A 72,089-nucleotide genomic window follows, 5' to 3' on the forward strand; every position below is an offset into this window, starting at 1 on the left:
ATGGGCGACCTCTTTAGGATATATCTTCTGCGAAGGTATTGTGGCTATGGAGTTACTGTGTGGTGATAGGGACGTACTGTATTGCTAGATCCATCTATTGATCCATATTACCTCACGTATTTAGTGAACATTTCTTATAAACTTGCAATTCAAGTGTCTCTATTTTACAATCTGTCACATGGTATTATCTAAACAGTATTGTTTTGTCTGTACCTTTATAGAGTGCAATAAGAGCCCATACCGTCCATTTTTGACTGGAGATCTTTATATTTGCACAAAGTGTTCTTTTTGACAACCTACGATATGTTGTTAACCATACATTATTGTGGATTCAGCATATGTGTGTAATCTCTGGTACCCCATATAACAACGTTTTATTTGTTACCATATATACCCACCAGTGTATTGTATTTTATTGCGTCTACCCTCTTATGCCAGATACGGGCCTTGTGCAATAGTGATTGGAGTGTCCTTGTTATAATTATATCTATACATTATCATATAACTGGTTCCTGGCGGACATGTTTGTTATGCCTATGGCTTTTTAAATGTTTTTATCCTGTGTCATTGTGTGTCTTCCAGCAATTTCCAGTGTGGAGACTTGTGTCTCGTGTTTTGGTTTTCTAATATTATAATAAAATTTAATAATGATTGTTTAATACTGTGGTGATCCCGCGTTTGGTATACCCCTTTTGTGCGCAGTGTCATCAAGAAGTTTAAAGCCCATGGCACTGTGTCTAACCTCCCTAGATGTGGAAGGAAAAGAAAATTTGACGAGAGATTTCAATGCAAGATTGTGCAGATGGTGGATAAAGAACCTCGACTAACATCCAAACAAGTTCAAGCTGCCCTGCACTCCGAGGGTACAGCAGTGTCAACCCGTACCATCCGTCGGCGTCTGAATGAAAAGGGTCTGTATGGTAGGATACCCAGGAAGACCCCACTTCTTACCATTACACATAAAAAAGCCAGGCTGGAGTTTGCCAAAACTTACCTGAGAAAGCCTAAAACGTTCTGGAAGAATGTTCTCTGGTCAGATGAGACAAAAGTAGAGCTTTTTGGGAAAAGCCATCAACATAGAGTTTACAGGGAAAAAAAGAGGCATTCAAAGAAAAGAACACGCTCCCTACAGTCAAACATGGCAGAAGTTCCCTGATGTTTTGGGGTTGCTTTGCTGCCTCTGGCACTGGACTGCTTGACCGTTTGCATGGCATTATGAAGTCTGAAGACTACCAACAAATTTTGCAGCATAATGTAGGGCCTAGTGTGAGAAGGCTGGGTCTCCCTCAGAAGTCATGGACAATGACCCAAAACACACTTCAAAAAGCACTAGAAAATTGTTTGAGAGAAAGCACTAAAGTGGCCAGCAATGAGTCCAGACCTTAATCCCATAGAACACCTGTGGAGAGATCTCAAAATGGCAGTTTGGAGAAGGCACCCATCAAATCTCAGGGACCTGGAGCAGTTTGCCAAAGAAGAATGGTCTAAAATTCCAGCAGAACATTGTAAGAAACTCATTGATGGTTACCGGAAGCGGTTGTTCGCAGTTATTTTGGCTAAAGGTTGTGCAATCAAATATTAGGCTAAGGGTGCCAATACTTTTGTCTGGCCCATTTTTGGAGTTTTGTGTGAAATGATCAATGATTTGATTTTTGTTTCATTCTCTTTTGTGTTTTTTCATTGCAAGCAAAATAAATGAAGATAGTAATACCAAAGAAATTGTGATTGCAATCATTTTCAAAAAGAAACTGAGTATTATCTGACAGAATTGCAGGGGTGCCAATACTTTTGGCCAGCACTGTACAGTATGAGCCCAACTTAGCCTCCTATATACATTTCTGGACTCCACATAGCCACCTATATGCATTATGAGTCCCACATACTGTTATCTCCTCCATACATTATGAGCTCCACATAGCATTCTATTTAAATCAGTAGCCCTCACATAGCCTACTAAATACAGCATAAGCCCTCACATAGCTTCCTAAATACAATATGAGACCCACATAGCCTCCAATTTACAATATGAGTCACACATAGCCTCCTATATACATTATGTGCCCCATGTAGCCTCATATATACAATATGAGACCTACATAGCCTCCTATAAACATTTATGAGCCTTACTTAGCTTTCTAATATTATGAATTATGAGCCCCACATAGCCTCCCACGTACATTATGATCTCCACATAGCCTTCTATTTTAAGCATGAGCCCTCACATAGCCCCCTAAATACAGCATTAGCCCTCACATAGCTTCCTAAATACAATATGAGACCCACATAGCCTCCGATATACAATATGAGCCACACATAACCTCCTATTTACATTCTGGGCCCCACATAGCCTCATATATACAGTATGAGACCTACATAGCCTCTTATATATACAGTGCCTACAAGTAGTATTCAACCCCCTGCAGATTTAGCTGGTTTACACATTCGGAATTAACTTGGCATTGTGACATTTGGACTGTAGATCAGCCTGGAAGTGTGAGATGCACTGCAGCAAAAAAGAATGTTATTTCTTTTTTTATTTTTTTTTTAAATTGTGAAAAGTTTATTCAGAGGGTCATTTATTATTCAACCCCTCAAACCACAAGAATTCTGTTTGGTTCCCCTAAAGTATTAAGAAGTATTTCAGGCACAAAGAACAATGAGCTTCACATGTTTGGATTAATTATCTCTTTTTCCAGCTTTTTCTGACTAATTAAGACCCTCCCCAAACTTGTGAACAGCACTCATACTTGGTCAACATGGGAAAGACAAAGGAGCATTCCAAGGCCATCAGAGACAAGATCGTGGAGGGTCACAAGGCTGGCAAGGAGTACAAAACCCTTTCCAAGGAGTTGGGCCTACCTGTCTCCACTGTTGGGAGCATCATCCGCAAGTGGAAGGCTTATGGAACTACTGTTAGCCTTCCACGGCCTGGACAGCCTTTGAAAGTTTCCACCCGTGTCGAGGCCAGGCTTGTCCGAAGAGTCAAGGCTAACCCAAGGACAACAAGGAAAGAGCTCCGGGAAGATCTTATGGCAGTGGGGACATTGGTTTCAGTCAATACCATAAGTAACGTACTCCATCGCAATGGTCTCCGTTCCAGACGAGCCCGTAAGGTACCTTTACTTTCAAAGCGTCATGTCAAGGCTCGTCTACAGTTTGCTCTTGATCACTTGGAGGACTCTGAGACAGACTGGTTCAAGGTTCTCTGGTCTGATGAGACCAAGATCGAGATCTTTGGTGCCAACCACACACGTGATGTTTGGAGACTGGATGGCACTGCATACGACCCCAAGAATACCATCCCTGTAGTCAAGCATGGTGGTGGCAACATCATGCTGTGGGGCTGTTTCTCAGCCAAGGGGCCTGGCCATCTGGTCCGCATCCATGGGAAGATGGATAGCACGGCCTACCTGGAGATTTTGGCCAAGAACCTGCGCTCCTCCATCAAGGATCTTAAGATAGGTCATCATTTCATCTTCCAACAAGACAACGACCCAAAGCACACAGCCAAGAAAACCAAGGCCTGGTTCAAGAGGGAAAAAATCAAGGTGTTGCAGTGGCCTAGTCAGTCTCCTAACCTTAACCCAATTGAAAACTTGTGGAAGGAGCTCAAGATTAAAGTCCACATGAGACACCCAAAGAACCTAGATAACTTGGAGAAGATCTGCATGGAGGAGTGGGCTAAGATAACTCCAGAGACTTGTGCCGTCCTGATCAGGTCTTATAAAAGACAATTATTAGCTGTAATTGCAAACAAGGGTTATTCCACAAAATATAAAACCTAGGGGTTGAATAATAAATGACCCACACTTTTATGTTGAAAATTTATTAAAATTTAACTGAGCAACATAACTTGTTGGGTTGTAAGATTTATGCATCTGTTAATAAATCCTGCTCTTGTTTGAAGTTTGCAGGCTCTAACTTATTTGCATCTTATCAAACCTGCTAAATCTGCAGGGGGTTGAAGACTACTTGTATGCACTGTATTTCTGATCCCCACTTAGCCTTTTAATATTATGAGCCCCACATAGCCTCCTAAGTAAAGTATAAGCTCTCACATAGCTTCCTATATATAGTATGAGCCCCACATAGTCTCCTATATACATTTATCAAATCCCACATAAGCATCCTATATACATTATGACTCCCAAATAGCTTCCTATATACTGTACATCCTTAGGATACAGATAGTAGTACTATCAGGTGGCAGCAGACATGCAGGAGAGTAGTGTGAGGCCCACAATCCACGGTTTTCAGCCCTTTAGCAGTCTCAGTCTTAACTGGAAAAGAAAGAAGGCTGGATGTGAACTGCGGTCTACACTTTGTCCAGCCCTGGCTTGGAAAATTATATTATTGCCAAGTTTTCTATATTTTATCTGTAGTTTTTTTTATGGTTGGGAGTGAACACATATGTCTTTATAGGATCTAGAATGCTATTAGGTCGTGTACATCTGACCAACATGCAGATGGGGACCAAGGTCTAAATTTTATATTGGGACCCATAGTACTCTAGCTACGCCACTGATTGTACTAATATACATCATAGTTATGTGTGTAGTAATCTCAGAAAAAAATGAAAAAATTAGCGAAGCACAGGTTTAGTGCAGATGGTAATTTATCTGATATTTCCAAATGTGCTGTGCATAACATTGCAAACCACATATACCTAATATGCAGATATCGAGATATCAGTAACCTTTAAATGTAAAAAAGAGTCATAACAGCACAGTTATCTGAGTTGAAATCCTAAAAATAAATGCCTCAAATTTGATTTGTTAGATTACATTTTCAAATTAGATAGCATATGAAAATGTCTGCACAACTGGATTGCGCTGTGGTTTTAAAAAAAATCTGTGTAAATGTAAAATCCACAATCTAAAATCTTACCTCATTTTATGCTGGGGCATTTCCTAAGACTTTTCTTAAAATCTCATAATGTAATTTAACTGATGATGTTTACTTCTTTTAATGGTAAGAAATCTCTGATAAAATTTATGATGTCAACCATGCCCCCATTTCTGCACCATTTTACCATAGCTTATATCTTTGATTTCCAATAGTGTTACCATCTTCCTGTCAACCTAAAATTCAAAATAATATATATATATATATATATATATATAAATATATATTTTCCCTTAAGCACCTTTCCTTTTGTATACAGTTGAGCAGAGCTTTACTCCTCTATTTAACTTAAAATTCAAGACATATGTATGAAATACATAATATTGTGCAAAATCCGGAATTCACTTCATATTACTGGCAAGTTGAGGCCAGAAGAAGACATTTAAAATCAATTCACAACATAAATAGGAAAGTAAGCAGACCAATGAATAAATTACTTCCGGTTCAGTCACCATGGCAAATTTAAACCATTCCACTAAAATTTGCTAAACTTGTTACATTGATTTACTTACTTTTGCGTGGTAATTGCTCATATAGTGTTTCACTCATAGGTCAGCATCTTTACTTGCTTTATATAAAATTGTTACTTAATCATTACCTTAAAAAAGGATGTTTTTCAAAAGCTTACAATGCAATTCCTAAATAAACACATTTTAAAGTAACCTTGTAGATGCAGCCCATTTTAAAGTAGCACTCCCATCAACGTTTTTATATTCTTAACATATTCCAGTCATCATATTATATAGCACTGTGTACTTATAATTCTTCACCTTTCTACCCAGTTAATTCTTCTCTTTTCTTTGCTCTGTGTAGAAGCAAGAAGTCACTTTTCCATGAATGAGTCAAAGTGCTCTTCAGCTCCTGAGGAATCTGCTATTCACTTCTTCACTGATATTAAATTTTGCATTGGTTACTCATGCAGGGAAAAAAGACTTCCTGTTTATACATAGAGATTAGACAGAACCACATGTTAAAAAAAGGTTAATTTTAAAAGTGACCTTTGTCTCAGGATGTGAAAACGATGACCGTTTAATTATTAATTAACAATTTTACATGACAAACATAAAAAGCAACCCTTTCTAGCCGTACCCGTTAAATTAGTTTGGGAGGTCTTTTTGAAACTCCCTATATTAGGATGGACTACATAATCTCTAATATTTTTATTTTTTCTATATGAAAAAAGTGGCGGATTCGTAAATTCTTTTACTAGAGGCAAACAATTATGTTACATAATTATGTTTCAGAATTGGCTATTGAATATGTATAGTACAATATTGAGTTTTATTTTGGTATTTAATTATTTATATCTTTTATAGGTTGTCGTTTATGTAACTAGGAAGATACTGACTCATCCACCAAAATCATGCTTGTTTTATTTTCTATATATTTTTTTGTAAAAAAAAATATTTTTGAATGTATACAGCTCTTGTGCCAATAATAGGTTTTCTATATCAAATAAAAAAAAAATTGCATGGTCAAAAAATGGTCACTGATAGCTGTCTTAACTGTGACAAAATGGATACATTATGGATTACATGATGGCCCAATTTTGACCCAGGTTGAAATTACGTATAGGACTGGATCTTACAGGATTCAGACTAAATCCCCATACACATTTGGCGATCGGCATTGTCCTGTGCAAAGTGATGCTGATTTGTCAAAGGGGCATAGGCTTCAATATATATATGATAATCTGTATCTGGTTAAGGTTAGTATTATATATATAAATGACTTATGCATCTGACCAAATGTGCCCTCAGTTCTGTTATGTTATGGCAAGTTGTTTCCATACTAACAGCAGGGGGCAATGTGACCTTAATCAAGATAGTGACCTCTGATAGGTTAAACAAAGTGCACATACTCTGTATGGGGCAGAAGCATCTATTATAGTGCAAAGGATTTTGGATTACACACTGAGCATGCACGGGCAATTGCTCTATTTTCCTACAATAAGATGGTGAGCATGAACTCAAATCGCGTAATACGCATGTGTGTGAGAACATTAACTTTTTTCGTTTGGCGTCCTATGATGTGCAGACATGAATAATTGCATCCATAGAGTGCTGTTTTCAACCTGCATACTATGGTTGTTCATGACGTGTTATGGCGAGTCAAGTGATCATTAGTTTGTTCATGTGTATATATTTACATTAGACACTGCAGCACTTTTAATTGCACTGCATACTTTGTTTCCAAATGAGGTATATGCACTGATGATATTTAAGATGTATAGCTTTGACTATGTATATGATAATTTTTGCTCTTTTTTTCTAAAAATATTTGTATTAATTATGTGCAAGTCATGTAATGAGATTACTTCACTATATACAGTATATTTCCTGTTCACATACAGTATGTACACTGCTTAAAAAAGGTTCTAGGCAACCGAAACGTTGCCACATGAACCAATAAAGATATTTTTTTCTGCAATAATTGGAGGCCTGCCTCCCTCGTTATTTTTGTCATGTATTAGCAATCGAAAGGTTGCTTAGTAGGCTTTGCATCTGTAATTTTATTTTTGTGTGCTTCTCTTGTTTTTCTCATGTGTATATATATATATATATATATATATATATATATATATATATATATATATACATACAGTACAGACCAAAGGTTGGGACACACCTTCTCATTCAAAGAGTTTTCTTTATTTTCATGACTCTGAAAATTGTAGATTCACATTGAAGGCATCAAAACTATGAATTAACACATGTGGAAAGAAATACTTAACAAAAAAGTGTGAAACAACTGAAATATGTCTTATATTCTAGGTCCTTCAAAGTAGCCACCTTTTGCTTTGATTACTGCTTTGCACACTTTTGGCATTCTCTTGATTAGCTTCAAGAGGTAGTCACCGGAAATAGTTTTCACTTCACAGGTGTGCCCTGTCAGGTTTATTAAGTGGGATTTCTTTCCTTGTAAATGGGGTTGGGACCATCAGTTGTGTTTTGCAGAAGTCTGGTGGATGCACAGCTGATAATCCTACTGAATAGACTGTTAGAATTTGAATTATGGCAAGAAAAAAGCAACTAAGTAAAGAAAAACGAGAGGCTATCATTACTTTAAGAAATGAAGGTCAGTCAGACCGAAAAATTGGGAAAACTTTGAAAGTGTCGCCAAATGCAGTGGCAAAAACCATCAAACGCTACAAAGAAACTGGCTCACATGAGACCCGCCCCAGTAAAGGAAGACCAAGGGTCACCTCTGCTGCAGAGGATAAGTTTATCCGAGTCACCAGCCTCAGAAATTGCAGGTTAACAGCAGCTCAGATTAGAGACCAGGTGAATGCCACACAGAGTTCTAGCAGCAGACACATCTCTAGAACAACTATTAAGAAGAGACTTTGTGCAGCAGGTCGTCATGGTAAAATAGCTGCTAGGAAACCACTGCTAAGGACAGGCAACAAGCAGAAGAGACTTGTTTGGGCTAAAGAACACAAGGGATGGACATTAGACCATTGGAAATCTGTGCTTTGGTCTGATGAGTCCAAAGTTGAGATCTTTGGATCCAACCACCGTGTCTTTGTGCGACGCAGAAAAAGTGAACGGATGGACTCTACATGCCTGGTTCCCACCGTGAAGCATGGCGGAGGAGGAGGTGTGATTTTGTGTGGGTGCTTTGCTGGTGACACTGCTGGAGATTTATTCGACATTGAAGGCATACTGAATCAGGATGGCTACTACAGCATCTTGCAGCAGCAGGCTATTCCATCCGGTTTGCGTTTAGTTGAACCATCATTTATTTTTCAACAGGACAATGACCCCAAACATACCTCCAGGCTGTGTAAAGGCTATTTGACTAACAATGAGAGTAATAGAGTGCTATGCCAGATGACCTGGCCTCCACAGTCACCAGACCTGAACCCAATCGAGATGGTTTGGGGTGAACTGGACCGCAGAGTGAAGGCAAAAGGGCCAACAAGTGCTAAGCATCTCTGGGAACTCCTTCAAGACTGTTGGAAGACCATTTCCAGTGACTACCTCTTGAAGCTCATCAAGAGAATGCCAATAGTGTGCAAAGCAGTAATAAAAGCAAAAGGTGGCTACTTTGAAGAACCTAGAATATAAGACATATTTTCAGTTTCACACTTTTTTGTTAAGTATTTCATTCCACATGTGTTAATTCATAGTTTTGATGCCTTCAATGTGAATGTACACTTTTCAAACTCTTTGAATAAGAAGGTGTGTCCAAACTTTTGGTCTGTACTATATATATGGTATCCATCCACAGACAGCTGTTTAGGGGTATTTGCCCCTCATCAGTGTGGAGTAGGAAACTGGCTAGAGGGACCAAGGCCTAGTAGAAGACGACATAGGTAAGGATGGTTGACCTCGGGGAGATCAACATCCAACACCGCGGAGACACCATCACATATTTCTCAACGTAGTGACACTAGAACAAGGCCCCCTGGGAAAATATGCAAAACAAGATATAAAACAGATGACACACTTATCCAAAAGGTATGACAAAGTGAAAGAAATAAAATTAAGGGTGCCAGGGAGCATACTGGAATAAATTAGGATCATGAGCACATAGTAGCTGCACGCAAATGTAAACCTTCCTCTTATAGGCAAAGTTATAATCAATAAAGTGCTGTGTGCAAAATGGTAGCATCAGTAGGTAGATGAAAAAAGCTCAAATGTAAAAATTCAAGAAGAATGGCAATAATCCCCTTCCATAAAGTGCCAGAGTTAACATAGCAGCTATAAAGGAAATGGTATAGTAGATCCAAACATGAATTGCATACCAGAGTCGATTCGGTATAAAGTCGCTCCAGTCGTTGGTGACCCCCATTGAAAGAGATTCCCCCTGTGCCCGCTGACGGAAGTTTCACCTGCAGGGATTAAGTGTCCCAGTACATGGTATCTTCAGGGAGGGAAAAGTAGTGTGTCCCTTCCCGAGAGCTGAGTTTAAATGCTCGCTTCAGAAGGCACTTCCGCATACGTCACCTCGAGAGATGATGCATGCGCAGAACAAACAATCACATAACCACGGGCGAACCCACCGTCAGATACCACAGCGCACGCGCGAGAACAGGGATGCATTATACTGCTCCCGCGCATGCACCGCGACCATAACGACAGCAGCCAGCCAGCGGCGACACTACGTGGTCCACACATGCATACTACGAGGCGCGTCATGGGTAAGTATAGAATGTCAAATCATATTAGAAAGGAAATATACCTCTGCACCGCTGTCTATTAAAATCCATGAATCACCAAAACCCATATAAAGCGTAAAATGGCAGATATGACTATGGGGAATTTCAAATCTAATACTAATTTGTTCTGTGTCCCCAGTCATCAGTGCCAAAAGTAATACATAAACATATATGTCAATATAGCAGCAAAAATTATTTTTAAAAGTGATTCAGCAACAATGAACTGCAAATACTGCATAGAAGAGATGATAATGATGATAGGTGCTTGGTATTTAGAGATGTCTTGCATCCAGAGATGTAGTTCTTAAAAGGTGTAATATTATAGTCCATCATGCAGAAGTCAATTCATATGGTCAATAAAGAGACAAGCTGGCATACCTAAAGTGGCGAGGTATAGTTTTAAAGAGGGTTGTGTCCTCAACCGTCTTTGCTGCCTCTATTTGACACACATGCTCTCTTACCCTAACGCAGAGCTCACGTGATGTGAGCCCCACGTAGATGAGGGAGCATGGTCATGTGGCATAATATACCACGTGCGATGTATTGCACATGATATACTTTCTAACCTCCTTAAAACCATACCTCGCCACTTTAGGTCCTTTCACACCTGTTAGTTACTGGAGACTGCACTTACTAAAGTCTCTAATAATGTGCTAACAGCTAAATTTAATGGTCAGTACTCCTTGCTGATTCTCCTGGATCTCTCTGCTGCAGGCGATACTGTGGATCACTAGCTCCTCCTCACTATGGGCCTCTTTATCATGTTTAAGGACACCACCCTCTTATGGTTCTCCTCCTACCTCTGACGGCTCCTTCACTGTAGTTCTTCTGTTTCTCTTCCTCTCCTCCTCCCCTTACTGTCATTGTTTGGTTTCCAATACCATCTCTATGCTGATGTCACCTAATTGTACACATTGTCTTCTGACATCACCCCTTCATTAATACAAAATACCAGTGATAGTCTGTCTGCTATATCCAATCATTATGTCCTCCTTCTATCTAAAACTGAATCGGTCATAAACTGAATTTCTAATGTTGCTTCCCTCTGCCAGCCTTCCTAAACTTAATATTAGCATTTCTGTGTGGGGTTCGACCATTACTTAACAGCAGCACGCCCGCTGTTTTGGGGTCATATTTGACTCAGATCTTTCCTTCACTCCCTAAATCCAATCACTTGCTTGCTCATGTCATCTCCACCTCCAAAACATCTATATCACCAAAAAAGAGAGAGCCGAACAAGAGGTCATGAAAAATTAATAATCTTTATTCATATACATAAAAAGAGCATAATAAATATCTCATGCAAATATTAAAAAACACAACTGTTGACTAGAGAAAAAGGGGGGTCACAAATTAATCTGCATATAAATATCAATATAAATATCAATATAAATTAATAAAAGGATGAGGGTGAAGTATAAGGGTGAATCACAAAGTACACATCAGTAATTCTCAAAATAAACTCATATATTATGAAAAGCGTGGTCAGAGGTCATACCACGGAGTATGTTTAACTGCTGTCAGCAGAGAAAAACCAGAGTGACTCACCCAAAGCAAATCACCCAAACATCCTAATGCAGGTATAGGCAGAGGAAAGACTGCTCAGAGTAAGGACAACCAGTGGGCAAATCGTCCAGGGAGATATATGAAGCAACAGAATCGGCACCAAAAAATATATATAACAATAGGGTATTTACCTAACAGGTTGTGGAGCACTATTTCCAGAGAGGTAGAGTGACACCCACCCCGACGCGCGCACGTTTCGTTGCCGTCTTCTTCAGGGGGTGATTGGTGTTCACCTCCAAAACATCTGTAGAATCAGATCTTTTCTTACCGTTGTCCCTGTAAAAACTCTTACTGTCACTCATTCATTCTCATCTGGACTACTGCAACTCGTTACTAATCCGCCTCCCTCTTACTAAACTCTCCCCTTTCCAATCCATCCTGAATGCAGCTGCCAGGATCATATTCCTCTCCAACCACTACACCGATGCCTCCACCTTGTGCCAGGCATTGCACTGGTTGCCTGTCTGCTACATAGTATAAAATAATTGCATCATACTCACCCACAAAGCTCTCCCCAGTTCTGCACTGCCTTACATTTCCTCCCTCATGTCAGTCTATCACCCTATACATGCAACCCATTCCGCTAATGAAAAAAGACTGACATCCTCTAAAATCTTCCCCTCCCTTTCCCATCTCTAAGATGTCTTGTGAGCTGTGCCAATTTTCTAAAATGCACTACCCAGGACAATTTGCTTAATTGGCAATTTTCTAAAATGCACTACCCAGGACAATTTGCTTAATTCACAATACCCATAGTTTTAAGTGTGGCCTAAAAATGAACTTCTTTAGACTAGCCTATCACCACACCTCACTATCTAACTATTCTCTCTTTGCCTTAAGCTGGTGTCACACACAGCGACAACGACAACGACGTCACTGCTACGTCACCATTTTATGTGACGTTGCAGCGACGTCCCGTCGCTGTCGCTGTGTGTGACATCCAGCAATGACCTGGCCCCTGCTGTGAGGTCGCCGGTCGTTGCTGAATGTCCAGCTTCATTTTTTGGTCGTCACTCTCCCGCTGTGACACACACATCGCTGTGTGTGACAGCGAGAGAGCGACGAAATGAAGCGAGCAGGAGCCGGCACTGGCAGCTGCGGTAAGCTGTAACCAGCGTAAACATCGGGTAACCAAGGGAAGACCTTTCCCTGGTTACCCGATGTTTACGCTGGTTACCAGCCTCCGCTCTTGCTGCCAGTGCCGGCTCCTGCACTGTGACATGTGGCTGCAGTACGCATCGGGTAATTAACCCGATGTATACTGTAGCAAGGAGAGCAAGGAGCCAGCGCTAAGCAGTGCGCGCGGCTCCCTGCTCTCTGAACTGTGACATGTAGCTGCAGCACACATCGGGTTAATTAACCCGATGTGTACTATAGGAGAGCAAGGAGCCAGCGCTAAGCGCGGCTCCCTGCTCTCTGCACATGTAGAACAGCGACGTTATGATCGCTGCTTCTGCTGTGTTTGACAGCTAAGCAGCGATCATAACAGCGACTTACAAGGTCGCTGTTACGTCACCGAAAATGGTGACGTAACAGCGACGTCGTTGTCGCTGTCGTTTAGTGTGAACCGAGCTTTACAGTACTGTATATCTTCAAAATCTTGTCATTTTTATCATCTCTTTACACTCTCCATGTACTTCATAACACTCTATAGCTGTACTCATACAAATACTTTCTAGTAAACAGTTCATGCAGCATTATTTGAATGCCATGTTTTTTAAATTGATGGTTGGATTAGACAATGCAAGCGCTTTTTCCCATTCACGTTTGTTCTTAAGCTGGCTCTCCTCAATACAGAAATGCAAAACATGTGAATGCTAAAAGTGGTTTAGACACTTTGGGGCTCAGAAGAGAGAGGGCATTTGAATTTGGCATTCAGATTTTGCTGGATTTCCTTCATGGGGATACCATGACATTTTCCCAGAGTCTTTGCATTACCAGTAACGTGGAGGCCACTTATTTTTCATTGACAGATGACAGACCTGAGTGAAGACTCGTTTTTTATGTGGAACGAGTTGAAGCTTTTCTTGAAAATATTTTACATGACACTTTGGATCATATTATCACTTGCTTACCTGAGCACTTACATTAGGGTTTACATCTAAATCTCCCAATAACGTGATTCAAATGAAACCTCCATTGGATCCACTTACTATAATGAAGCAGGCAAAGATACTTTGGACTCTAACCTCAGTCCTTCTTTTTAGATGTACACAAAACTAGTTGACTGCGCTTTTATGAACACTTAAAAAGACGGACACCTTCAGCTCATAGGCCAGACACAGTGCAAAGTGACTGCATCTGCATCATTATAGGGAATCTTTCGTTGGAGGTGTAACCTGTATCACCTATTTCAGAGATTTACACGTAAACCCCAATGTAAATGCTCAGCGCAGAGCACAGGATAGATGTAAGCTAAATAATACTGCAATCTTTGGAGACAGAATAAACAAATCAACAGCAGATCAAAATCGTATTTTTTTATGCTGTTCACTGTGTGGAATATTTGATTATATGGTTTTAATCTTTCAGTTGGTGCAATTACAGTGATAATAGGATTTTATTTTTGGCTGCTATCATATACTAAAACAACACTTTAAAAAGTTTTGGCATCACCACAATTTGAGAGCTATGATTTTTCATTTTTCTGCCGACAGTCTTGTGAGGGCTTGCTTTTTGCGGGATCAGATGATGAGATTTTTTTGGGCACCTTACATTTTTTTACCTTTTCATTCTTATTTTTTGGTGGCAGAATGAACATAAAAGAGAATTCATGAATATTTTTTTTTATGGCATTCATCATGTGGTAAAATTTATAAGATGGCTTTATTTGTTGGGTCAGGATGATTACAACGACACTTCAGTTATTTTTTTTTATGTTTTTTCTCCTTCAAACAATTTTAGAGAAAAAAAAATATTTTGTATAGCTATATTTTAACAGTTTTAGCTTTTTTATTTTTTATGATAACAGAGCTCAGTGGGGAGTAGAGATGAGCGAACCGGTCGCGGTTCGGCTCGAGGTTGGTTCGCCGAACGGACCTCCCGTTCGAGTTCGGTTCGTCGAACGTTCGACGAACCGAACTCGAACTGCATAGGAAACAATGGCAGGCAATCACAAACACAGAAAAACACCTAGAAAACACCCTCAAAGGTGTCCTAAAGGTGACAAACAACTCAAACACATTGGAAAGTGACAAGGACATATACTCATGCGAAAACAAAACAGCTGGACAAGGAAAAAGAGGAGGACACACAGATATAGGCATGGCACGCCCTTCTAAAATCATGTAAAACACCGCAAGGTGACTCCAAGCGGAGTCTCCATTTTTTCCAAAAATTGGGCCACACACACACCCACCCCTTCAGTGGCAGCAGTTGTGCCCCAGTTGTACACTTCACAGCTACATTTGCATCAAGCACATTCAAAAATACGCCATTCTTATCCGTCCCCAGGATGACACCGGGGTAGGTAGCAAAGTATTTCCTGATCCCAGCTCTGTTCATCTTGGCTTCTTTTAAAAACACATCAAGCAAGGGTTACTCCAAGCGGAGTCTCCCTTTTTTCCAAAAATTGGGCCACACAGACACCCACCCCATCAGTGGCAGCACTTGGGCCCTAGTTGCAAACAGGATGTTTTGATTTGCATCAAGCACATTCAAAAATACGCCATTCTTATCCGTCCCCAGGATGACACCGGGGTAGGTAGCAAAGTCTTTGCTGATCCCAGCTCTGTTCATCTTGGCTTCTTTTAAAAACACATCAAGCAAGGGTTACTCCAAGCGGAGTCTCCCTTTTTTTCCAAAAATTGGGCCACACAGACACCCACCCCATCAGTGGCAGCACTTGGGCCCTAGTTGCAAACAGGATGTTTTGATTTGCATCAAGCACATTCAAAAATACGCCATACTTATCCGTCCCCAGGATGACACCGGGGTAGGTAGCAAAGTCTTTCCTGATCCCAGCTCTGTTCATCTTGGCTTCTTTTAAAAACACATCAAGAAAGGGTTACTCCAAGCGGAGTCTCCCTTTTTTTCCAAAAATTGGGCCACACAGACACCCACCCCATCAGTGGCAGCACTTGGGCCCTAGTTGCAAACAGGATGTTTTGATTTGCATCAAGCACATTCAAAAATACGCCATTCTTATCCGTCCCCAGGATGACACCGGGGTAGGTAGCAAAGTCTTTGCTGATCCCAGCTCTGTTCATCTTGGCTTCTTTTAAAAACACATCAAGCAAGGGTTACTCCAAGCGGAGTCTCCCTTTTTTTCCAAAAATTGGGCCACACAGACACCCACCCCATCAGTGGCAGCACTTGGGCCCTAGTTGCAAACAGGATGTTTTGATTTGCATCAAGCACATTCAAAAAATACGCCATTCTTATCCGTCCTCAGGATGACACCGGGGTAGGTAGCAAAGTCTTTCCTGATCCCAGCTCTGTTCATCTTGGCTTCTTTTAAAAACACATCAAGCAAGGGTTACTCCAAGCGGAGTCTCCCTTTTTTTCCAAAAATTGGGCCACACAGACACCCACCCCATCAGTGGCAGCACTTGGGCCCTAGTTGCAAACAGGATGTTTTGATTTGCATCAAGCACATTCAAAAATACGCCATTCTTATCCGTCCCCAGGATGACACCGGGGTAGGTAGAAAAGTATTTCCTGATCCCAGCTCTGTTCATCTTGGCTTCTTTTAAAAACACATCAAGCAAGGGTTACTCCAAGCGGAGTCTCCCTTTTTTCCAAAAATTGGGCCACACAGACACCCACCCCATCAGTGGCAGCACTTGGGCCCTAGTTGCAAACAGGATGTTTTGATTTGCATCAAGCACATTCAAAAATACGCCATTCTTATCCGTCCCCAGGATGACACCGGGGTAGGTAGCAAAGTCTTTGCTGATCCCAGCTCTGTTCATCTTGGCTTCTTTTAAAAACACATCAAGCAAGGGTTACTCCAAGCGGAGTCTCCCTTTTTTTCCAAAAATTGGGCCACACAGACACCCACCCCATCAGTGGCAGCACTTGGGCCCTAGTTGCAAACAGGATGTTTTGATTTGCATCAAGCACATTCAAAAATACGCCATTCTTATCCGTCCCCAGGATGACACCGGGGTAGGTAGCAAAGTATTTCCTGATCCCAGCTCTGTTCATCTTGGCTTCTTTTAAAAACACATCAAGCAAGGGTTACTCCAAGCGGAGTCTCCCTTTTTTCCAAAAATTGGGCCACACAGACACCCACCCCATCAGTGGCAGCACTTGGGCCCTAGTTGCAAACAGGATGTTTTGATTTGCATCAAGCACATTCAAAAATACGCCATTCTTATCCGTCCCCAGGATGACACCGGGGTAGGTAGCAAAGTCTTTGCTGATCCCAGCTCTGTTCATCTTGGCTTCTTTTAAAAACACATCAAGCAAGGGTTACTCCAAGCGGAGTCTCCCTTTTTTCCAAAAATTGGGCCACACAGACACCCACCCCATCAGTGGCAGCACTTGGGCCCTAGTTGCAAACAGGATGTTTTGATTTGCATCAAGCACATTCAAAAATACGCCATTCTTATCCGTCCCCAGGATGACACCGGGGTAGGTAGCAAAGTATTTCCTGATCCCAGCTCTGTTCATCTTGGCTTCTTTTAAAAACACATCAAGCAAGGGTTACTCCAAGCGGAGTCTCCCTTTTTTTCCAAAAATTGGGCCACACAGACACCCACCCCATCAGTGGCAGCACTTGGGCCCTAGTTGCAAACAGGATGTTTTGATTTGCATCAAGCACATTCAAAAATACGCCATTCTTATCCGTCCCCAGGATGACACCGGGGTAGGTAGCAAAGTCTTTCCTGATCCCAGCTCTGTTCATCTTGGCTTCTTTTAAAAACACATCAAGCAAGGGTTACTCCAAGCGGAGTCTCCCTTTTTTTCCAAAAATTGGGCCACACAGACACCCACCCCATCAGTGGCAGCACTTGGGCCCTAGTTGTACACTTCACAGCTACATTTGCATCAATCACATTCAAAAATACCCCATAATTAACCGTCCCCAGGATGACACCGGGGTAGGTAGCAAAGTCTTTGCTGACCCATGACTTGTTCATCTTGGCTTCTTTTAAAAACAATGTAAGCAAGGGTTACTCCAAGCGGAGTCTCCCTTTTTTCCAAAAATTGGGCCACACAGACACCCACCCCATCAGTGGCAGCACTTGGGCCCTAGTTGCAAACAGGATGTTTTGATTTGCATCAAGCACATTCCAAATCCACAAGCATTTACTCTCCCCAGGATGACACAGGGGTAGTAAATTCCTTCTGGATCCATGACTTGTTCATTTTGATGAACGTCAGTCTGTCCACATTGTCACTGGACAGACGCGTGCGCTTATCTGTCAGCACACACCCAGCAGCACTGAATACACGTTCAGAGACAACGCTGGCAGCTGGACACGACAAAATCTCCAAGGCGTAACTGGAGAGCTCTGGCCATTTTTCTATGTTTGAAGCCCAAAAGGAGCAAGGCTCCAGTTGCACAGTCATGGCATCGATGTTCATTTGGAGATACTCCTGTATCATCCTCTCCAGCCGTTGAGTATGTGTCAGACTTGTTGTCTCTGGTGGCCTTGCAAAAGAGGGTCTAAAAAAATTATGAAAAGATTCCATAAAATTGCTGTTACCGGCACCAGATACGGTCCTACTGGTACGGGTAGACTGGTGAAGATGACGAGACCGTCCCATGTTTGTCAAGTTACAACTGGGAGATTCCCTCCCTGCACCTGCACGGTTGTTTGGTGGAAAAGCCGAGCTAAGATCGAGTAACAGCTTCTGCTGATACTCCTGCATACGTGCGTCCCTTTCTATGGCTGGAATTATGTCACAAAATTTGGACTTGTACCGGGGATCTAATAGTGTGGCAATCCAGTAGTCATCATCACTTCTAATTTTGACAATACGACTGTCATGTTGGAGGTAGTGCAACAAAAAGGCACTCATGTGTCTTGCGCAGCCATGCGGACCAAGTCCACGCTGTGTTTGTGGCATAGAGGTGCTACCCGTTCTTTCTTCCTCTGACATCTCCCCCCAACCTCTTTCAACTGAAATTTGACCAAGGTCTCCCTCATCCGCTGAGTCTTCCATGTCCATGGACAGTTCGTCCTCCATTTCTTCATGTTCTCCTGCACCTTGCTCAACATTTCGCCTGCTACTATGCGCCCTTGTCGATCCCTGTTCCCCATGGTCCCATGCCTGCTGCGTTGGTGATGATGAACGTCTGGACCTTGGTGATGTTGTTGTCCCTTGCACATATGAATCCTCCTGTAGTTCCTCCCCTTCATGTTGTCCCACCCCCTGACTCCGAATAGTGTTTAGCGTGTGCTCCAGCATGTAAATGACTGGAATCGTCATGCTGATAATGGCATTGTCAGAGCTAAACATATTCGTCGCCATGTCGAAACTGTGCAGAAGGGTGCATAGGTCCTTGATCTGAGACCACTCCATCAGGGTGATCTGCCCCACCTCTGCATCTCGTTGGCCCAGGCTATACGTCATGACGTATTGCACCAGGGCTCTGCGGTGCTGCCACAGTCGCTGTAACATGTGGAGAGTTGAATTCCAGCGTGTCGCCACATCGCATTTCAGGCGATGAACCGGCAGGCCGAAAGACTTCTGTAGCGATGCAAGTCGCTCAGCTGCGGCGCTTGAACGCCGGAAGTGAGCAGACAGTTTTCGTGCCCTGTTCAGAAGGCCATCTAGGCCGGGATAGTGTGTTAAAAATTGCTGCACGACAAGGTTCAACACGTGAGCCATACAAGGTACGTGTGTCACCTTGCCCAGGCGAAGGGCCGCACCCAGGTTTGCAGCATTGTCGCACACGGCCTTACCAGGCTGCAGGTTGAGTGGAGACAACCATTTATTAAACTCGGACCGCAGAGCTGACCACAACTCCTCAGCTGTGTGACTCTTATTACCAAGACATGTCAAGCTAAAGACCGCCTGATGCCGTTGCGCTCGGCTGCCAGCATAGTAATGAGGCGTGCGTGATTCCTTCTGCGCAGTGAGAACGCTGGTGGCCTGACCAGGCAGGCTTGGGGCGGAGGTGGAGGACCCAGATGAGGTGGAGGATGCAGAAGCTGTGGCGGAACTTGGACAGACAGAGGATTGACACACAAGTCGTGGGGACGGCAAGACTTGTGCAGCAGACCCTTCACCATCTATCACCATAGTTACCCAGTGCCCAGTCAGCGACATGTAACGTCCCTGTCCATGCTTACTGGTCCAAGTATCGGTGGTGAAATGCACCCGTTCACACACAGAGTTTCTCAAGGAAGCGGTGATGTTGTGTGCGACATGCTGGTGTAGCGCGGGCACACCTTTCTTAGAGAAGTAGTGGCGACTAGGCATCTGGTACTGGGGCACAGCGACAGACATAAGGTCTCTAAAATCCTGTGTGTCCACTAGGCGGAAAGGCAGCATTTCGGTAGCCAACAGCTTACAGAGGGATAGAGTCAACCTCTTAGCTTTGTCATGGGTCGGAGGAAGTGGCCTTTTATTTGACCACATCTGAGGGACAGAGATCTGGCTGCTGTGTGTAGACGGTGTTGAGTAGGGTGTCCCTGGAAAAATGCAGGTTTGTGAGGAAAGTGCAGGCGGAGACATGATGTTGCCTTCATCCAACGTTGGTGCTATCGATGTCTGAGAGAGCTGTACACACTCACTTGTTTCCCCTTCCAAACCAACTGACGACCTTACAAGCAAACTGCCTGTTGCGGTTACAGTGGTGGAAGTTTTGCGTGGAAAAACAGGTGTGACAGCTGTCCCCACAGTCCTAGAAGATGAAGAGCGCGCGGATGCACTGGAAGGGGCGGGCGGTGGATGGTTCGCTCCGCTAGCCGGCATTGCAGCACGGTGAGCTTCCCACCGGGACTTATGATATTTATTCATGTGACGATTCATGGAAGAAGTTGTCAAACTGCTGAGGTTTTGACCTCTACTAACAGAATCATGACAAATGTTACATATCACATGAGTTGGGCGATCTTTTTCGATGTGAAAAAAGGCCCAGGCTAGGCAAGGCTTAGAGGCCATGCGACCTGTTGATCCACCCCGAATAATGCTCATAGGCAGAGTGGTGGCTGAGGATGCAGTTGTAGACGTGCTACCAGTGCTCCGACTCTGTCCAGGAAGGCGCAAGGTAACTTCGTCGTCGGTTGCATCCTCCTCCACCGCCTCTGTTGACCTCCTCGAGTGCCTGACTGGGGGTTGACAGTAGGTGGGATCTAGAACGTCATCATCAATTGTTGTGTTCGCACTCCCCTCCCCCTCAGACCGAGCCTCTTCTTGCCCTGACCGAATATTTAAGTTGTCATCCCAATCGGGTATCTGCGTCTCATCTTCATCAGTATGTTCCTCATTGTCTATAACCACAGGTGTTACAGTTTGTGACAAAGGGTCAACATTATGCTCAGAAACTTGGTCCTCACGGCCTGAATCTGAGTCACAAAGGTTCTGGGCATCACTGCAGACCATTTCCTGTTCTGTACTCACTGTAGCTTGGGAGCAGACCTCTGATTCCCAGGCTATAGTGTGACTGAACAGCTCTGCAGACTCAGCCATCTCAGTTCCACCATACTGTGCAGGGCTGATGGAGACTTCAGAGCTGGGAGAAATCAAGTGTGATTGGGATGACAACTCAGAGGAATGGTGTTTTTTGGATGCGGTACTTGAAGTGGCTGAGAGGGCACTTGTTGGACCACTTGAGATCCATTCAAGCATTTTCCTTTTTTGCCCATCATCTACCTTTGTTCCTCTTGTTCGTGTCCGTAAAAAAGGGAGCACATCGGATTGTCCACAATAAGTAGTAGACATCTTACTTTTGCTAGTAGATGGTCTATCTTCAGCAGATGATAATGGAGCTTTGGCACCTTCCCCACTGACAAAACCTTTTTTGCCTTTTCCACCACGCCTCTTCCCCTTTCCACCAGCATCTGTCATTTTGCCACTCATGTTGATTGCGACAAGATTGTGGACTGAAAATGTGGTAGTAAAAATTGAGAGGTGGTGAAGATTGCAGTGGTGGTCTAGCTTTATTAACAGCAGAATAATAAAGAATAAATATCCCTGACAATGTAACTTAGTTATAATTCGTTGGAGTGTGCAACGCAGGCAGACGTGCTGCAAATGTCTTGGCACTAGTGGGACTATAGCAAAGTCCAATAGCCACGTATAGGATGCCACTAGGTTCACTGAGTGTGTGCTAGTATAATGGCTTAGTTATAATTAGTTGGAGTGTGCAACGCAGGCAGATGCGCTCTGCAAATGTCTTGGCACTAGTAGGACTATAGCAAAGTCCAATAGCCACGTATAGGATGCCACTAGGTACACTGAGTGTGTGCTAGTATAATGGCTTAGTTATAATTAGTTGGAGTGTGCAACGCAGGCAGACGTGCTGCAAATGTCTTGGCACTAGTGGGACTATAGCAAAGTCCAATAGCCACGTATAGGATGCCACTAGGTACACTGAGTGTGTGCTAGTATAATGGCTTAGTTATAATTAGTTGGAGTGTGCAACGCAGGCAGACGTGCTGCAAATGTCTTGGCACTAGTGGGACTATAGCAAAGTCCAATAGCCACGTATAGGATGCCACTAGGTACACTGAGTGTGTGCTAGTATAATGGCTTAGTTATAATTAGTTGGAGTGTGCAACGCAGGCAGACGTGCTGCAAATGTCTTGGCACTAGTGGGACTATAGCAAAGTCCAATAGCCACGTATAGGATGCCACTAGGTACACTGAGTGTGTGCTAGTATAATGGCTTAGTTATAATTAGTTGGAGTGTGCAACGCAGGCAGACGTGCTGCAAATGTCTTGGCACTAGTGGGACTATAGCAAAGTCCAATAGCCACGTATAGGATGCCACTAGGTACACTGAGTGTGTGCTAGTATAATGGCTTAGTTATAATTAGTTGGAGTGTGCAACGCAGGCAGACGTGCTGCAAATGTCTTGGCACTAGTGGGACTATAGCAAAGTCCAATAGCCACGTATAGGATGCCACTAGGTACACTGAGTGTGTGCTAGTATAATGGCTTAGTTATAATTAGTTGGAGTGTGCAACGCAGGCAGACGTGCTGCAAATGTCTTGGCACTAGTGGGACTATAGCAAAGTCCAATAGCCACATATAGGATGCCACTAGGTACACTGAGTGTGTGCTAGTATAATGGCTTAGTTATAATTAGTTGGAGTGTGCAACGCAGGCAGACGTGCTGCAAATGTCTTGGCACTAGTGGGACTATAGCAAAGTCCAATAGCCACGTATAGGATGCCACTAGGTACACTGAGTGTGTGCTAGTATAATGGCTTAGTTATAATTAGTTGGAGTGTGCAACGCAGGCAGACGTGTTGCAAATGTCTTGGCACTAGTGGGACTATAGCAAAGTCCAATATCCACGTTTAGGATGCCACTAGGTTCACTGAGTGTGTGCTAGTATAATGGCTTAGTTATAATTAGTTGGAGTGTGCAACGCAGGCAGATGCGCTCTGCAAATGTCTTGGCACTAGTAGGACTATAGCAAAGTCCAATAGCCACGTATAGGATGCCACTAAAAAACACTTAGTGTGTGCAAGTATAATGGCTTAGTTATAATTAGTTGGAGTGTGCAACGCAGGCAGATGCGCTCTGCAAATGTCTTGGCACTAGTGGGACTATAGCAAAGTCCAATAGCCACGTATAGGATGCCACTAGGTACACTGAGTGTTTGCTAGTAAAATTGCTTAGTTTAAAAAAGTTGTAGTGTGCAATGCAGGCAGACGTGCTCTGCAAATGTCTTTGCACTAGTGGGACTATAGCAAAGTCCAATAGCCACGTATAGGATGCCACTAGGTACACTGAGTGTTTGCTAGTAAAATTGCTTAGTTTAAAAAACTTGGAGTGTGCAATGCAGGCAGATGTGCTCTGCTAATGTCTTTGCACTAGTGGGACTATAGCAAAGTCCAATAGCCACGTATAGGATGCCACTAGGTACACTGAGTGTGTGCTAGTATAATGGCTTAGTTATAATTCGTTGGAGTGTGCAACGCAGGCAGTTGCGCTCTGCAAATGTCTTGGCACTAGTGGGACTATAGCAAAGTCCAATAGCCACGTATAGGATGCCACTAGGTACACTGAGTGTTTGCTAGTAAAATTGCTTAGTTTAAAAAAGTTGTAGTGTGCAATGCAGGCAGACGTGCTCTGCAAATGTCTTTGCACTAGTGGGACTATAGCAAAGTCCAATAGCCACGTATAGGATGCCACTAGGTACACTGAGTGTGTGCTAGTATAATGGCTTAGTTATAATTAGTTGGAGTGTGCAACGCAGGCAGACGTGCTGCAAATGTCTTGGCACTAGTGGGACTATAGCAAAGTCCAATAGCCACGTATAGGATGCCACTAGGTACACTGAGTGTGTGCTAGTATAATGGCTTAGTTATAATTAGTTGGAGTGTGCAACGCAGGCAGACGTGCTGCAAATGTCTTGGCACTAGTGGGACTATAGCAAAGTCCAATAGCCACGTATAGGATGCCACTAGGTACACTGAGTGTGTGCTAGTATAATGGCTTAGTTTAAAAAAGTTGTAGTGTGCAATGCAGGCAGACGTGCTCTGCAAATGTCTTTGCACTAGTGGGACTATAGCAAAGTCCAATAGCCACGTATAGGATGCCACTAGGTACACTGAATGTTTGCTAGTATAATGGCTTACTTAGAATGAGTTGGAGTGTGCAGAGGACAAGAGGGTACAGTGGCAGGATTGTGGTGCTCTGGGTAGAGGAATGGAAGCCTGCCTTTCTATTCCCTCCTAATGGTGAAATGCAGGGAGGAAATCCCTGACCTGGGCTACACAGACGCTGTTGCTGTTTGCAGGACCTGTCACTTATGGCTCTCTGACCCTGCCGCTTTGAGCCCTTAAAAGGACTGCTAGAATGTGCTCTCCCTAAGCTGTCTAACGCTGTGTATGCAGCGCATACAGCTGTATCGGCTATAGGACTCAGGAGGATGGAGCTGCGACACTGATGTCTGACACCAAAGACGCAGAAGGCAGATAATGGCGTTCGTGAAGAAAATGTCCGGTTTTATAATGCAGGGACATGTGACATGCAGATCCTATCACACATGCCGTTGCTTCTCTGGCTCAAAGTCCACTTAGGTGTGTGTGTGTCTGTGATTGGCTGACATGCTGGCCCGCCCCACAAGACGCGCGCGCTTAGGGAAGGAAGACAAGAAAAAAAAAAAAAAAAATGGCGATCGCCATTATAGAAACAGCAGTGATCTGAAGGCGCTGTTCACGCACACTATACACTGAAATGTGATAATAGTTTGATTCACAGAGTGACTTACACTATTACAGCAGAAACCAAGCTAGGATTTAGCTGTTTTTTGGCTGCTAGAACCGTTCTCGAACGTTTCTAGAACTATCGAGCTTTTGCAAAAAAAAAAAAAGCTCGAGTTCTAGTTCGATCTAGAACATGCCCCAAAATCACTCGAGCCGCGAACTGGAGAACCACGAACCAGGAACCGCGCTCAACTCTAGTGGGGAGCTTGTATTTTCAAGGATCCCATATTTTTTTCATTTGGCTTTTATATTGCATTTTGATCTACTTTTTTTCAGCAGATTGAAAAAATAACTTAATTTTTACATTGTTTATTTATATGTCTTATGGTGTTCATTTAAGGGGTTAACTAGTGTGAAAGTTTTATAGATCTGGTCATTCCAGATGCGGATGTGCACTTTTTTAAGTTTTGTTATTGCATAAATATTTGTATTTATTGGGGGAATATTTTTTTTTATTTTAACCCGGTTAGACCCGCCAATCCCGGGTATATGCGAGTCCTCCCATCACTACTCTTAAGTCCTTTGACAATCCTTTAATATAACATTCTTTATCCTAAAATGTCTGTTACATTCTTTACCTCTATTTTTTATACAGGCTGGTATACCTTCTCCTGATTGGAAAGCATTATGGGAAACCTTCACAGTTGCTCCTGAGATTACTTGAGCCTTCTATGATTAGTGCAATCTTAAGTAATGTTTAAGATGGAAGCAGGCATTTTTGGGGGGCAATTTTTCAAGAATTGAATTGTAAATTGCTCAAATTTGTTCAGACCTGACAATTTTATAAAATTCAACAAAAAATTGATGCAAATTAAATCGATTAACCCACCTCTAATGCTTACCTAACAAATGTTTTAGATATATCACTACAAATACATTTTAGATACCAAAGTAAAATAGGAGTAAATGGTGTTACATAAATTTGCAGTGTGCTATTTTCTTTTTTCCAGCAAATATGTAATATGAGCACATACTGCTAGGATTTCTATAAGCTACAAAAGAAAAACTGCAATTTAGTAGGAGGTTCAATTGAACCTTTTTCTGTCCTCAACCAAAGGCATTAAATTAAGGTAATTATTAAGAAGAAAGTTCTTCTTTGAAGGTAACATACAGCTTTCAACTGTCCTAGTACAAGCAACTGAACTAAGTACATATCGGATTTCAGAGGCCTTCACAGTTGTAATTCTATTACTTTATTTTATTAAAGGTTTACTCAAGAAAAAGATCCAAATATCATTCATTTAAATAGTGTAGATGAGTAATAAAATTTTAAAATCAATGTAAGTACTTTTATGCCAAAAAGACAAAAGTATTTTAGGAGTGATACCTTACTGACTAACCAGAAGAAATATATTTGTAAACTTTCAGAGCACAAAGGCTTCTTCGTCATGTAGGTTTATAAATGAACCACAGAGACCAAGGTACAACATTTAAGAGATGTTACAACAGTACATTTGTGCATGGGAAAGATGGGATGATGCCTCTAAATATAAGCCAATTAAATCAAATTAAGGATCTCTAAAAGGCATAAAGTTAAAGTTGACACATTTCCTTTGTATTTTAAATTTTAAAATTAACAAAAAAGGAGAAAATTTGTGCACCCTGCATGGTAATGACCTAGTAACACCCCTTTTGGCACGTATAACAGCTTGTAAACACTCTTTATAGCCAGAAAATTTCATGACATAATTAAAAAAAAAAAAAAAAAGATATAGGCTTTACCCAATTTTTGTGTCCAGCCAGGTACCACTAGGCAGCTGGGGACTTTAATCTGCAGTACAGGGTGGCCTAAGCTTTCTGGCCCCCCCTCTGAAAATTGAAGTCCGCAGCCACCACAGAATATGGCGTGTTCATAGAACTGCCACCTTCTGGCGCTGTACCCAACTCTTCCGGCAGCCCTGGTGCCGGGTGGCTCGCTGGGTAATAATGGGGTTGGGGCTAGCTGTGTATTATCAGCTGGCCCTAAGCCCGAAATTAATGCTGTCATGCCAATATTAGACATGGTCACCATGAATTTCTAGTAAAGATAAAAAAAACACAACACAGAAAAAAATATTTTTGTTAGAAATAAAACACAACACAATTAGTGACTCCATCTTTATTGAACTAAAGAACCCCCCTCCGTCGTAGTCCTGGGTCGAGGGTTCCACAATGTCCAATCCGGATCTAATATCATCTGATCGGTTTGCCAGAAGGAAAGCAAACCGATCAGATGATGTGTGAGGTTCAAGGACTTGAATCACATGACACATCAACTGATTGTTTAAAAGCCGTTTATACAATCAGCTGATGCATCAGTAGAAAAAAAAACTATACTCACCAGTCTGCAGACTCCCATCCGATCACTCCAGGAGCCGCCGGTAATCAGCTGATGCAGTCACCTGACAGCATCAGCTGATGTTTAAACCGGCTGGGTGGTAAAAAGCCAGCCTCACCACTGGACTTAAACAATCAGCTAATGCTGTCAGAAGACCGCATCAGTTGATTACCGGCAGGTCCTGTAGCGATCGGACATGTCACGGGAGTCTGCAGACAGGTGAATAGGTGAATATGCTGTTTTTTTTTTCTTTTACTGATCACTTTGCAGCGAATGTACAGGCAGAGAGAAGCTGCCACTTATATGCTACAAAGCGAAAGTGCCTGTCACACAGGAGGAGGAACACAGGATTCTTCCTCCCCCTAATGCAGAGACAACATTGCTCACAGCAGTGATATGGGAGGCAGAAATGCTTACAGGGTTCTTCTCCATGCTGCTCCCATGTCATTTGTGCACTATTGTCATAGGATTTGTGACATTTTTAGCTTTCTCCAAGACGGCAGGGGGTGCTGCCGAAAAAAAGCTCGAGTTTCCCATAGGCTAACATTGGGCTAGGTGCTCAGGTCGAGCACCCGAGCATTTCAATATGCTCAACCTGTGCATCGAGCACCCGAGCATTTAACTGCTCGCTCATCTCTAGTGAGGACCATTTTAAAACCTCCAGCTTGCGCCTTTTGAGGTAGTCTACTATGGATTCTAACATGTGTTTCATTATCCATTTGTAGAAGCCATCCTCTTTTCAACTTAAGCTTTTGTACAGATGGTGTTATGTTCGCATTAAGAATGTATTGAACGTTTATATAATCTATTCTTCCCTCTACTCGTGAAATGTTCCCCATGCCATTGGCTGCAACACAATCATGAAGCATGATTGATCTATCCCAATGCTTAATGGTTGGCGAGATGTTCTTTTCCTGAAAATTTGTGCCCTTTTATCTCCAAACATACCTTTGATCAGTGGGGATAAAGAGTTCTATTTTTATCTTATCAGTTCACAGCACTTGTTTCCCAAATGCATCAGACTTTTTTAGATGTTCTTTTGCATGCTTCTGATTCTGACATCTATGGTGAGAAAGCAAGAGAGGTTTTCTTTTGATGGTTCTTCCATGATGACCATATTTTTGCAGGTTTCTCTGAACAGTAGAACAATGTACTACAACTCCAAAGTCTAATAAATCTTCCTGAAGATCTTCTGCAGTCAAGCAAGGATTATGATTAGCCTCTATAGCAATCCTACAAGCAGCTCTCACAGAAATGTTGCTTGGTCTTTCAGACCTTTCCTTGCGCTCCACTGTTCTTGTTAACTGACATTATTTAATTACATTTCGAACTGAGGAAAGAGCAACTTGAAAATGCTTTGATATCTTCTTATAGCCTTTTACTGCTTTGTAAGCCTCCATCATTTTTATTTTCAGAGTGCAAGGCAACTGCTTAGAAAACCCATGGCTGGTGTTTTTTGGCACAAGGTTAGAGGAGATTGGGTTTTTCTGAAACTATGAAATTTGCATTCACTGGCCTTTCTTAATGATGGTAGTGAACAAGCCATAACCCCAACACCCTAATTAAGGTCTGAAAGCTTGGCTAAAGTTATCTGAGCACACAAATCTCCAATGGTGCTCAATGTTTTGCAATGCCCTGTCAGCTGTTATGGAAGTGAACCTGTCACGTGTTTTTGACTGATCTCAGACACAGAGCACACCACATCTTTCTCAATCTACCATAACATCTCCATCTACACCTCCCCCACAGTCCACCAGTTTGTCATGTACACCCTACTCCACCCTCTTTAAGCACAGTAGCCAGTCCTTGGTTATGCAGTTGTAGTCACGTAAAAGATTATTTCCTCCTACACATGCCAAAGCTAAGATATTGAACGTCACCATATCTAAAGGCAACAGAAATGCTGCCTTTCCACCTGGTGCATAGAGATGGTTTACAAAACTTGATGGCCTTGCCAGTCCCCGAGTACCAGTTGCTCAGTTGCCATTACTTCCTTAAAAAAGCTGTGCCTGCTGTGCTACACCTGCGTGTTGAAGACAGCATCACCCATTTCTTGAAAAACTATATATATGTCTGACAGGGTGCATTTCACCACTGACACCTGGCCAAGCAAGCATGGCCAGGGGCATTACATCTCACTGATTGGGAACTTGGTGACTCTAGTGGCTGCTTGGGCAGGAAGGTAAGGGGCTAGTCTACAAGTCTTGGCATACCCAAGGCTTATGGGATCAACCTCTGTATCTACCACTTCCTCCACTGCTTCTGCCTTCTCCACTATTGATCCCCTCTCTGGGGGTCATGGATGGTGGGAGGAGATGTGGGAAGCAAGCTGAGTGTTACCCCGCCACCAACACACCATGGACTTGAACCTCATAGAAACATCCAACACATGAGCAACTTCTTGCTGCCCATCTGGATCATGATTCCCAAATTGTAAGGATTAGAAATAGTGCTGATTACTGGGTTGCCACTCTGTTAGATCCATGGTACAAGAGTAAATTTTGCCAGATGCTTCCGCCCCCTGGAAAGGGACGCGTGCATACTAGAGTATGGAAACCAACTTGTGCACAATCTTAAGAGTGTGGGATCAAATATACTATGCAGAGGTGGTTTCTGCACCAAACCGTGCAATACCTTTTCACCGGATACATAGGTCAGCTTCAGTCCTCCTTGTGGAAACAATGGTCATGGGTGCACGTAGACAAGGAAAGAAAAAATCCAAACCAATGTCCAGGAAGTAGAAATCTACGGCAAACACCATCCAATATTCCAAAGTGCTTTATTCCAACATTATGTGCAGTTAAAAGCAGCGAGGAGAGAGCCGAGTGCAGGCCCCCTATGGACGACGGCCGTTTCGCACTTCCTTGTGCTTCAACGGGTCAAACCTTAAGAGTGGTTTTCTCCAAGATAGCAATGAGGTACACAGTGTGCATCACCATTCTACACTTCCAAGCTCAGGAACATCGAGTCATCATCGCAAAACTATTAGCAGCAGTTAAAGTGGCAGAAGCAATTTCTGTGAGTTGTGGAACACATTTTTTAGACCATTTCATGCTCCAGCAGAACAGAGTACAAGTCTGACACATAGTGAACAACTGGAGAGGATTGTGCTTTAGTATCTGGAGCTCAATATTGATGACATCATAGAAGGTTTTGCACATTGGTCTTCAAAAATTGAAGAGTGGCCGAAGCTCACCAGTCACGCCTTGGAGGTTTTGTCATGTCTGACAGCCAGCATTCTCTCAAAAAGTGTCTTCAGTGCTGCTGGTGGAGTGCTGATGCATAAGCGCGTTTGTCTGTCCACTGAAAGTCTATACCACCTACCTTTCATCAAGATGAACAAGTCATGGATCTCCAATGACTTTCCTACACCAGTGGCAGACTGTGGAGACCAGTCAATGGTGTAATTTTCAGTGGGCTGCCTTGATTTTGTGTTATTGCAGTCTGACACCTTTGTCATGACTTCTATGGCTGCTGTTGCTGCTGCTGCTGATGTTACTAACTAGTGGCACAACAATCAGTGTGTCCACCACTGTTACTTTTACAATTTGGCTTTTTTTATCAATATATGAAGCACCTAATATTCCTTATATTCTTCCTGTTTCTGCTTCCTCCTGAGTCACGATTGCCAGCTCTGTCTAAAGCATGGCCCATGCCTGTCTGCTGTGCAAAGACACTATGGGTACTGTGAGGCAATTGATGCTGTCTGCCTATAATATTTGTAATTTTTGGAAATGTGGAGACTCCAAGATGACTTTCCAAGTTTTGTCTGTAGTAGCAGGATTCTCAGAGCAACAGGCCTACACCTGTCACTCATCCATCTACCCACTTCTTGATTTTAAAGCTGTAAAAGCTGGGCCAGAACATGTGTTGGTAATGGCCCATTTTTGACTGCAGTGATAAGACATTTATGGGTACTGTGGGGAAATTATTGTCACTGTCCTGCTGTCTGCCTCTAATTTTTGGAAATGTGGAGACTCCGAGATGGGTCTCCAAGTTGTATCTTGTCTGTAGTGGCAGGATTCTCAGAGCAACAGGCCAACACTTATCAGTCATCCATCCGCTCACCTCTTTATTTGAAAGCTATAATTGGAGGGCCAGACCATATGTGGTTTATGGCCAATGCTTGATTCCAGTGCTAAGACACTACGGTTTCTTTGGGGCAATTGATGACACTGTCCTGCTATCTGTCTCTAATTTTTGGAAATGTGGAGACTCCAAGATGACTTTCCAAGTTGTATCTTGCCTGAAGTAGCAGGATTCTCAGAGCAACAGGCCTACACCTGTCACTCATCCATCCACCTACCTCTTGATTTGAAAGCTTTAAATGCTGGGCCAGATTCTGAGTCGTGTATGGCTCATGCTTGACTTCAGTGCTAAGACTCTATAGGTACATTGGGGCAATTGATGCCACTGTCCTGCTGTCTGCCTCTAATTTTTGCAAATGGGGAGAATCTAAGATAGGTCTCCAAGTTGTATCTTTTCTGTAGTGGCAAGGTTCTCAGAGCAAAGCAGGCACACGCACACTACTGTGGGTGCTTTCCTGCAATGACCTGGACCTCATAAGGTTAGCCTAGGTCACCACAGGGTGCCCTCAGCAGTGTGTGTGTAGACACAACAGTGACGTCACGGGTTAATGGGAGTTCACAATGAACTCAGATGACCTTCTGATGACACTCCAGCGACGCCCACAATACTGCTAGTGTCGCGGCAGTAACATCACGAGTTCATTGGAGTTCTCAATGAACTTTGATGAACCCATGAAGTCACTGTCGCTACACCCACGGTAGCACAGGTGTCATGGGGGTGTCGTTAGGAAGTCATCTGAGTTCCTTGGATAGTTTGATGACCTCCTGACATCACTGCACACACACACACACTGCTGGATACTCATCTGTTCTCGGCGATGCTGTCCCCGATGTTTAGGTGTCCAGTGATGCTGCTGCTTCCAGGTCCTTGGTACAGTGAGGGGGGGTTGGAAGCAAGTGACAGCAGAGCCGAACACTGCAGTGCTGGAGACAGGTGAGAATAGAAAATCATTTTATTTCAAAGACACGTGTTTTCTCTGGTATGTGTCACACTGATGTAACATGGATATCATTGGTGTGCGATCCATGTGACACCCGTGCTGCCAGAGAAAAAACGGACATTTCTCCATGTGCGCGTGTGGGGCCACAGGTTCTGTGTGGAAACACGGCTGTGTGAGTAACACCACAGAATAACATGGGTACGTGTGGCATCCGTGTTAAAAATGCATGTCACACATACCTGAAACATAGACGTCTGAAAGGGGCCTTAATCAAATTTATTCTCCCCACTACCGAGAGCTGCAATTTAAAAAAGGATGTTATTGTAGCCTTAATTTTTTCAATGACAGGGGACAGGTTATACTTTTCATACTCTAGTAGGGACTTAGTTACCATTCTTCCAAGGTATTTGAATTGCTGCACAATATCTAACTGAGTTGTACCACACCCGACCTGTCCAGCAGGTTTATCCAGGGAGTATAATGCTGATTTAAACCAATTAACTGTCAGGTCAGACATATTTCCAAATTGTTGAATTTTACCTTTTGCGCTATCATGGGATTTACCACTGTCCTCCAAACATAGTAAATAGTTGTCTGCATACAAAGCTATTTTTTCTTCCATCTGACCATATTTGAAACCCACTCCTTCCCTGGCTGCCCTAATAACTGCCGCCGAAGTTCCACAGGTATAGCGAATAGAAAAGGCGAAAGCGGGCAACCCTACCTTGTCCCCTCAATTCGCTTTATTTTTGCTACTGACATGCCCGCCCCAGGGCCGGGGGCACTCGGAACCCGGCCAGACTAGTCCGGGGATGTCAGCGGTGGCGGGGGTCCAGCTCCATGACATTGGCGGTGTCTTTTAATAATAAAGGGGAGATGATGATGGGAGTTGTAGTTAATGTTTAGTAAAATTCGTGACGCCACCTGTGGATGGCAGCTTTGGAGCCACGACTGCTGGACGGGACCTCCGGGGCTGGTGTTATGGCAGGTGAGGTGTTTCTTGCTCCCCACAGGTGGAGGGGGTACCCCGGGGCATCTGTTAGTAAAGTCTATGGTGGATGTTGATGAGGTGCAGGGCTGACAGGGCAGTGGAAAGGAACGGATACAGACAATGATTTCTTTTACCTTCTCCTTTACTTGTCCTCAACCGGTGACCTCCAGGGAGCCTGTTACAGTTGGTAGCGGTGGTCCGATAGCCTGGAAGCAGTCAGGGAACCCACACTGGCCAGGTGGGTAATGAGGCCTGATCCCTTTGCTTTGTCTGTGTAAGCAGGGCCCAGCTGCTTCAGCAATGCTGAGACCCGTTCTGTCATTCTCTGAGGTAATCTATTACCTCCCCCGTATGGCAGGCTGCGTGGACTGTCACAGGTGCCACTCTTCCAGTCCTGGCTCCAAGTCCTAGCTCTACAGCTGTGCCTCCAGGTGTGGGGTGGACAGAGACCTGAAGTCCTCTTGTCTTCCGGATATGACCACTGGTACTCGAGTACTCAATTGGCTCCGAGCTCCGTTATTCGGTTTTTCAGCGATGACGTCAGGGTGAGCTGGCTGCGCTCCACTCCCCAGTGTCCTTCTCCTCTTTGCCTCGCTGTGGACTGTGTTTTCCTGGGCTGAGCGATCCAGCTCAGCTCCCAGCTCACACACCACACTACTCGAGTTCTTTCCTCACTGAACTCTCCTCACAGACTAACTAACTCCTCCCCCAGGTCAGATCTTAAGGAATCTCCCTGGAGCTCCAGGTTTAGAGCTCCCTCTGCTGGCCCCGGGGGAGAAACTGTGTTGGATGATGGTACTTACTGGCCAATGGACTTCCCCAACTACTTCCAGGCTCAGCATTAACTCTTTTGGGGAGGGCAACACTGCTGTGGCATCCAGACCGCATGGGTGCCACACTACTAGCGATGGATATAATAGCTGCATCCAAGAACTAAACTGAGTACCAAAGCCCATCCTAGTCATTACAGTCTACAGATAGTTACACTCCACACTATCAACAGCTTTATTCAAGTCGACAGAAGCCACCACTCTATTACCCTGGTTGTCTGCGGATATTTGCATATTTAGAAAATTAGGCCTAATGTTTATTGCCATTGACTTATTGGGTATGAATCCTGCCAGATCAGTCTGTATCAGGGTCAATACCACCCTTGCTAATCTATTCGTCAGCACGTTTGCTAGGATTTTGACATCCACCGTCATCAGGCAGTATAGCAATTAGCGCCTCTCTCTTAGGTTATGTGCGCACGTTGCTTTTTACCTGCTTTTTACCTGCTTTTTTGCTGCTTTTTCTTCTGCGCTGTTTAATGCCAAAATGGATGTGTTCTTCTATTCAAGCAAAGTCTATGGGAATTTGGGTTTCTTGTTCACACTATGTTGTTCAAAATGCTGCCTTTTTGAGGCAGAACTTTGGTCAAAAACTCAGCTTTTCAAAGAAGCAACATGTCAACTGTTTTTGCCATTTGGGTTTTGCACTGCAAAGCTGAGTTTTTGACCAAAGTTGTGCCTCAAAAAGGCAGCATTTTGAACAACATAGTGTGAACAAGAAACCCAAATTCCCATAGACTTTGCTTGAATAGAAGAACACATCCATTTTGGCATTAAACAGCGCAGAAGAAAAAGCAGCAAAAAAGCAGGTAAAAAGCAGGTAAAAAGCAACGTGCGCACATACCCTTAGATGTCAGCAAGTTTTTTCCTGTGCAGCAGAATTATAAAGCTTCAACAGTTCAGGGAGCAAAACAACTTTGAAGTTTTTATATATTTCAAATGGAATACCATCTACACCCTGGGCTTTAGTGTTTGTCATGTCCGAGAGTACTGCCACAAGCTCCTCCAAGGTCATAGGTCCATCCAGCAGGTCTCTATACGTGTCTGTGAGGCATGGCAATGTTGCTTTATCTAGAAATTCTGAAATCTCACCCTCTGTTGGTTGCCTGCGAGAAATATAGATTCTTATAAATCTATATATAAAGCCATGATAACTGCTCTCGGTCCACCGTTTATTCATAAAATGCCGCTTATTCGCAGCCAAATGCATCTCCTGCAGGAGAATAATGGATGTTTTGTAATTTTGGACGTATTTAAAAACTGCTGTCCTTTTAACTATACCTGACAGCCCCCTTATATTCCAACTCATGACAGTTGCAGTATCAGCCGTATCAGTTCCTCAACAATGTCCTGATGTACCCTTGTATGGAGAGCCATTTCATTCCCTCCTTTCCTTTGTAGCCAGTTTCTGCCTCCACACCTGCCCTAAAATATTCTAATTGATTTCGTAAACCTCCCCTCACCCCCTTCCCCTTTGTCTTAATCCATATTAACCCTATCCAAGGAACCACTCAGAAAGAAAAGGAAAAAGAAAAAAATGGGAGAGACCACCCCCACCTCAGTCAGAAGAAGGGAGAGGAGGATATGTCCACTTCTCAAATTCCTGTCTCACTGAGAGAGTGGGCGATTTACCTCCTACACTACACATAGAAAATCAAACTTAAACTTACAGCTATCTGGGGAGCTCTTAAGTATAACTTTTCTCAGGCGCTGTTTGACCTCCATGAACTTGACTCTTTGCCTCTGGACTTCTGATGAATAATCCGGAAATATGGACACTTTGCTCCCACTAACGGATAATATCGACATGTTTCTCGCTGCCACCAAGAATCCATCTCAATCTTTGTAGTGCAGCAGTTTGATGAGCATTGGGTGAGGAGGGAGTCCAGGAGGGAACGTGGTGTGCCCTTTCCATCGCAAAGAATGGGAACAGAATATCTGCATCAAATACATTTCAGATCCATTTTTAACCCTAGAACGCATACCTGGGGCCTCGCAGGCCTGCTAGGTCATTTGTTTTCTATTATAGATTGAATTGCTTGCGCATTCTAGGGTTAAGCAAAGTCCGTAAGAGTCTGTGAGAGCAGAACTTCCGACTTCTCAGGAACTCCTTTAATGCTTAGGCTGCTGCATCTCAAACGGTTTTCAATGTTGTCAAACTTTACCACCAGTTCAGTAGTGCGTTGGACTGACCTTGCTTGCACCTTTTGTTATCGCCATAATATCATTCCTTGGTATTACCAACTCTCTCCTCCACAGCTCCTGTGCGTGCTGATACATTTTTCAACTCGGATTGTACATTAACTACATTCTCCTTAAGGGAATGCATTTTCTGTGCCAGCAGGGTGATTAGTGCACACTTGCAAAAAGAGACCACTGAGAAGACATCTTTAAGTGTATGATTTTCTGGGTCTACAGAATCCTCAGCTTCTTTTTGTTGCTGCACGGGTCCCTCATCAGAGTGTGCAATGGTAGGGTAGGTGGGGCTGCCATTACACACTCTACAGTTTTACTTCTTCTCCAGGGCACCACGCTTCTTCACCCTCTATATTGCTCAGCATGTCTTCTATTTTAGCTTCCCCTGCAAGCTCATTTTGCAGCCACGCAAACTGCTCAACTGCTCCTGTTTTACTGCTATCACCATCCTCCTTGCCATACCCTCATTATCTTAAGCCGCCTCGACTCTAACTCTGGCACCATCTTGTATGCAGGGGTTCGCTCCAAAGTCAATTTGTTTGCGGCATCTCATGGTCACAGATGAAATTACAGGTGGGCCCCCACTACTGCCATTCGGCACCCTGTTATGGCCTCGTATGCCCCCAGCAGATGTCCTCACCTCCTCTTTCAGTACCCCAGACACTGCCTCCAACACTCACCTTCTGTGCCATAGTACAGCTTCACAGGTCCTGCCAGCAGTGCTCCCCTGCAACCCTGTGTGTCACAGTCACCACTTGCAGGATCAGAAAAGCATGGTGCTCAATGCAGCAGCTAGGACCAAGATGACTACCATGAGCACGGAAGTCCAAGGCCTCCACTACTCCTCTGACTCTAACCCTTTGCTCCCACCACCACCACCAGCTCCACTGCTCCCCTTCACTGCGGGGCTCTTTCTGGATCTACTAAATAGTTGCTGGGCATCACTCAGTGGTCCTCAGCAGCAGGATTACTATCAGAATGGCTGGTACTACTCCATGATTCGACTGCTCAGCTCCAGTTCATTGCAGTGCCACGTGTATGCCTCAGGGTTGACTACATCGCTAAGACCCTATGGGTACCGTGAAGCAAAGGAGGCCGCTGCCCTGCTGTCTGCCTCTAATTTTTTTAAATGTAGAGACTCCAAGATGCATCTCCAAGTAGTATTTTGTCTGTAGTGGCACGGAGGTGTGATGCCCCAGGGGCTGTGGGGCACTCGGTCCCTGGTGTGCAGTGCGCAGGGGGGAACAGTCATGGTCATGGTTGATGCCCGGTTCCATGACCCTGGGGCTCGGTTCAATTAAAATGGGGTGAAAAATGGAAGACAAATAAAAGAAAATAAAATAAGAGTTCTCATCTACGCCACTTGCGGTGTGCAGCCAGGTTATTGAAGCTGCCGATGCAGGGTCCTGCTGCGGCTGGTGGAGTAGTGCAGCTTAGGTGTTTTGGGCTCTCCATAAGCAGGGCTAGGCACCCAGCTGTGGATGATGAGGGGGGCAATGGTAGGGGACAGTCAGTGTACGGGTACGGATGCGAGAAGGAAACAGTCCACACCGGTATTGCAGTTTCAACTTGCCTTTTACTTGTGGCTGGTACCTGGACCCGCTGATGCCTGTTACAGGTGTTTCCGATCCCATTGTTCGCTGTGCTAGCTGTGACCTGGGTTAGCTGTCCTCCATACACACAAGTTTGTATTGGGCTCCCTTGGCCTAGAGCTTCTGGGGAACCCCTCTGTTTTAGTCTTGGTCCTATTGCAGGCAGCCTGACTGGTCCCCTCTTTGCTGCTGACGCTTCAGACTCTTTAGGTTGGTGAGGGACCCTGGAGATCCCCTTACCTGGCAGAAGTATCAGTTGACCATAAAGTTTCCCACTGTCCTAGGGTCTGCACCCTGCCTTGTGCTGAGTCCTGTGAGCCTTGGTTCCAGACTTTCACAGGCACCCCGTGGTCCCTGGAGTATTATGCTTCCACAGGTGACTAAGGTTCCTGGAGTCCTAGTTCCTTATTCCACAGTCCCTCACTCCTGTTACAGCGTTCCATTGCTAATTCAGCTCTTGTCCCATCTTTCTGTACTTTCACTCTCAACTCTCTACTTCCACTCTCTACTTCTTTCCTCTCCTCTCCTTGATTTCTTCCTCCACACACCTTCCTGCCAACTCTACACACAGTCCTCTCTGCTTCACTGCCTCCCGCCAACTTCCCAACTGATCACACACCCCTCTCCTTGCTGGATCTCTTCCTACAGATTGGGGGGCAATAAGCAAATAAGTGCCCTTCCCTTTTACCTGTTGCTAGGCAGTCTGCCAGTCTGGAGTTGGGGTTATGTATGTGGCCTGAGGGTGCTGGTGGGTTGACTGGCACAGATATTCCGGGGTTGGGTTTCCACAGGTTACATTTTGTAACGCCTGATACCTCAGGAGTGCTACAGTTCTCAGAGCAACAGGCCTACTCCTGTCTGGTTAGCGATATTTTGGCAGATTTTAGGCTTCCATAAAGGTGTTGTTTATGCCTTTATTTTTAACTCCGATTGAATTCAATGGGTTCAGATATGTTCGGCAAACGTTCGGAGAACACAGGTGAAGTCGGAGAACACGAACCAAATTGAACCATGGAAGGCTCGCTCATCTCTAGTCTGCAACAAATTTCTACACCAAATCTGCATCTCCTGACAGAAAAATGCACCAAAACCACATCATAAATGGCATTGAGTTCAATGACTTCACCCGAGGCGAGATCACTGAGATCAGTGAGGTCAGCTTAGGTCAGTTCCCCTGTCGTCAAAGTTGGAGTTCTGTGGGAACCACTCACTGTCAAGTCAGGTGAACTCAGTGATGTCCCCACTCACAACTGCGGCTTTGTCAGTGTGTCCCCGATGCCGCAGTACAAGGACACATTTTGTAATTTGACCTCGAAGTGTGACCTCAGATGTAGCAAAGCTGGGATTGTTGTGGGACCTCATGTGGATTACAGTGGACCTCTAGGGGTGTTTTGGAGAGATAATAAATTTGTGAAAAAAGGTGTGTTTTTTATTATTTAAAATAAATTATTTTGTATGTTTGTGTATTTTTCTTTTTACTTACCGGGTTTGCAATGGAGGGGTCTCATAGACCCCTCCCCATTACTAACCTCGGACTTGATGACAACTGTAATTTTTAAACAAATCACAGCTGTTATTAATCCCTTATATTACCCTGATTTTGACCTCATTCAGATTCAGCACTTTTTTATTCATTTCAGTATTTTTACAGCCCTCCCAGAGCTTTTTCCAAGGTCCTCCAGAAAAGTATTCGAGCTTCCCATTAGCTTGCATTTGGTTCCTTATTCGGTACGAATAATAGAAATTATTCAGCTTGAATAATCCAAACCCGAATATTTGATTATTTGCCCACCTCTAAATATAATCTATTTAAATGAGTCCTGAAAAGGACTGTTGGTTTAATGTTGCACCAGCAAGTACCGTCATGCTAAAACACCCTGTCCCTTCTCCAGTGTCCCTACATTATTTCCGGGTAAAGTGCGCTGAGCATGGTGTCTATCGATCTAATATAGACCCGAAGATGCTATGCGGTTGGCCAATCACTTTCATTCCAGTATCCAATATAATATACAAATACAATATACCAATAACTACAGCAATACCATGATTGGCAGGCAATGACAGTCAAGTCACTGAAAAACAAATGCCAAACATGCTGGACTGGACTTTAGCATGGCGCCGCAGTAGCAGACTACTCGATCGAGTATCGAGTGTCTTGAACATCGCAATGCGTGATTGAGAACTGAGCAGTGCAGAGCATACTCGCACATCAGTAATGATTTCAATAATTTTCTGGGAGCATAACTTAATTTTCTGGAAAAATTTCAAGGGTGCCAACACTTTCGGCACTGACTGTCTACCATTCAGAAAATACCTACCCTACAATGCGTTGTTTTGAAAACCTACCTATCTATAAAAAATTTGGCAAAATTGTGTAACTTTATAACCTGAAGCTCTGTATAAATTACATTTCTAACCACAAATATATGCTTTCATAAAGTAATTATAATGGTTTTCCTCATTAAGCGTTTATTACATACAGATGTTTCAAAATATGCCATCATGCAAGTTCTAGCAAGACAAGGTCAATTAAATAGTTTATTGTTCAACATAAAAAATAAATAAAACCAAAGGATATTTTATTAAATAGCTCATATATAATTGACCAGATGTCATATTCCCACAATCTATATTTTATTCATATCATATATTAAACTATTTAATGAACAGTGAACTCACCATGCTAATAGCGTACATCTAATGAATAATTAGGTAAAGAGTCAAACTCTCAAATAAAATAAAATAACATAATTCTTATTTCATAAAAGGGATATATACCTAGGTTTTAAAAGCATTCTAGTCAAAGCTAAATAATTATGCCAAGTTGTCAGAATTTATCATGAAGTGACATTTTCAAGTTTTGGTTGTGGCTAAAACCTATCAAAGTGTTGCACGATGTTAGATAACTTTGGCACACTTTTATAGAACACCTGTCTAAAGTTGATATTCTTACTGGTCTAAAGCCACTACTCTAACGGAGTGAGAAGTGTATTTGTTTTTTTTTTTTGTTTTTTTTTTAACCTTTCACAAATTTTAAGTATCAACTCAGTTGCAATTCATTAATTGGCCTTTGACATTTTTGTATACTTAACGACATCCACCCTTATTTCAAAAGAGGAATCAGGAGAGGGCAGGCAGAGTGAGGACGCACGACGAAGAGCTCCGGGGCAAACATTATTAGTAACCGGGAATCTCCCCTCTTATCATGGGTAAATCTACCAGGAAATCAAGGTCCCACTGTTCCTCAAAGCCCTCTCCCCCTGCGGGGGACATCTTGCAGTTGGTCACCCGTCCGGGCCGCCCGGAGTCGCCGCCTAAAGACAAAGTATGGCAAGGTCACTCCCGATGTGACTCCCCAGGCACACACCCTCTCCCACTGGTAAATGACCCTGCACCCCCAAAAATCCCCCAGTGCTGAAGATCCGACCTGGCTTAGCTTGGAGTGGTGAGTCAGCAGCGCCACAAGATGTATGCCATCTCAAGTTGCAGGGAGACCAGTGGAGGCCTCTGCTGCTGGCACTCTCCAGCAGCAAGGCTGGAGCAGCAAGTACTGGGGATCCCCCCTGGGGGACATCTTACCAAGGGATGGCAGCAGTGGATCTCCAGAGGCGATGAAGCACAGGGGGTCATCATAGCTTCACCTCGCATGGTGCTGGAGGGGGATTGGCGGCAGCCGGAACAACCTTCCACTTCAGGCATGCAGGTATTGTAAGTATGACCCTCACTCCTCTTGTTATGTGTTAAGTTGTGTTATTCTATAACGTCTGATTTTGTCCGTATATGTACCCTCTAAATTGTAATGTACTGCAAAATATGTTGTCACTATATAAATAAAAATTATTATTACTATTATGGCCAGGTGTAAGCAGAGAAATAGTTGTTAAATCTTCTAAAGCTCATCATAAGAACACTACAGAGAGACACAGAAAGATGTTGTTGGCCATGGATAATCTGTTTAAACATGAAATTCAGTTAATGGGATATAGAATCAAGTATTTTTTGATACAATATTTTATTGAGAATGGATTAATAGTTAAGGCATCTTAGTAGTAATGAGTAGTGATAAGTAAACCCATGGATATTCGTGTTTGCCGAACCTTCACGGACTAAAAAAAAATCATGTTTGGCAGCCAAACTTGACACCGATTTTTATCCCAGAAAATGAATCCCATACAAGTCAATAGAGATAAGAGGTTCTAGGCTGTAAAATTGCTATAGTAAGTCCTAGGGGTCTACAAATAGAAGTTAAATGGTAGAAAGAGCAGGATAATTAAACATACCATGTTTTCGGAGGATCACACTGCAGTCAGACTCTTTTACAGGACCGTTTATTAAGGTTCTTCCATATTCACTGCTTTCCCCGCCCACCCTCTGTGCCAGTGTCTGTAATTGGTTGCAGACTCCTATACATGCCATTCACCGAGTGTCTGCGTCAGTGATTGGTTAAAGTCAATTTGCTGTAAGATAGTGAAAAATAAATAACTAATTTTAAAAAATAACGTTGGCTATTTTGACAACCAGTGCAGGTAAAACAACAGGTCCAGGTTTTACTGTGGCTGGATATCAAAACATAGGGAATCCTAAGGCAGTTTTTTTTATTTTTTTAAATAAGTAATTTGAAAAAAAAAAAAAGGCATAGGGTCCTCCTCATTTTTGATAACCAGCCACGAGAAATCAGACAGGTGGGGGTGGTATTATCAGGATGGGAGGAGCCACATATATTGCCTTCTCAGCTTAAAAATATCAGCCCACAGCTGCTAAGAATCGGCATATCACATTAGATGTTCCAATCCTGGTGCTTTACCCAACTTATCCCAATTGTCCTGGTGAGGTGGTAATTGGGATAATATAATGGGTTAATGGCAAGCTCTGATTTGTTAAAACATGCCAGCTGCTATCAAGCCTTGGATTAGTAATGGGAGGTGTCTATAAGACACCACATTACTAATCCTGTAATTAACAAGAAATAAAACACAAACATCGCAAGAAAATCCTGTATTTGAAATAAAATACACACACCCTCTTTCCCCTCTTTATTAACCCCCAAAAAACACTTGCAGATCTGACATAATCCATACAAAGTTCCAAGACGATCCTCAGCTCTGCTACATCCAGACTGCAGAGAGGGAAAACATGTTCGCTCTCTGCAGGCTCTGGGACCCAATTGTGGGCAATCGACATCACTCAGTTACCTGACTGCCAGACTGTTGGACTGCTGGACACAGCCGTGACCTGCTATCTGACAGTCCAGCAGTCAGATTACCTGAGGTCAAACTGTTAGCTCCCTCCTGCCCTCAGTGAAAGTTGAAGTAGTTGCTGGACTGTTGGATTGCCCACACCAAAAAAGCTTGCGGATTGACTGCTCCGCAATCTTTCAACAAGCTTTATTAAGATCACAAATCCAAACAAGAACAGTACATACATGTAAAACTCTGTGTTTGGGACCCAGACACTTGGTGTTTGGTACGAACCCTGAACTTTACAGTTTGGGTTCTATCACCCCTACTTATGAGATTAACTCTTCTGCAATTTCTCACTTTTGAGAGGACACTGACATCCTACAAATGTCATGTGATCAAATCTCATAAGCTTCTAATTTTGATAAATCACACTAATTTAACAGGGAACTTCAACGTTTTTTCATTTTAATTAACTTTTCCTTATGATGCTCTTCGGCTTTCTTCAGAACCACAGCACAATAAATGTAGAATTAAAAAATAAACAAATAAATACTCCCCCTACCGCAGACCTGTCTCACAGCTCACGCAGTCCTCTACACTTTTTCTGAATACCTTACCCCATTGTCTGGCATGCTATTTTGCATACTGAAATAAATGCTAGGGTCTTCTGGCACCAAACATGTTTATGATGTGTCTGTGATGACAGTCACAAGGTGGCGCTAAACACTACTAGTATGCAGTTAATGGAGAGGTAGTCAGACAGCCCGGGATCATAAAACAGGAGGACGCGACAGTGCTCGGGGGAAAACCAGAGACAAGGTCGAGATAGAAATCAAAGGTCAGGGTTCCAGGAGACTAGATACAAGATATAGGGAGCAGGCAAGGACCCAGTCAAGAGGAAGTCTGAGATCAGAAGCCAGGAAGTCACAACAGAAACAGGGGAGGACAGGCAGAGATGGGTAAACAGCAGTTCGGAGACGAGAGACAAAGATCTGAATACTGAGCATATTTGGAGCCAACAGCACAACTGTAAACAGGAAGTACGACTGGTGGCGTCCTGAGCTAACATGCTCCCTAAAGAAGCAGAGAAATTACCGGGTACGAGAAGCATCTGCGAGAGTGTACCTCCCTGAGAGGGGCCCGGCCGCTCTCCGCTGCTCGGGCCGAGCCGCTCGAGGTCCGGGCTCGGGTTGTCGGTGGCACGAGCGCCTCCGGACCAGGGGCCACGTCGCTCTGTTAGAGGGGAGGCAATGGGGTGGTGGTGATGTGGAACGAGGCGCGCAGCCGGGTGGGCCGCGTTGTCGTCCTGCGGGTCGTGACGCCACCGACAGGTCATGGTGACGGGATGCACCACTGCACCACCACTGCGGCTGGAGTGAAGGTGGGCTCGTCCGGAATCGGTGTAGCGGCCGCAGCCTAGATGTTAGCCCCTCCATGGGTAGGGGCGGTGTGTCCCCGGGGCCCAGTGGGGGAGCCTGCTGGTGACGGGGTTGTTGTCGGGGTGCAGGGTGCCGTGCTGCAGTGCAGTGTCGTGCCCAGATGGCACTGGTGTACTCATGATTAATTCACACTCAGAGTCACTGGTAAACCAAAGTTCGGATATGGTCGGGTCCCGCAGCCAGCTGCTTGTGTCCCCTGTGAGGTTGATGGTGGCCCCTTTCCCTTGCACCTCTTGTTGTGGTTTTTCAGCTCCCCTGCCTGGACAGTGGTAGCCCGCTCCCCGGCGTTGAGCTGCCGGAGGAGCCCTCGGTTGCCCGCAGGCACTGGCCCGTCGGATGTTTGGCCCTTGGCGGTGGCTCTCACCCAGTATCGGTGGGCTTTTGCCTTCTTTCGGGACTTTGGGTGTGCATGAACCCATGAGGTCCAGCCAGCAATCAGTCAATTTGCCTAAACTCAGTGGCTTCTAAGCTAGGACGGGGTCTGAGTACCCGGTTTCTGGTGCTCCAGTACACGGTTGACTCCCCGGTTCAGGGCTGGCAGGCTCCAACCCTGGCCCGGTCCCTACGGTTCCGCCGGTTGCTATACCGGTACTCCTGCAGACAGCCACCACCGTCTGCCTGCCTGATGTTTCAAGGGTCCCAGGCTCCTACCGGGTCCCTGACAGCTCTGCCACTCCACTCCTCTCACTGTCACTCTACAACTCGACTCCAAACTTAAACTGTTTGTATTTCCTGCCTCAGGATAGTAGTCTCCTCGGTGGGCGTGCCTTTCCGCCTGACTCCGCCCACCTGGTGTGCCCTACTGGCCCTGAGGGAGGCATCAGGTCTCCCTTTCGGGTGACGGGTGTGTCCTCACAGGGGATAGGGTGTGTGTGTGTAATGTGGTAGGTGTTGTTACCTGTGACCCCTGGGGTCCAGGGCGTCACAAGAGCACCTCCCAGGACTGGCTCTGCAGGAGAGCTTTGCAGAACAGTGCAGAATGTTCTGCACCATGGAATCATGACAGTGTCATTATCATGATGATAATAATAATAATACTGATGTCACAAAATGCATCTTTCAAGGAGCTGATTAGTCCTTGGGCAATGAACATTGTAGCGTCATGATGTGCCATGACAGCACAGTGTAATGACATAAGATGCCTAGTGGGCACTGAATGCATGGCATAGAGTGATGAAGACCAAAGAGGATGCACCCAATGGGAAAAGATTAAAAGAAGAGGTGCAGGCTGAAGGAAAGGTGAGCAGTTAGGGGAGTATTATTATATTTCTTTTAACTTTTCGCTGGCTGTTTCAGCAAAATGACTGCAACACTTCACCGCTATTTTGCTAAATTTGCAAAAAGAAAATGGCAAATAAATTTGGTTTTCCCTACCAGCACTTGATCACCATAGTTGGTGTTATTGTTATATACAGTACAATACTTGTGGCAAGTAGTATGGCAAAAAGTGAATCTTATACATACAAAATTCTGTAATTTATTGCATTAAATTACTTATATCTTAGTAGTAGAAAGTACAGTGATTTATTGCTTAAACTTTGCAAGTGAACAGCCCTATGATTTATTATTTGTATTGCTATGGGTGTACAGGGTGACTTACATACATTTTAGAGTTTAAATCATGACAGCTTGTCCTCCTACGGGGAGATGCTGTGATTAACCATGTAGTCTTCATTGAACTGTGCTATTTTGTTGAAATTTCAACTGTTGAAATCAGAGCTTGATGTTTTAGGAATTTGTTCTTTTGGATATGGGGGTTGTAATTTTACCTTTTAAGACAGTTTCCTCTAGTGTCATGATTTTCACTTTCTCTACGTCTATATAAAAGCATGGTAACTCCGTAAAAGGTAACAGGTAGCCAACAAAAGAACCTGCAGAGGGATTTTCTTTACCTAAAAGGAATGCAGCAAAGAGTGTCTATATAGAGACCATGGATTCCAATAATCTATAAAATATAAGGGGTAGCACTTTCTTGTTCAATATAATTTTTATTAATTATTAGCACTCAAACTAAGTGCATCTTGTTCTCATTTTTTGTATTAGTATTGAAAGTCAGATTCAATTAAGTAGTATGTAACTATGCTCATATTAAGAAATATTACATGCGTCATATGAAGGGGATATTACATATGAGGGGAGAACTAGAATATTAATCAATCATAAGATGGCCAGAAAACTTAATCAAAATGAATCATCTTTATCATCTTGATATTTCTTATTTTCTTTTCCCACGTTCAGTCACATGTGATGTTCTATACAGTGTGTCCACCCATATCCTGTCTACCGCCATTAATTTGAGAACGGCGGCACCTATAAGAATAGAAGTGGTGTCTAGGTATAGTAAAATAGCCATGTGCTACGCAATGAAACCACCTATAGTGCCACCTGATGGAAAACAATGGAGTTAGCATTTTTATTTTGAAAACGGAACGAGAGAGAAAAAAGTGAATTACAAAGTTGTAGGGCATCATCAATTCAATACGAATCTACACCTTGCATACAGAAATGCTATGAAACCCATGACCCCCCAAAACATTGAATGCTGGTCACATATATGGCGCTCATTTAACGTTGATGCTTAAAGTAGCCACCGTCCGCTGCAATGCACATCTGGACTCTGGACAGCATACTGTATCTTGCTGCACATTGTGCAATATGGTAGGTGACATGTTTGCACAAGCATCTGTGATATGTCGTCGTAGGTCCAGCAATGTTGGTGGAGGAGTCGCATACACCTGCTGTTTGATGTGACCTCATAGAAAGAAGTCCAATGGGGTCAGGTCAGGTGAGCATGGAGGCCACTCCACGCATCCACCATACTCAAAGACTTGTAGGAAGGTCTACATGAGGTATCGCTTCACGTCTGCAGCCTTGTGAGTTTTCCACGTTCTAATCATAGCATGTCTGTATGCAAGGTGTCGATTCGTATTGAATTGATGATGCCCTACAGCAATATAATTCACTTTTTTCTCTATCTCATTCCATTTTCGAGATAAAAATGCTAACTCCGTTGTTTTCCACCAGGTCGCGCAATAGGTGGTTTCATTGCATAGCGCATGGCTACTTTACTATACCTAGACACCACTTCTATTCCTATAGCTGCCGCCGTTCTCAAGTTAATGGAGGTGGACAGGATACGGGTGAACGCACTGTGTATATATATATCTATATATATATATATCTATATATATATATAGATATATATATACAGTACAGACCAAACGTTTGGACACACGCTCTCATTCAAAGAGTTTTCTTTATTTTCATGACTCTGAAAGTTGTAAATTCACATTGAATGCATCAAAACTATGAATTAACACATGTGAAATGAAATACTTAACAAAAAAGTGTGAAACAACTGAAAATATGTCTTCTATTCTAGGTTCTTCAAAGTAGCCACCTTTTGCTTTGATTACTGCTTTGCACACTCTTGGCATTCTCTTGATTAGATTCAACAGGTAGTCACCAGAAATGCTTTTCACTTCACAGGTGTGCCCTGTCAGATTTAATAAGTGGGATTTCTTGCCTTATAAATTGGGACCATCAGCTGTGTTGTGCCGAAGTCTGGTGGATACATAGCTGATAGTCCTACTGAATAGACTGATAGCTGTTTTTTTCTTGCCATAATACAAATTCTAAGTAAAGAAAAACGAGTGGCCATCATTACTTTAAGAAATGAAGGTTAGTCAGTCCGAAAACTTTGAAAGTGTCCCCAAGTGCAGTGGCAAAAACCATCAAACGCTACAAAGAAACTGGCTCACATGAGGACCGCCCCAGGAAAGGAAGACCAAGAGTCACCTCTGTTGCAGAGGATGATTATCCAAGTCACCAGCCTCAGAAATTGAAGGTTAACAGTAGCTCAGATTAGAGACCAGGTCAATGCTACACAGAGTTCTAGCAGCAGACACATCTCTAGAACAACTGTTAAGAGGAGACTTTGTGCAGTAGGCCTTCATTGTAAAATAGCTGCTAGGAAACCACTACTAAGGACAGGCAACAAGCAGAAGAGACTTGTTTGGGCTAAAGAACACAAGGAATGGACATTAGACCAGTGGAAATCTGTGCTTTGGTCTGATGAGTCCAAATTTGAGATCTTTGGATCCAACCCCCATGTCTTTGTGCGACGCATAAAAGGTGAACGGATGGACTCTACATGCCTGGTTTCCACAGTGAAGCATGGAGGAGGAGTTGTGATGGTGTGGGGGTGCTTTGCTGGTGACACTGTTGGGGATGTATTCAAAATTGAAGGCATACCACACCAGCATGGCTACCACAGCATTTTGCAGCGGCATGCTATTCCATCCAGTTTGCGTGTAGTTGGACCATCATTTATTTTTCAACAGAACAATGACCCCACACACACCTCCAGGCTGTGTAAGGGCTATTTTTGCTACGCCAGATGACCTGACCTCCACAGTCACCAGAGCTGAACCCAATCGAGATGGTTTGGGGTGAGCTGGACCACAGAGTGAAGGCAAAAGGGCCAACAAGTGCTAATCATCTCTGGGAACTCTTTCAAGACTATTTCATTATCATTTCCGGTGACTACCTCTTGAAGTTCATCAAGAGAATGGCAAGAGTGTGCAGAGCAATAATCAAAGCAAAAGGTGGCTAGTTTGAAGAACCTAGAATATAAGACATATTTTCAGTTGTTTCACATTTTTTTGTTAAGTATTTCATTCCACATGCATTAATTCATAGTTCTGATGCCTTCAATGTGAATCTACAATTTTCAGAGTCATGAAAATAAAGAATACTCTGTGAATGAGGAGGTGTGTCCAAACGTTTGGTCTGTACTGTATATATATACAGTATACATATATTATGTGTTCTATATATTCTATATGTGTATGCAATGATGTGTTAGGGTTTAGCGCCATTGTTGATACTACTTATACTGACTTCGATAATTTGATTATAGTTGGATATGTTTACATAACGATACTCATTGCTGTATACTTTATGGGTGCTTTTGATCGCACCTATGATTCTGCCAATTGAATGCTACCCCCTTTCGTGTACCAGCATCAGACGTGGCTGTGGAGAGGGGTGGATCTTTGCTGGGCTCTGTATTGGTTGCCATGGTGCCTGGTCCGAGGATTCCTATAGGTTGATTCAATGTTATACACACGCTTCCCCATGTGGCGCGGTGGATACACCTCCTAATCGATGACGCGGTGCCTGTGTTTGGACGCTTCCGGTTTCGCGTCATCTAGTGGGGCGCGGTCTAACCTGTCACAGGGCCATTCTTTAATATTGATGGGATGGCCCCGTATAGATCTTTGATGTGACATGGTTGACATACGCCCCCTAGCTGATGCTGTTACATTGCCCACTGCGGCGCCGCATCAGGTGGGGGCGATGCTTGGTTTGAAGATTCCTATAGGTTGGTTTAATGTCATACACACGCTCTCCCATGTGGCGCGGTAGACACACCTCCTAATCGATGACGCGGTGCCTATATTTGGACACTTCCGGTTTCGCGTCATCTAGTAGGGCGGGGTCTAACCTGTCACAGGGCCGTTCCTTAATATTGATAGGATGGCCCGGATACACCTTTGATGTGACGTGGCTGACATACGCCCCCTAGCCGATGCTGCTACATTGCCCATTGTGGCGCCGCGTCAGATGGAGGAGTGACGTTGTGACTTGTATTTGCGGGGCCGTCTGCCAATGCTGATTGAGCGGTGTGTATACGCCCCTTGTATTACGTGATGGGCGCGCCCCTTGGTTAATGACGCGATGCCCATATTTGGAAGCTTCCGGTTTCGCGTCATTCATGGGGCGGAGCCTGATTCGGCTCCTTGAACCATTCACTAATGGCAGACGCTGTTATAACATGTCCTGGTGGGATAATATATTATTGGACGTTTTGATTGGCCGGGACCGATATGGTTTAGGATTGGATGAGTCTTATTTATAAGGACGCTCTTTTTATTCTGAGACCTACCCCCGGAAAAAGGATTACGAAACCTATAGGTCGGGGTGCCTTACTCTCATACCACACCTCAGGTACGATATTGACTTGTATTTTGATACCATGTGCCACTAGCTATAACTGCATTTGGGTCTTTACTGGTATTATATTAGGGTGTTGGCACATGATATCTTTAGCAGTCAGTGGCCTTTACACCCCTTTTGATTGATCACATGGCTGCTTTTGAGCTGTTTTGCATGTATAACTCCGTTTCTTTGAGCGGTAATTACACTGCTGCAATCAATAGCCTTGGTGGTTTGGATTAGGACTCCCATAGGCTGACTATATGTCCCACACAATTATATTTGTATAACGTGGTGGATACTTCATAGTGGGTCAGCATAATGGGGGTTGATGCCCTGTGACATCAGTCACACATACATTTGCTGTGTGAACAATATTACTATTTCAGCACAGGGCTCATGCAGCAGCATGTTTGCATCCATGTTGATCATTCGCTTCTTGACCAGCTATTTTTTGCTTTTTTGGCTTTCTGACTGCCTTTAAACATGTAAAGCGTGCCAGGTTGGTATGTGGGTATCATTGGTGGCTATTATCACCTGTCTCTACAAATTTTAACCAAAACAATCTTTTGTCTTTTGTAATTTGTATTTAATAAAATTTGTATCTATTTCAACTATAAAGTCTCTGTACAGATTTTTTCCTTCATTGTTTCATTCATATTCTGTATATGGCTTTCTCCATATGCTAACTATTAGTGATGAGCGAGTACTAAAAAGCTCGGGTGCTCGAAGCTCGGGCCGAGCCTCCCAAGATACTCGTGTACTCGGCCCGAGCAACGAGCCCAATGTTATCCTATGGGAGACCCGAGTATTTTTGTGAAATGACCACCGGCAGCATGTAGAAACCCTAAAAATGGCACAAAAGTCTCCGAAGAGTGCTCAAATGACATGGCAACAGCATGGGGAAGACCCCTTGAAGCATTTATCACTCAAAAGTCACAGCTGTGAACAATTTTGTCCGCGTTTTACACCATTTTTACGGACTCACCAGAAAACCTTCCAAAATGACAACAAAATGAATTTTCATGGCGGAAATGTTAAGGGCACATACCCAATAGTGAGATAGAGCTAATGTATGTTACTTTTTGAGATCAATACATGAAAGATTTTACGTAAAACATTGTGTGGCACTCCGATGTCCCTGAGAAGAGACGTACATAAAGGCCTCTGAGTCTAATGTGCCCATTTTGAGGAACTGAGTCTTTGTAGTATTTTCCTTTGCCAGGGCAGTCCAAAATTTTGAGGTTCACCAATGACCCTGCATACAGACGTGCATGAGGGCCTGTAAACCTGAAGTGCCCATTGGAAGGAAGTGGGTCTTTTGTAGTATAGCCCTTTGGCAGGGCAGCCAAAAATTGGGAGGCTCCACGTTGTCCCTGGATAGAGACGTGCATGAGGGCCTGTTAACCTGAAGTGCCCATTGGAAGGAAGTGGGTCTTTTGTAGTATAGCCCTTTGGCAGGGCAGCCAAAAATTGGGAGGCTCCACGTTGTCCCTGGATAGAGACGTGCATGTGGGCCTGTTAACCTGAAGTGCCCATTGGAAGGAAGTGGGTCTATTGTAGTATAGCCCTTAGGCAGGGCAGCCAAATATTGGGAGGCTCCACGTTGTCCCTGGATAGAGACGTGCATGAGGGCCTGTAAACCTGAAGTGCCCATTGGAAGGAAGTGGGTCTATTGTAGTATAGCCCTTTGGCAGGGCAGCCAAAAATTGGGAGGCTCCACGTTGTCCCTGGATAGAGACGTGCATGAGGGCCTGTTAACCTGAAGTGCCCATTGGAAGGAAGTGGGTCTTTTGTAGTATAGCCCTTTGGCAGGGCAGCCAAAAATTGGGAGGCTCCAAGTTGTCCCTGGATAGAGACGTGCATGAGGGCCTGTTAACCTGAAGTGCCCATTGGAAGGAAGTGGGTCTTTTGTAGTATAGCCCTTTGGCAGGGCAGCCAAAAATTGGGAGGCTCCACGTTGTCCCTGGATAGAGACGTGCATGAGGGCCTGTTAACCTGAAGTGCCCATTGGAAGGAAGTGGGTCTATTGTAGTATAGCCCTTAGGCAGGGCAGCCAAAAATTGGGAGGCTCCACGTTGTCCCTGGATAGAGACGTGCATGAGGGCCTGTAAACCTGAAGTGCCCATTGGAAGGAAGTGGGTCTATTGTAGTATAGCCCTTAGGCAGGGCAGCCAAAAATTGGGAGGCTCCACGTTGTCCCTGGATAGAGACGTGCATGAGGGCCTGTAAACCTGAAGTGCCCATTGGAAGGAAGTGGGTCTATTGTAGTATAGCCCTTAGGCAGGGCAGCCAAAAATTGGGAGGCTCCACGTTGTCCCTGGATAGAGACGTGCATGAGGGCCTGTAAACCTGAAGTGCCCATTGGAAGGAAGTGGGTCTTTTGTAGTATAGCCCTTTGGCAGGGCAGCCAAAAATTGGGAGGCTCCACGTTGTCCCTGGATAGAGACGTGCATGAGGGCCTGTTAACCTGAAGTGCCCATTGGAAGGAAGTGGGTCTTTTGTAGTATAGCCCTTTGGCAGGGCAGCCAAAAATTGGGAGGCTCCACGTTGTCCCTGGATAGAGACGTGCATGAGGGCCTGTTAACCTGAAGTGCCCATTGGAAGGAAGTGGGTCTTTTGTAGTATATCCCTTTGGCAGGGCAGCCAAAAATTGGGAGGCTCCACGTTGTCCCTGGATAGAGACGTGCATGAGGGCCTGTAAACCTGAAGTGCCCATTGGAAGGAAGTGGGTCTATTGTAGTATAGCCCTTAGGCAGGGCAGCCAAAAATTGGGAGGCTCCACGTTGTCCCTGGATAGAGACGTGCATGAGGGCCTGTAAACCTGAAGTGCCCATTGGAAGGAAGTGGGTCTATTGTAGTATAGCCCTTTGGCAGGGCAGCCAAAAATTGGGAGGCTCCACGTTGTCCCTGGATAGAGACGTGCATGAGGGCCTCAAAACATTGTTCCCATTGCAAAGGAGCGGGTCTCCTGTCGTTGTAATGTCCATTCTGCAAAGAATGGGCGAAAAAATTTACCACTGGGGGTATACCTGAAACAAAGGCCTAACTCTTGTAACGGTCATCATGGTGGCGCATGAGGAGAAGGAAGAGCAGTCCAGCGATTATCCAAAGTCCAGAAGTGTGTACCCATGGGTGACTGGAGGTACATGGCAAATTCCCGTTACAAACTTTAAATTTCGCTCTCATTTGCTGTTGGTGTGGTGAAGTCTGGCCTAATCCAACCCTTGTTCATCTTGATCAGAGTCAGCCTGTCAGCATTTTCAGTTGAAAGGCGGGTGCGTTTATCTGTAATGAATCCACCTGCGGCACTAAAAACACGCTCTGACAAAACGCTAGCGGCAGGGCAGGCCAGGACTTCCAAGGCGTAGAGAGCCAATTCATGCCACGTGTCCACCTTGGATACCCAATAATTGTAAGGCACAGAGGAATGTCGGAGTACAGTTGTTCGATCTGCAAGGTACTCCTTGAGCATCTGGGCAAACTTAGGATTTCTTGTGGCACTACCCCGCACCTCAGGGGCTGTGGTACGTGAGGGGCTGAGAAAACTGTCCCACATCTTAAAGACTGTTCCCCTACCTCTGGCGGATTGGACTTGTGCCTCTCTCGGCTGTACGCCTTGGTTGTCCACTGATTCCTGACCTATGCCGCTAGCGTTTTGTGAGGGGAATGCTTTGCCTACTTCCGTGACTATGGCCTTCCGGAACTGCTGCATTTTGGTTGACCTCTCCGCCTCAGGAATAAGAGACATAAAGTTCTCCTTGTAGCGTGGGTCTAACAGTGTTACCAACCAGTAATGATTGTCGGCCAAGATGTTCTTAACGCGAGGGTCACGAGACAGGCAGCTTACCATAAAGTCAGCCATGTGCGCCAGACTCTTAACAGCCAGGACTTCAGTAGCCTGACCAACACGTTGACTGAACATGCTGTCCTCCTCCTCCTCCTCCTCATCTACCCTGTCCTCTGGCCAGCCACGCTGAACCGAGGATATGACTGGTGTGCATGTCATATCCTCAATTTGGCCGGAGATTTGCTCCATGTCTTCATCCTCCTCCTCGTCATAGTCCTCCACTGCACGTTGTGATGAGACGAGGCTGGGCTGTGTGTTATCACCCACACCCACTACTGTTTCTTGCTGCAACTCATCGCGCTCCGCCTGCAATGCATCATGTTTGGTTTTGAGCAGAGACCGTTTTAGAAGGCAGAGTAGCGGTATGGTGACGCTAATAATGGCGTCATCACCACTCACCATCTTGGTGGAGTCCTCAAAGTTTTGGAGGATGGAACATAGGTCGGACATCCATCTCCACTCCTCAGGTGTTATGTGTGGAGTTTGACCCATTTCCCGACGGCTTAGGTGATGCAGGTACTCAACAACTGCCCTCTTCTGCTCACATATCCTGACCAACATGTGCAGAGTTGAATTCCAACGCGTGGGGACATCACACACCAGTCTGTGAGCCGGAAGATGCAAACTGCGCTGAAAGCCAGCAAGGCCGGCTGAAGCAGTAGGTGACTTTCGAAAATGTGCAGACAGGCGGCGAACTTTTACCAGCAGATCAGACAGCTCTGGGTATGACTTTAGAAACCGCTGAACCACGAGGTTGAGCACATGGGCCACGCATGGAACATGTGTCAGCTGGCCTCGCCTCAAAGCCGCCACCAGGTTCCGGCCATTGTCACACATGACCTTTCCTGGCTTTAGGTTCAGAGGTGTGAACCAGTGATCTGCCTGCTGTTTCAGAGCTGTCCACAGCTCTTCTGCATTGTGGGGTTTGTCACCTCTGCAGATTAGCTTCAGCACAGCCTGTTGCCGCTTCGCCGAGGCAGTGCTGCAGTGCTTCCAGCTTGGGACTGGTGTGGAGGGTACAGTGGATGAGGATGCGCAGGAGGAGGAGGAGGCTGAAGAGCATGACATTCCGGAGCTGTAGAGTGTGGGTGAAACACTGACTGAGGTAGGGCCTGCAAACCTTGGTGTGGGAAGGACGTGTTCCGTCCCTCGCTCAGACTGGGTCCCAGCTTCCACAATATTAACCCAGTGTGCCGTCAACGAGATGTAGCGGCCTTGCCCACAAGCAACACGTGTCCACGTGTCTGTGGTTAGGTGGACTTTGGGTGAAACAGCGTTGTTCAGGGCACGTGTGATGTTTTGTGACACGTGGTTATGCAACGCGGGGACGGCACACCGGGAGAAATAGTGGCGGCTGGGGACCGAGTAACGTGGGACAGCTGCCGCCATCAGGTCGCGGAATGCTTCTGTCTCCACCAGCCTAAAAGGCAACATTTCCAGCGCAAGCAGTCGCGAAATGTTAGCATTTAGAACTGTGGCATGTGGGGTGTTGGCAGTGTATTTGCGCCTGCGTTCAAAGGTTTGCTGAATGGATAACTGAACGCTGCGCTGGGACAAGGACGTGCTTGATGATGGTGTTATTTCTGCGTAGGCAACTGCAGGTGCAGGACCGGAGGAGGCTTGTTCGCAGGCAGCATGGACAGGGGATTGGCTCGCATGCACAACCAGCGAAGACGTAGCAGTGACATTAGCAAGCACTGCTCCTCGACTCTGTTGTACTTCCCACAAAGTCGGGTGCTTGGCTGACATGTGCCTGATCATGCTGGTGGTGGTCAGGCTGCTAGTTTTGGTACCCCTGCTGATGCTGGCACGGCAGGTGTTGCAAATGGCCTTTTTAGAATCATCTGGATCCAACTTAAAAAACTGCCAGACCCGGGAAGACCTAACATTTGAACAGGCACCTTGTGTCGTGTTGTTGTTCCGGGGAACGGTTGCCTGACTTCTGCCTGGAGCCACCACCCTGCTTCTTACTGCCTGTTGGGATGCTACGCCTCCCTCCCCCTGTGCACTGCTGTCCTCGCTCTGCATATCCTCCTGCCAGGTTGGGTCAGTTACTGGATCATCCACCACGTCGTCTTCCTCTTCCGCACCCTGCTCCTCCTCCTGACTTCCTGACAATTGTGTCTCATCATCGTCCACCCCTTGTTGAGACACGTTGCCAACTTCGTGAGAACGTGGCTGCTCAAATATTTGGTCATCTGTACATACGATCTCCTCATGACCCACTTCAACATGAGCTGGCGAGAGGCCAGAATGTGCGAATGGAAACGTGAACAGCTCTTCCGAGTGTCCAAGTGTGGGATCATTAATGTCCGAGGACGTGTACTCAGCCTTGTGGTAGGAAGGAGGATCAGGTTCTGAAATGTGCGGTGCAGTATCACGGCTACTGACACTTGACCGTGTGGAAGACAGAGTGTTTGTGGTGGTGCCAATCTGACTGGAAGCATTATCCGCTATCCAACTAACAACCTGTTGACACTGGTCTTGGTTCAAGAGCGGTGTACTGCTGCGGTCCCCAAGAATTTGGGACAGGACGTGCGAGCGACTAGATGTGGCCCTTTGTTGTGGCGAAATTAGAGCTTGCCCACGACCTCGGCCTCTGCCTGCACCACCATCACGTCCACTTCCTTGTTCCTTGCCAACGCCCTTGCGCATTTTGCAATGCTGTGCTGACGTGTATTCACTAGACTTGGGCGTTATATCAAAGTTTGTGCAAATCGTGCACCTGTACGCTGCCACCGACAGGCACACACGTGCGGTTTTTAAATGCAAGCACGGACGCACTAAGAACCTAATACAGGTTTTAGGAGCAAAAATTAAGAACTCTGACACTATCAGCCACTGTTGACTGACGTGTATTATACACTACACTTGTGCGTTATATAATAGTTTGGTAAAAACGCACACAAGTGCACCTGTACGCTGCCACCGACAGGCACACGCGTGCGGTTTTTAAATGCAAGCACGGACGCACTAAGAACCTAACACAGGTTTTAGGAGCAAAAATTAAGAACTCTGACACTATCAGCCACTGCTGACTGACGTGTATTATACACTACACTTGTGCGTTATATAATAGTTTGGTAAAAACGCACACAAGTGCACCTGTACGCTGCCACCGACAGGCACACACGTGCGGTTTTTAAATGCAAGCACGGACGCACTAAGAACCTAACACAGGTTTTAGGAGCAAAAATTAAGAACTCTGACACTATCAGCCACTGCTGACTGACGTGTATTATACACTACACTTGTGCGTTATATAATAGTTTGGTAAAAACGCACACAAGTGCACCTGTACGCTGCCACCGACAGGCACACACGTGCGGTTTTTAAATGCAAGCACGGACGCACTAAGAACCTAACACAGGTTTTAGGAGCAAAAATTAAGAACTCTGACACTATCAGCCACTGCTGACTGACGTGTATTATACACTACACTTGTGCGTTATATAATAGTTTGGTAAAAACGCACACAAGTGCACCTGTACGCTGCCACCGACAGGCACACACGTGCGGTTTTTAAATGCAAGCACGGACGCACTAAGAACCTAACACAGGTTTTAGGAGCAAAAATTAAGAACTCTGACACTATCAGCCACTGCTGACTGACGTGTATTATACACTACACTTGTGCGTTATATAATAGTTTGGTAAAAATGCACACAAGTGCACCTGTACGCTGCCACCGACAGGCACACACGTGCGGTTTTTAAATGCAAGCACGGACGCACTAAGAACCTAACAGGTTTTAGGAGCGACAATTGCTGAGAAGTCTGACACTATCAGGACTGTTTTAGACTGTGTACACCAGCCCCAGATATGATGAAGGCTGGTATACGGTCACCACTAGGAATGGCTATATACCCTGCCTGCCTGCCTGCCTGTATACTGCTACAATAGTCCTGACAAGGACTCTTTTGGTCACTAGCCTGTATTCCAACCTGGCTATACCCTGCCTGTATACAGCAACAATAGTCCTGAGAAGGACTCTGCTACTGTACTCCGACCTGGCTATACCCTGCCTGCCTGTATACAACTAGAATAGTCCTGAGAAGGACTTTTGGTCACACTGTTTGCAGCCCTGCTACAGAAATAGCTATAAAGGGCCGCAAACCTTTCCCTGAAGCAGCGACACTCTCCCTGCACTGACTGTCTGGATGGCTGTGAGCAGAGCACAACGCGCCGGCCGGTATAAAGGCTCGGTCACGCTGTGCGGGCCGGCCAATCACTGCAATTCCACAACTAACAGGGCTGTGGCATTGCAGTGGTCTGCCAGCCAATCCCTGCATGAGGGCTGGCTCTCAAAAGAGCGCCAACATGCAGGGATGAAGACCACGAGTACAGCACGAGTATCGCGAGATTACTCGGTCCCCACCGAGTAGCCCGAGTACAGTGATACTCGTGCGAGTACCGAGTAGTAACAAGCATGCTCGCTCATCACTACTAACTATGGCACGAGACTTCTTGTGTATATTGGTATTGTTTGTTTATATATTATGTGTATATATATATATATATATATATATATATATATATATATTTTATTTGTGTCTCATCACATTATTATTTATTCATCTGTATGTGTTATCTTAATTGCTATGTGATAAGAGGACAAAGCAATTTCATCCTTTTTGTTCCAGTGGTCATGTTTGTTAAATAATGGTTGAGGATCCAGCTCACCGCCATCTGACCTGACCGCTGCCCAGACTCGGATGTTGGCCCTGCCCCGGCGGCAATGCAAACAACGAAGAAGATAATCCAGCTGGGTGCAAACGGTTTTCTATATTCATGCATGAGAAGAGAGTGCACAACAAACGTTAATGCGTTTCTGGCTTAATGCCCTTAGTCATAACCAATGACTAAGGGCGTTAAGCCAGAAACGCGTTAACGCTTGTTGTACACTATCCTCTCATGCATGAATAAAGAAAACCATTTGCACCCAGCTGGATTATTTTCTTCATTGTCATGTTTGGTAGATCCAGTTTTCACCTATACAGGTCATGTCTGACTATCTATATTATATGATACCACTTATTATTACAGATATTTGGGTTTGCTGACTTTGGGGATTGAACCTTACTTTCTAGATCTCCGAGTTTTTAAAAAGATTGTTTGGGAAATCAAATGATCATGAATTGCACCCTGAAATACAAATGGAGGTACTACTAAGGTGCTTAATTTAACTTTACTTTTCTGATAGTTATGTCTTACAAAAAATATTCACATATTTTTTTACAAAAAAGTGTTTCAGTTCCATTGAGATAAAAACTGTAATAGATATTGGCCAACCACTTTGCCCCTTTTGAGATTTGCAGCTCAATGACCAATGAATTATACCATTCTTAACATATTACTAGCAAATTAGCACTGTGTTTTCAGTACATAAGACAAAGAAGCACTGTATCAGTTACTGCAATATGATTCTGTCCCATAGTTCCATTTTGTTACCATTTTTGATTGCTACAGAAAACCCAATATGATTGTCCTTCTCCAGAAATGTTCAGTATTAAACCTGGAGGTGCAAACCATTTTGCCACTTTTAAGATCTGCAGATCAAAGACAAAATGAATTGTAATTGTAAAAGGTTGTAGAGCTGTTCGCTATTCATATTCTAATAATATATTTTCCCCAGAGGCGTAGTTAGAGGTTCAGCTTGGGGGGAGAAGGGGAGCGAAACATCTAACTGGGACCCTAACCAGGTAACCTGTGTGTACAACTACGGTGACGCAGCCTAATTGTGGGTATGGGGGAACCTCAGCAGATGACTGCACTGTTACTGAAAACAAATTTGTTCAGAAAGACAAATACTGATATTACAGCTGTGCGGTGATCATATAGTGGTAGATATGAGTTCTGCAGAATGTAAGAGATTACGATACAGCTATATAGGGTGCATTGCAGTTGACATTCTTTCTGATGGAATTTGTCACTTTCCCGTCTTTTGAATTGGGATCAGATCGGCATAAACACTTCTCCGGCCACAACACATGCATAATGGCCCCCAAATTAGCACCCAAACTGTATAATATCCCACGCATTGACTCCTACGCTGTATAATGACCCCCACAATAGCACCTACTCTGTATATTGACCTCAAAATTAGCTCCTACACTGTATACTGACCCCGACATTAACTCGCACACTGTATAATGCCCCACTTTAGATGGTACACTGTATAGTGTCCCCCACATTAGCTCCCACGCTGTATAATGACTCCCACATTAGCTTTTATGCTGTAAATTGATCACCACATTATCTTCCATGCTGTATAATGGCCCCCACATTAGCTCCCATGCTGTATAATGGCTCTCACATTAGTTCCTACACTCTATACTGACCTCCCCATTAGTTACCATGCTGTATGATGATTCCTGCCTTTGTTCCCATGCTGCATAATTGCCCCCACATTAGCTCCCATACAGTATAATGATCCTCACATTAGCTTCAACTCTGTATACTGACCCAAACATTAGCTCTTATGCTGTATACTGACACCCACATTAAATCTCACGCTGTATAATGGCCCCCACTTTAGCTCATTCATGGTATAATGACTAGAGTTGAGCGCGGTTCGAGGTTCTCCAGTTCTAGGCTCGAGTGATTTTGGGGCCTGTTCTAGATCGAACTAGAACTCGAGCTTTTTGCAAAAGCTCGATAGTTCTAGAAACGTTCGAGAACGGTTCTAGCAGCAAAAAAACAGCTAATTCCTAGCTGGCTTTCCGCTGTAATAGTGTAAGTCACTCTGTGACTCACACTATTATGACATTTCAGTGTATAGTGTGCGGGAACAGCGCCTTCAGATCACTGCTGTTTGTATAATGGCGACCGCCATTTTTTTTTTTTTCCTTGTCTTCCTTCCCTAAGCGCGTGCGTGTAGTGGGGAGGGCCAGCATGTCAGCCAATCCCAGACACACACACACAGCTAAGTGGACTTTTAGCCAGAGAAGCAACGGCATGTGTGATAGGATGTCCATGTCACATGTCTCTGCATTATAAAAACGGACATTTTCCTCCAGCATGCCATTATCTGCCTTCTGCGTCCTTGGTGTCAGACATCACTGGCGCAGCTCCGTCCTGAGTCCTATCGCTGATACAGCTGTATGCGCTCCATACACAGCGCTGGACAGCTTAGGGAGAGCACTTTCTATCAGTCCTTTTAAGGGCTCGTACCGGCAGGGTCAGAGCCATAGGTGACAGGTCCTGAAAACAGAGACAGCGTCTGTGTAGCCAAGGTCAGGGATTTCCTCGCTGCATTTCCCCATTAGGAGGGAATAGAAAGGCAGGCTTCCAGTCCTCTACCCAGAGCCCCACAATCCTGGCACTGTACCCTCCTGTCCTCTGCACACTCCAACTCATTATAACTAAGCCATTATACTAGCAAACATTGAGTGTACCTAGTGGCATCCTAAACGTGGCTATGGGAATTCGGTATAGTCCCAGTAGTGCACAGATATTTGCAGCACGTCTGCCTGCATTGCACACTCAAACTCATTGTTACTAAGCCATTATACTAGCAAACACTCAGTGAACCTAATGGCATCCTAAACGTGGCTGTTGGACTTCTGTATCGTCCCACTAGTGCAAAGATATTTGCAGCACGTCTGCCTGCATTGCACACTCAAACTCATTGTTACTAAGCCATTATACTAGCAAACACTCAGTGAACCTAGTGGCATCCTAAACGTGGCTATTGCACTTCTGTATAGTCCCACTAGTGCAAAGATAATTGCAGCACGTCTGCCTGCATTGCACACTCAAACTCATTGTTACTAAGCTATTATACTAGCAAACACTCAGTGAACCTAGTGGCAGCCTAAACGTGGCTGTTGGACTTCTGTATAGTCCCAGTAGTGCACAGATATTTGCAGCACGTCTGCCTGCATTGCACACTCAAACTCATTGTTACTAAGCCATTATACTAGCAAACACTCAGTGAACCTAGTGGCATCCTAAACGTGGCTGTTGGACTTCTGTATCGTCCCACTAGTGCAAAGATATTTGCAGCACGTCTGCCTGCATTGCACACTCAAACTCATTGTTACTAAGCCATTATACTAGCAAACACTCAGTGAACCTAGTGGCATCCTAAACGTGGCTGTTGGACTTCTGTATCGTCCCACTAGTGCAAAGATATTTGCAGCACGTCTGCCTGCATTGCACACTCAAACTCATTGTTACTAAGCCATTATACTAGCAAACACTCAGTGAACCTAGTGGCATCCTAAACGTGGCTGTTGGACTTCTGTATAGTCCCACTAGTGCAAAGATATTTGCAGCACGTCTGCCTGCATTGCACACTCAAACTCATTGTTACTAAGCCATTATACTAGCAAACACTCAGTGAACCTAGTGGCATCCTAAACGTGGCTGTTGGACTTCTGTATCGTCCCACTAGTGCAAAGATATTTGCAGCACGTCTGCCTGCATTGCACACTCAAACTCATTGTTACTAAGCCATTATACTAGTAAACACTCAGTGAACCTAGTGGCATCCTAAACGTGGCTATTGGACTTCTGTATAGTCCCACTAGTGCAAAGATATTTGCAGCACGTCTGCCTGCATTGCACACTCAAACTCATTGTTACTAAGCCATTATACTAGCAAACACTCAGTGAACCTAGTGGCATCCTAAACGTGGCTGTTGGACTTCTGTATCGTCCCACTAGTGCAAAGATATTTGCAGCACGTCTGCCTGCATTGCACACTCAAAGTCATTATAACTAAGCCATTATACTAGTAAACACTGAGTGTACCTAGTGTCATTCTAAACGTGGCTGTTGGACTTCTGTATAGTCCCAGTAGTGCACAGATATTTGCAGCACGTCTGCCTGCATTGCACACTCAAACTTATTGTTACTAAGCCATTATACTAGCAAACACTCAGTGAACCTAGTGGCGTCCTAAACATTGCTGTTGGACTTCTGTATCGTCCCACTAGTGCAAAGATATTTGCAGCACGTCTGCCTGCATTGCACACTCAAACTCATTGTTACTAAACCATTATACTAGCAAACACTCAGTGAACCTAGTGGCATCCTAAACGTGGCTGTTGGACTTCTGTATCGTCCCACTAGTGCAAAGATATTTGCAGCACGTCTGCCTGCATTGCGCACTCAAACTCATTGTTACTAAGCCATTATACTAGCAAACACTCAGTGAACCTAGTGTCATCCTAAACGTGGCTGTTGGACTTCTGTATCGTCCCACTAGTGTAAAGATATTTGCAGCACGTCTGCCTGCATTGCACACTCAAACTCATTGTTACTAAGCCATTATACTAGCAAACACTCAGTGAACCTAGTGGCATCCTAAACGTGGCTGTTGGACTTCTGTATCGTCCCACTAGTGCAAAGATATTTGCAGCACGTCTGCCTGCATTGCACACTCAAACTCATTGTTACTAAGCCATTATACTAGCAAACACTCAGTGAACCTAGAGGCATCCTAAACGTGGCTATTGGACTTCTGTATAGTCCCACTAGTGCAAAGATATTTGCAGCACGTCTGCCTGCATTGCACACTCAAACTCATTGTTACTAAGCCATTATACTAGCAAACACTCAGTGAACCTAGTGGCATCCTAAACGTGGCTGTTGGACTTCTGTATAGTCCCAGTAGTGCACAGATATTTGCAGCACGTCTGCCTGCATTGCACACTCAAACTCATTGTTACTAAGCCATTATACTAGCAAACACTCAGTGAACCTAGTGGCATCCTAAACGTGGCTGTTAGACTTCTGTATCGTCCCACTAGTGCAAAGATATTTGCAGCACTTCTGCCTGCATTGCACACTCAAACTCATTGTTACTAAGCCATTATACTAGCAAACACTGAGTGTACCTAGTGTAATTCTAAATGTGGCTGTTGGACTTCTGTATCGTCCCACTAGTGCAAAGATATTTGCAGCACGTCTGCCTGCATTGCACACTCAAAGTCATTATAACTAAGCCATTATACTAGCAAACACTGAGTGTACCTAGTGTCATTCTAAACGTGGCTGTTGGACTTCTGTATCGTCCCACTAGTGCAAAGATATTTGCAGCACGTCTGCCTGCATTGCACACTCAAACTCATTGTTACTAAGCCATTATACTAGCAAACACTCAGTGAACCTAGTGATATCCTAAACGTGGCTGTTGGACTTCTGTATCGTCCCACTAGTGCAAAGATATTTGCAGCACGTCTGCCTGCATTGCACACTCAAAGTCATTATAACTAAGCCATTATACTAGCAAACACTGAGTGTACCTAGTTTCATTCTAAACGTGGCTGTTGGACTTCTGTATCGTCCCACTAGTGCAAAGATATTTGCAGCACGTCTGCCTGCATTGCACACTCAAACTCATTGTTACTAAGCCATTATACTAGCAAACACTCAGTGAACCTAGTGGCATCCTAAACGTGGCTATTGGACTTCTGTATAGTCCCACTAGTGCAAAGATATTTGCAGAACGTCTGCCTGCATTGCACACTCAAACTCATTGTTACTAAGCCATTATACTAGCAAACACTCAGTGAACCTAGTGGCATCCTAAACGTGGCTGTTGGACTTCTGTATAGTCCCAGTAGTGCACAGACATTTGCCGCACGTCTGCCTGCATTGCACACTCAAACTCATTGTTACTAAGCCATTATACTAGCAAACACTCAGTGAACCTAGTGGCATCCTAAACGTGGCTGTTGGACTTCTGTATTGTCCCACTAGTGCAAAGATATTTGCAGCACGTCTGCCTGCATTGCACACTCAAACTCATTGTTACTAAGCCATTATACTAGCAAACACTCAGTGAACCTAGTGGCATCCTAAACGTGGCTATTGGACTTCTGTATAGTCCCACTAGTGCAAAGATATTTGCAGCACGTCTGCCTGCATTGCACACTCAAACTCATTGTTACTAAGCCATTATACTAGCAAACACTCAGTGAACCTAGTGGCATCCTAAACGTGGCTGTTGGACTTCTGTATAGTCCCACTAGTGCAAAGATATTTGCAGCACGTCTGCCTGCATTGCAAACTCAAACTCATTGTTACTAAGCCATTATACTAGCAAACACTCAGTGAACCTAGTGGCATCCTAAACGTGGCTTTTGGACTTCTGTATTTTCCCAGTAGTGCACAGATATTTGCAGCACGTCTGCCTGCATTGCACACTCAAACTCATTGTTACTAAGCCATTATACTAGCAAACACTCAGTGAACCTAGTGGCATCCTAAACGTGGCTGTTGGACTTCTGTTAAGTCCCAGTAGTGCACAGATATTTGCAGCACGTCTGCCTGCATTGCACACTCAAACTCATTGTTACTAAGCCATTATACTAGCAAACACTCAGTGAACCTAGTGGCATCCTAAACGTGGCTGTTGGACTTCTGTATCGTCCCACTAGTGCAAAGATATTTGCAGCACGTCTGCCTGCATTGCACACTCAAACTCATTGTTACTAAGCCATTATACTAGCAAACACTCAGTGAACCTAGTGGCATCCTAAACGTGGCTGTTGGACTTCTGTATCGTCCCACTAGTGCAAAGATATTTGCAGCACGTCTGCCTGCATTGCACACTCAAACTCATTGTTACTAAGCCATTATACTAGCAAACACTCAGTGAACCTAGTGGCATCCTAAACGTGGCTGTTGGACTTCTGTATCGTCCCACTAGTGCAAAGATATTTGCAGCACGTCTGCCTGCATTGCACACTCAAACTCATTGTTACTAAGCCTCAGTGAACCTAGTGGCATCCTAAACGTGGCTATTGGACTTCTGTATAGTCCCACTAGTGCAAAGATATTTGCAGCACGTCTGCCTGCATTGCACACTCAAACTCATTGTTACTAAGCCATTATACCAGCAAACACTCAGTGAACCTAGTGGCATCCTAAACGTGGCTGTTGGACTTCTGTATAGTCCCAGTAGTGCACAGATATTTGCAGCACGTCTGCCTGCATTGCACACTCAAACTCATTGTTACTAAGCCATTATACTAGCAAACACTCAGTGAACCTAGTGGCATCCTAAACGTGGCTGTTGGACTTCTGTATCGTCCCACTAGTGCAAAGATATTTGCAGCACGTCTGCCTGCATTGCACACTCAAAGTCATTATAACTAAGCCATTATACTAGCAAACACTGAGTGTTCCTAGTGTCATTCTAAACGTGGCTGTTGGACTTCTGTATAGTCCCAGTAGTGCACAGATATTTGCAGCACGTCTGCCTGCATTGCACACTCAAACTTATTGTTACTAAGCCATTATACTAGCAAACACTCAGTGAACCTAGTGGCGTCCTAAACGTGGCTGTTGGACTTCTGTATCGTCCCACTAGTTCAAAGATATTTGCAGCACGTCTGCCTGCATTGCACACTCAAACTCATTGTTACTAAACCATTATACTAGCAAACACTCAGTGAACCTAGTGGCATCCTAAACGTGGCTGTTGGACTTCTGTATCGTCCCACTAGTGCAAAGATATTTGCAGCACGTCTGCCTGCATTGCACACTCAAACTCATTGTTACTAAGCCATTATACTAGCAAACACTCAGTGAACCTAGTGGCATCCTAAACGTGGCTGTTGGACTTCTGTATCGTCCCACTAGTGCAAAGATATTTGCAGCACGTCTGCCTGCATTGCACACTCAAACTCATTGTTACTAAGCCATTATACTAGCAAACACTCAGTGAACCTAGTGGCATCCTAAACGTGGCTATTGGACTTCTGTATAGTCCCACCAGTGCAAAGATATTTGCAGCACGTCTGCCTGCATTGCACACTCAAACTCATTGTTACTAAGCCATTATACTAGCAAACACTCAGTGAACCTAGTGGCATCCTAAACGTGGCTGTTGGACTTCTGTATAGTCCCAGTAGTGCACAGATATTTGCAGCACGTCTGCCTGCATTGCACACTCAAACTCATTGTTACTAGCCATTATACTAGCAAACACTCAGTGAACCTAGTGGCATCCTAAACGTGGCTGTTGGACTTCTGTATCGTCCCACTAGTGCAAAGATATTTGCAGCACGTCTGCCTGCATTGCACACTCAAAGTCATTATAACTAAGCCATTATACTAGCAAACACTGAGTGTACCTAGTGTCATTCTAAACGTGGCTGTTGGACTTCTGTATCGTCCCACTAGTGCAAAGATATTTGCAGCACGTCTGCCTGCATTGCACACTCAAACTCATTGTTACTAAGCCATTATACTAGCAAACACTCAGTGAACCTAGTTGTATCCTAAACGTGGCTGTTGGACTTCTGTATCGTCCCGCTAGTGCAAAGATATTTGCAGCACGTCTGCCTGCATTGCACACTCAAACTCATTGTTACTAAGCCATTATACTAGCAAACACTCAGTGAACCTAGTGGCATCCTAAACGTGGCTATTGGACTTCTGTATAGTCCCACTAGTGCAAAGATATTTGCAGCACGTCTGCCTGCATTGCACACTCAAACTCATTGTTACTAAGCCATTATACTAGCAAACACTCAGTGAACCTAGTGGCATCCTAAACATGGCTGTTGGACTTCTGTATAGTCCCAGTAGTGCACAGATATTTGCAGCACGTCTGCCTGCATTGCACACTCAAACTCATTGTTACTAAGCCATTATACTAGCAAACACTCAGTGAACCTAGTGGCATCCTAAACGTGGCTGTTGGACTTCTGTATTGTCCCACTAGTGCAAAGATATTTGCAGCACGTCTGCCTGCATTGCACACTCAAACTCATTGTTACTAAGCCATTATACTAGCAAACACTCAGTGAACCTAGTGGCATCCTAAACGTGGCTATTGGACTTCTGTATAGTCCCACTAGTGCAAAGATATTTGCAGCACGTCTGCCTGCATTGCACACTCAAACTCATTGTTACTAAGCCATTATACTAGCAAACACTCAGTGAACCTAGTGGCATCCTAAACGTGGCTGTTGGACTTCTGTATAGTCCCAGTAGTGCACAGATATTTGCAGCACGTCTGCCTGCGTTGCACACTCAAACTCATTGTTACTAAGCCATTATACTAGCAAACACTCAGTGAACCTGGTGGCATCCTAAACGTGGCTGTTGGACTTCTGTATCGTCCCACTAGTGCAAAGATATTTGCAGGACGTCTGCCTGCATTGCACACTCAAACTCATTGTTACTAATACATTATAATACCAAAAATTGAGTAAACTTAGTGGCATACAAGAAGTGGCTGTTGTACTCCATTAGTGTCCCACTAGTTCCAAGCTATGTGCAGCACCTCTGCATGACACCCTCCTGCTCTGTTTTTAATAAGCTATAATAATAGCAAAAAAATGCTGCCATTTAGTGGCATACAAGAACTGGCTGTTGTATTTCATTATTGTCCCACTGGTGCCAAGCTATTTCTAGCACCTCTGCATGACACCCTCCTGCTCTGTTTTAATAAGCTATAATAATAGCAAAAAATACTGCAATTTAGTGGCATACAAAAAATGGCTGTAGGACTCCTTTATTGTGCCACATGTGCCAAGCAATCTCAAGCACCTCTGCATTCTACCCCCATGCACATTTTGCTATGCTAATTTTATAGCAAACTCAGGGAATTCCTTGCTGCATTTGATCTTTAGGAGAGATAGAAAGTGAGGCTTCTTTTACTGTCCTGGTACCCACAGAACACGGCCATTGTACCCATCTGTCCACTTTTGCCACGCTATTTAATTTGCCCAAAGAGCTGACTCTTTTTCTGCCATCCTAAAATTGTCTGGAATACTAAAGCTGGTGTCACACTAAACGACAGCGACAACGACGTCGCTGTTACGTCACCATTTTCGGTGACGTAACAGCGACCTTGTAAGTCGCTGTTATGATCGCTGCTTAGCTGTCAAACACAGCAGAAGCAGCGATCATAAGGTCGCTGTGCTACATGTGCAGAGAGCAGGGAGCCGCGCTTAGCGCTGGCTCCTTGCTCTCCTGCAGCACACATCGGGTTAATTAACCCGATGTGTGCTGCAGCTACATGTCACAGTGCAGAGAGCAGGGAGCCGCGCGCACTGCTTAGCGCTGGCTCCTTGCTCTCCTTGCTACAGTATACATCGGGTTAATTACCCGATGTGTACTGCAGCCACATGTCACAGTGCAGGAGCCGGCACTGGCAGCAAGGGCGGAGGCTGGTAACCAGCGTAAACATCGGGTAACCAGGGAAAGGTCTTCCCTTGGTTACCCGATGTTTACGCTGGTTACAGCTTACCGCAGCTGCCAGTGCCGGCTCCTGCTCGCTTCATTTCGTCGCTCTCTCGCTGTCACACACAGCGATGTGTGTGTCACAGCGGGAGAGTGACGACCAAAAAATGAAGCTGGACATTCAGCAACGACCGGCGATCTCACAGCAGGGGCCAGGTCGTTGCTGGATGTCACACACAGCGACAGCGACGGGACGTCGCTGTAACGTCACAGAAAATGGTGACGTAGCAGCGACGTCGTTGTCGTCGTCGTTATGTGTGACACCAGCTTAAGTTAGTGTTCCTTTGCTGCCAAGCAAGGTACAACACATGTGCATTCTACACTCCTTTCCATTTCTGGAATGCAATTATTAACTGCAGGTAGTCCAGCCAATCTGTGACGAAGGTGCAGGCATGGATATAATGTAGCCTGCATCCAATGATGGTTCTCTCGATGTCTGACAGCTCAACAATACCTTCTGTTTCCACTTCCAAAACAAGTGATGACCTGCCAATCACACTCCCTGTTGCAGGTAAAGGAGTGGAAGTTCAGTGTAAAAAAACATGTGTGACTGCTGTCCCCACAGTCACAGAGGATAAAGAGCATGCAGATGCACTTGATGGGGCAGGCGGTGGTTGCACAGGCACGCTATGCCGCATTGTAGCACAGTGAAATTCACATTGCGACTTATGCTTCATTTTAAGTCGTGTACAAGGTGGGCTCCCCAGTATGCAGCAAAACCAGGCAACAGGAAAAGGACTCTAGGCAGTTGGGTTGATAAATGATTGTTTAACTTTAGCAAAACAAACAATAAGAACCATGCATAAAATTTAAATAATTGAACAATCTATTCTGTTGCCTACTACCTGCTAATCCCTCTGTGTAGCAGTAATTGTGTGTTTGTGCGTGTGTGTGTGTGTGTGTGTGTGTGTGCGAACACGACTTACCAGTGGCGCATCACAAGAGCTTCCAAGTTATTTTACCTAAACATAGACAAAACACATTACCCCCCCTGAATACCCTTGTTAGCTGAAGCCTCACAGATAATGCAGATGATAACAGTGTGAATGCAAACCACACAGCTCTGCAACACAGTCATGGAAATCTTGAAAAGCAACAGTCAATGCAAACATGTGTTGCTGTCCCTCTATAATTTAAACTGTACGTGACAATTTGACAGTGCAGAGGCAGCAAGTCTTATTGTCTATATAGTCGGCCTACCCAGAACAGATATGTGTTTTGCTAATAAAACAAAGTGTTGCGTGCCCGCATTATTGTCTGGGCACAGCCTACCATACCCGGGTACTGTGATGTCCAGTTGCCAGAAATACAGACTTTACGCTCCTCTCACGGTAAACAGTATAGACAGCACCGTAAGAATGTTGGTCTGTGGCACAGGATGCTGCTCACTGACGTTACAGTGCTCATCATCAAAGTACAACACAACTCCCCTCACAATTGAACGAACTGTTTCCGCGGTGGCTCCTTGCTGTAACACACACCTTTAGCTTTTCCTTCTGTTCATAGACAGCATCTCCAAGTCCACACCCGAAGAGCAATTTTATATTGCTATAGTGACCAAAGGCAGATCCAAAAAAACAGCAGCCCCTTGTGTGTAGTCTGCAACAATGCATGCAATGAACGGCAAATAAGCATATTGCGTTGACAGTTGCTAAAGCTGAGCAATACACCTTCACGCTGTCAATTCATATCCATGTGATACTTCATGAAGGAAGTACTCAAAAGTGTTAGTTTATGCCTTCTACTTACAGATTGTTGACAAATCTTACAGATTCCATGACTTGGGTGATCCTTTGCGATGTCCAAAAATTCACAGGCTAGGAAAGGCTTACAGCCATGCGACCTGCATAGCCAACACGACTTCTGCTCAGAGTCAAAGTTCTGGTCCAGGATTCAGTTGTTGACGTGCTTCCAGTACTTTATCTCTGGCCAGGAAGACGCAACGTAACCTCGTCGTCAGTAGCATCCTCCTCCACCTCCTCTGCTGACCTCATCGACTGGCTGACTTTGGTTTGACAGTAAGTGTGGTCTCCAACCTCATCAATAACCGTGTGTGTTTTCATTCCCCTCGTCCTGAGTCCTCCGAGACAACCTCTTCCTGCCCTGACCGAATAGTAAAGTTGTCATTCCAAACAGGTATCTGTGCTCCTCATCATGTTCCCCATTGTCTCCACCAGGAGGATTTACTTTTTGGAAATGAGGGTGTAGATTAGGCTCAGCACCTTCTTCATCGGGGCCTGGATCCCACTCACAAAGCTTCTGGCCATCTGCGCAGATCATTTCCCCTGTCTCATGGAACTCGCTACCTCAACACGTCAGATTATCTGCTACACCCGCAAGCTTCAAACTGAATCTGAAAACTCATCTGTTCAGAAATGACTATAACCTTCAATGACACCACCACCAGACGTACTTGACGCTCAACCTAAACCACTCCTACTGTCTCCTCCCAAAAATCCTTTAGAATGTAATCCCGC

The sequence above is a fragment of the Anomaloglossus baeobatrachus genome, chromosome 4 (assembly GCF_048569485.1).
Source record: "Anomaloglossus baeobatrachus isolate aAnoBae1 chromosome 4, aAnoBae1.hap1, whole genome shotgun sequence".
NCBI classification, from domain to species: domain Eukaryota; kingdom Metazoa; phylum Chordata; class Amphibia; order Anura; family Aromobatidae; genus Anomaloglossus; species Anomaloglossus baeobatrachus.